Source organism: Crocodylus siamensis, chromosome 1 (genome assembly GCF_052110815.1).
Source record: "Crocodylus siamensis isolate JL-2025a chromosome 1, ASM5211081v1, whole genome shotgun sequence".
Lineage (NCBI taxonomy): Eukaryota > Metazoa > Chordata > Crocodylia > Crocodylidae > Crocodylus > Crocodylus siamensis.
The window spans coordinates 31472754-31544842 of NC_143395.1; the positions used below are offsets into that span (position 1 = coordinate 31472754).

At 46.9% G+C, this 72089-nt stretch overlaps 1 protein-coding gene across 1 annotated transcript; it reads right to left on the reverse strand.

Annotated features, from left to right (window-relative positions):
- Positions 1-7419: 7419 nt before the first annotated feature.
- On the reverse strand, positions 7420-25042 carry RPS7 (ribosomal protein S7). Its single transcript, XM_090032638.1, has 7 exons — positions 24924-25042; positions 23808-23889; positions 23013-23084; positions 21274-21417; positions 18912-18976; positions 9829-9979; positions 7420-7532 (listed from the first exon to the last, which is right to left on the reverse strand). Exons 2-7 carry the CDS (start codon positions 23880-23882, stop codon positions 7455-7457), a joined length of 585 nt encoding a protein of 194 aa, XP_089888764.1. The 5' UTR covers positions 23883-23889; positions 24924-25042; the 3' UTR covers positions 7420-7454.
- Between the last annotated feature and the right edge of the window lie 47047 nt (positions 25043-72089).

Sequence of the window (72089 nt, forward strand, 5' to 3'; positions counted from 1 at the left end):
AATGTGTTGGGTCTATATGTTCTTTCAAAAACATCACCATGAGCACCATAACACATTACTAATTTATCCATTGGGTCTGGACATTTACATCAATGTAAATTGCACTAGGATCCCAAATGCAGGATGGGGTATCACCGGTATCTGTAGACAATATGCAGAAGTTACAGTACCTCACCACTAAGGGCACTGACAGACCCGGTTGGCGGGGGGGGGGCCGGGGGGGAACAGCACTTAAGCAGAAAAGAAATCACATCAGGTTGCCCCACCTCCTCTGCAACTGTATAGCTCACAAGCTTCAGTGGTGCTTTTTGGTGCTTTTATCCAATAGCTGATTCAATCAGCTATTAAATAGAAGTGTCAAAATGCCCTGCTGAAGCACGTGAGCTATACAGACACTGGACAACCTGGGCCAGACTGATATAATTGTTCTTCAGGGCATGCACTGTGCTTTGCACACCAAGCTGAAAGTAAAGCGCTGTTTGGGGTTTTATTCCATGTCTGTAAACAGCGTAAGCATCACAGAGCAGTTAATAACCTGAAGAGTTTGCCAGTGTGATGTCCTAATTCCATAGATAGCATCCAGCTGGCAAGTTATTAGTCAAAATGATGACTGTAGTAACCCCCTACTGCAAGTCCCAGTAACAAACCTTCCTCTTCCTCATCACAGAAAAGTGCACAACAATTAGAGAAAGCCTTCAGGCTCAGCTTTGTGTAGGGAGCAAAACAAAGCTGTACTCCCCACTTCTCTCATGCAATGGGACAGTAAAGAGTAAATGAGTACTGCTCTTCTCAAGGTGCAGCTTCCTCTTGTTCTGACAGTCTTTGCACAATGGCAAAGCTGTGACTCTATCCCTTACAATCAGTTGCATAGGTCCTTATCTACCTTGTGGCCAGTTGCAATCAACAAGTGTAGCCACAAGGGGGCCAAAATCCTCCCAAATCTCTTGCTTAGCCTCCTACAGTTTAGCCCCACTGGGATTTGTTAGAATGGGACTGGGCAATGTTGAGATCCAATATAATCCATAGAGAGTTTCTACACCATCAGTATAGTTTGTATTCTAACAAGGGTGAAAGATGATCCAGTAGTCAGGGAATTAAGACCTGGCAACATCAGGAGATCACAGATTCATAGATGTTAGGGTTGAAAGGGACCTCAATAGATCATCGAGTCCAACCCCCTGAATAGGTAGAAAAGAGTGCTGGCTTCAGATGACCCCAGTCAGATGCCCATCCAGCCTCCTCTTGAAGACCCCAGGGTAGGGGAGAGCACCACATCCCTTGGGGCCCATTCCAGATTTTGGCCACTCTAACTGTGAAGAAGTTCTTCCTAATGTCCAGTCTAAATCTGCTCTCTGCTAGATTATGGCCATTATTTCTTGGGACCCCCAGGGGCACCTTGGTGAGTAGAGTTTCACCAATTCCCTTCTGTGCCCCCATGATGAATTTATAGGCAGCCATAAGGTCGCCTCAACCTTCTCTTACGGAGGCTGAAGAGGTCCAGGTGCCCTAGTCTCTCCTTGTAGGGCTTGGCCTGCAAGCCTTTAACCATATGAGTGACCCTTCTCATCCCTCTTGAAGTGCGGTGCCCAAAACTGGACTCAGTACTCCAACTGCAGTCTGACCAGTGCCCGATAGAGGGGAAGTGTCACCTCCTTGGTTCTGTTTGTCATGCATCTGCTGATACACGATAAAGTGCAGTTAGCTTTGCCGATGACTTCATCATACTGACGACTTGGAGTCCACTAGACGTTTCATCCAACTTAAGGCAAGCCACAGGCAATAGCAGAGTGTGTCTGCAGAACAGGGCTAAATGGTATTTCTCAGCCTCACAGGGGTGCTGTGAGAATAACTGCCTTTAAAATGCTAAGGTATTCTAATACAATGGGAATAGGAAGCGAGGAAGAATGCCACCAGACATCTGATCTATAATCTATTCATCTAGAAAGTTTTCTAGAAGTTAAAATATTTCAGTCCAGAAGCCTGGGCCTTGGTATGTTTCTAGCTCTGGTGAACATGCCCAGTTCTAAGATAGGTCTGTACTAGAAGTCCTCTTCCTCAAGAGAGCAGGGAGACAGCTACATAAAGGGTATCTGGAGAAGGCTTCAACAGTTAATACAAGACCATTTGCTGGTGCTACAGAACCCTTAAATCAGCTTTATTTTTTTACTAGGCCAATGCTTCACTGATAGTTTACACAATCTGGGCTTCCCATGATACAGTATAGGACATCTATTGCTCCACTTACTCTCTTAGAATTGTGCAGGGCCTTAGGGCAGAACAACTGAGTCTCCTCCTTCCTGCACATCCACCCCCCCTCCACCCCCCCCAAAAAACCCAGAACCACCCTTGTGTCTTCCCTCCCCACTTTGCTGCTCCTAAAATAGACAAAAGGGGCAAAAAGTCTCACATGGAGTCTGATCCAGGTGAAGACATTTGTCATCGCTATTCCCAGAAGGCTAATCAGTGCTGGTCCAAGATGGCACCTCAGACTGATTTTCCAGACTGTCGACAGTATTGTATAGGCTTGCTGGAGGAAGCTAGAGGCTTGTGTTTAATTGCATTACTAGCTTCAACATGCATGGGATTTTTTGAATAAATCAGGATGAGCTTTTGATCTATTCCTGCAATAGTGTTTGTGTGCCACAAATAGCTTTAGTTTTTCTGCATACTTAAGGCAAAAGTCATGAGTAGAATAACTTCAGGTGTTTTCCCTTAATATAAAAATTGTCATAGAGTTGCAGATCTTTGCAGTTCCTAATGGTCATGGTGTCTAAACTGCCATCTCCTAGAGGTGCATGTGGTTTTCATTTTATGTTTAACCAGATTCCAGCAAGGCACTCTAAACCTAGTGCTGCTGGTATTTTGTCTTTTGTTCATCAGGAGAAAGGCTAGGTCCCCATTTTATTCTGTAAATCACAGAAATAATAGTTGTGGGAATGACAATGCTTTGCATTTGGAAAACAGCAAACTGCTGTAAAAAACTTGGGATATTTAAGTTATTGCAAATAGCTAAAAACCAGCCCAGAGCTGAGAACTTTTGCTGGGAAAAGTTCTGTCAGTCGTGCCTTGCCAGGGGTCAGCAACCTATGGCCCAGAAGACCCATGCAATTTTCCCAGCCGAGCAGTGGCCAGGCCCTAGCACTAGACTGCCCTTAGAAAAGTTTGCCACCTACTCTCCAGTGCTGAGGTATCATGCATCAGGTAGAAACTGATGATGCTCAGATTTTTATTTCTTTTAAATACACAACCTAAAATGTACCAGCAGCTTCCTAACAGTTACTCATAAAGCTAACAGATTTCTTCCTAATCACAGGGCAAGACTATTAGCCTACCTGAGAACACAGCCCTTCCCAGAATATGGCTTCTGTATTAGAGAGGCTGGTAAGAAGATAGTGACTAACAATCAGGTTCAGCTTTCTCCTAACCCATTGGCTAACTGAAGCTAGATTCTGAGGTTTTTAGGTTGAAAGCTTTCTGCATGGGGGAAAAAAAAAAATAGAGCATCTTCCAAGTCTGTAGATGCCTTAAAAATCCAGTGAGATGAATAATGGGCTTTTAGCATCTGAAGCTAACACTTAATGCAAATACTTTTCTAAAAGTTATTGCTCCTCCTTTTTGAAGGGAAGGCAGATGATAATTTGAAGTTACTTAGTTGGTATTTTCCATCTCCTCTAGCAGCTTGGAAGGGAGCTTGTTTTCCCTTCATTTGAAAGAGACATAGTTGGTTCACTAATTTACCGGTTTGCCTGTTTTCTTTAAACTACCCCTTGACACCAGATCTGGTAGACAAGGGTGTTACACAGATCTAAATAAGGTTGCCAAGTCTGCCAGAATTGGTATCAATCTCCCAGTGACTACTGAAAGCAATCCGGGGAGATTTTAATAGGATATTTTAAGAAAGAAAAAAATCTCCCAGAATAGCTTCAGTCAGAGTTGGCAACCCTAGCTCTAAATGCTCATCACATGTAACCTATAGTCATAATTGAGAGCAGAATTTAGATGTCTCTACCAGGAGTCAAACTATTATCCTGTATTATTTCCAGTGTCAGAAGCAGCATCAAGTACTGCGGTGGAGTACTGCGTCCAGTTTTGGGCTCCACAATTCAAAAAAGGATGTGGAGAAGCTTGAGAGAGTGCAGAGGAGAGCCACGTGCATGATCAGAGGGCAGGAAAACACACCTTACAACAACAGGCTGAGTGCCATGGGGCTCTTTAGCCTGGAAAAGCGCAGGCAGGCTCAGAGGTGATCTGATGGCCACCTATAAGTTTATCAGGGGTGACCACCAGGATCTGGGGGAACATTTGTTCACCAGAGCGCCCCAAGGGATGATGAGGTTGAACGGTCAAACTACTGCGAGACCGTTTCAGGCTGGACCTAAGGAAGAATTTCTTTACTGTCTGAGCCCCCGAGGTCTGGAACAGCTTGCCATTGGAGGTGGTTCAAGCACCTACATTGAACACCTTCAAGAGCAAATTGGATGCTTATCTTGCTGGGATCCTATGACCCCAGCTAACTTCCTGCCCTTTGGGTGGGGGGTTGGACTCGATCTTCCGAGGTCCTTTCCAGCCCTAATGTCTATGAAATCAAGGAGTGCCATCTCCTTTCTCCCTGGTAAGTAAGACAGAGAAACTAATCACCTGAGCCAAACATTAGGCTCACTTCTACCCTGGTAAGGTTGAGGGAATATTGAACACTCAAATAGTTCCCCCTGCACAAGTTCTACAAAGGAAAAGATGCTGCCAGGGCAGTAAAGAAAGCAGTATTAAAAACAGGGGCAAGAAAGAGACAACTTTAATAGCAAATTAAATGGATCCTCCCTTTCCTTAAGAGAGGCTGCAAATGTGCACCATTAGACTTTTGTCTTCTATGCCACGGATTTGAACTATACTGTCAACTACGGTTGTGCGAAGCTTCGGTAGCTGATTCGATTAAAAGATTTGGCCCAATTCAGGGACCAAATCTCTGAATCGAATCAGGAGACCAAGTAAAAGCTCCAAATCAATTCAGAAAAAGATTCAGCTGATTTGAAGATTTGGCCATAGACTAAACAGGCAGCTAACAGCTGCCTCCAGCTGGTAAGTCTGTTGGGGTTGGGAGTTGGGGGAGGCAAGAGGCATGGGGAAAAAAGGGATTGGGGCTGAGACAAGCGCCCCCTGCCCTGCCTGGGTAGCATTACACATGGAGTATGGGAGAGGATAGTAGCGCTGGGAGTGGGAGCTCTGCCTTGCTGCTGCTTGCCCAGCTGGCGTGCGGAAGTGGGATGCAGGCGCAGCTCACTCCAGGCAGAAGGGGGCAAGTGGCAGCAGGGTATAGCCATGTTCCCAGCACTGCTGCGGCCGCATCTCACACCCTGCTGCACCAGCTGGCAAGCAGCAGCAAAGCAGAGCTCCTGCTCCTAGTGCTGATGCAGGCGTACTAGCGCTGGGAGCAGGGGCTATGCCCTGCTGCCGCCTGGAACAAGCTGTGCCTGCATCACCCACCCCACCCCCCACGGCAGCTGGGCAAGCAGCATCAGATCATAGCCCCCGTGGCTCCCCACACCAGGGCAGAGGCAGGAACAGCCAAGGGAGCCACAGGGGAAGCCCCCATGGCTGCCCTGCCCGGCCCCATCCCCCACCTAGCCCAGCCTCCCAGCACACACACAAAAAAAGCGCTGTACTCACCAGCTCTGGCACCTGTGTTGGAAGCATCACACAGAGCCTAATTTAAGTCACTAACTTTGGGAGTAACCCATGCAGCTCAAATACTGGCAGTTTCCTACTACCCCACAATAAACAAATCCCATATCACTAACCTCTCTGTATCTGGCACACCTACACAGCCAGCTCTTAAACTAAGGGAAAAAATGTTTTGAAATACCTACCAAGCTTACATATGCATTTATTTTGACATACAACCTTGCAAGGTCAGAGAGAAAACCTGACAATAGGGAGCTGGTAAAAATCTGCACTGCCATTTGGTGAAGTTAAATATTTGCCCCACTTACAGTAGAGCCAAGGTGTCAAACTCATCCAGCCCCACAGGCCTGATGACTGGTTTGGGGTCAGTTCATAGGCCCCATCAGGTCCATAGCTCCCCTCCCCCAGCATACTTGATCCAGCAGCTGCTTCAGCAGGTCTAGGACCCAAGCTGCCTGCAGCACAAATCCCAGAGCCACTGAGTGCTGATGCAGTGCAGTCTAGCCAGAGTGACAGCTATGCTGTACCCTAGGGATGCACCTAATAAAGATTTTCCAATACTGATGACCAATTATTAAACAGCCATATCAATCGATATTGATCTAACTGCTGATACGCAGCTCTGCAGTTTGGAGAGCAGCATCTGGCCGGTAAGTCTGTGAGGGAAGGGGAGATCAAGACCCCCCCACCCACCACGGTGTACGAGGGAGTGAGGCTGGGGCAAGCACTGCCCAGCTGGGGTGGGGCACGGGACAGAGTCATGGGTAGTTTGTCCAGGGAGAATGAGGGGTGGGGGAGGGGCATAGGGGGCATATGCCCCCTTGATTTGTGGGTGGGGCAGACAGGCTGCCTGCTGCAGGCTTGGGGCCAGAGGCTGCACTGGCCTCTTCCCATTGGGAGGCTGAGCTCACGGTGGGCAGCAAATTTTGGGGTGGCCATAACCTACCCTGTAGCCCCCTCCCCATGCCACCACAAGTGGTCCTGGGCCAGCACCCCTGGCAGGAACAGGCCAGTGCAGTCCCAGGCTCCGAGCCCACCCTTGCCTTGCATACTAATCTGGGGGGCACATACACCCATGCCTACCCTGTGGTTGTGCACAGCACCAGAGAGCCCCCCCCTGCTCTCCCCTTGGATGAGCCACCCACTCCCAGGGTCACATGCACTGCCCCGGTTGGGCAGTGCCTACCCCAGCCCCAGCATAGGGGCCTCAACCTGAAGAGGTGAAATCTTGTCCTTTGAAGTGGGTACTTCACAGTTCTAGCCCATGAACAAGGAGCATTTCTGTCTAACACTGCCACATAATTGTCAAGTAAATCTAAAGCCAAAGTGTATTTGTATTTTTTAACTTGGGGAAGATAGAGATTTTGAAAGGGGTTCTTAAAGTGCAATGCTTGTGAATTTAAGTTGTGAAACATTATCTTATCAAGCCCTTTTCTCAAATAGTTTTAAACTGATTTTAGTTTCTCATTAAGCATTTTTTACAAGGCTGCTGAATGAATACATTATGATATGGACATGGCAGGAGAGAGAAGGGAAAAGAAGAAAGGGGTGAGAAATGGAGATTTGTTTTGCCTAGCTACCATTAAACTTTGCTTCTAATTGACAACCCTGCATCCATCAAACTAGGCAACTAGTTTGATGGCAATAGAGCTTCTATAGCCTAAGTCATCATGAATCCCATAAGTCAACTATTCCCATGTGTGCTTATGACCGTTTTTGTTTAATGAGATGACTCTGGTATATGAATAGTTGTTTATTCAGCCAGTTTTTGTACTTTACAACTGGAATTCTGGAAATTCAAAAATTACATCTTTGCCTGTGAGCTTCTTGTAGACACCAGAAAATGTTTCCACCTGCAAAGAGAGAGCCATGTTACTTTATTGTTCTGCAAGAGCTGCATGTCCAAGCATAGTTAATCTATTAATAGTACTGTATATTCTTATTTACTACACACCGCATAAATAAGCCAACCATGCACCTTGTTTTTTAAGGCAGAATATAGGGTCAGGGAGGAAAGATTTTTCCAGAGTCATGACTCTGGCATGTCAAAGTAGTACATCTTCCTGGAAACAATGTTCAGGAAACATGGCATCAGGAACTTCTTGGTGGTGCAGACCATCTCCTGCAATGCCACACTTCCTGGATACTCCACAGTCCCAAGATGACTTCCTCCATGTCACACAAGGTTTGGTCCCAGACCCTTGCAAAAGGAATAGCCTTGCTAGTGCCCTAAGTAGTTCTTTACATAAAATTCCTGTTAATGAAGTGGTTTCCACATTATCGAGATACTACAAACACGTCACTTGCTACTTCAAGCATGAGCTACAATGCTGAGCCACTAATTAGTGCTCAGCCAGTAGTTATGGCCATTAGTGGGGTTGACACAGGACTTCACCCCTTCGATTTTCAGGCAGATATATAGGGCTGTGCAAAATTTTGACAGGTGTTTCGTTTCAAAGCTGTTTAGATGCATTTCGAGCTCAAAAGAGTGAAATCTAAATGAAACGAAAGGCTCTGAAACTAAACGAGGACACTCAAAACTTTTTTGAAAGTTTCTAAACGTTTTGAGTTTTGAAGCTGGGCTTGCCTGCAGCTAAATGGAAACTAAGGAAAGCAGAGCAGAGAGGGGAGTGACTGCTCTGATACTGACACTGAGCTCCTGGTTTGTCCCCAGCTCTGAAAGCTTCTGTCAGCTCTTCCCAGGGGGCACAGGCTACAATCTGCATGTGGGGTTTCAGCAGGCTGCTGCTGGCTGGCGCCAGTGCCAGCACATAAGTCTGCCTGGCACAGCCCACGCCAAGCACCAGGAAGAATACAGTGCTGGCGCTGGCCCCAGCCAGCAGTAGCAGCCTGCCATCATCCCGCGCCCAGATCTGGGGGCTCGTGCCCCCCGGAAGGGCTGTAGGGCTGTGCCAGACTCCTCCCAGGGAGAGCAGGCCCCGAGATGTGCATGCAGGATGACAGTGGGTTGCAGCTGCAGGCAAGTGGTACAAGTTTTGCTTTGAACTGAGGTGCAGTTTCACAAAAAACCCTGCACCTATTTTCCTGAAACTTGGCCAACTTCATGCCCTCTGAAGGGACTACCATCCCTACAATTTTCATCTGAATCAGGAAAGAAATGACAAAGTTACAGGCATTTTTGTGATTCCCCATTATAGCCTATGGGCGAAACATCAAAACAGTTTTGACAAAACCAAAACAGAACAGCACTTCGAAACAGAGAAACGAAACACTATCCCTTTGAAACAGCGAAACAGAAGCTGAAATGAAATGGTGCTGTTTCACACAGCCCTAATAAGCAGCGGCCATCATATGAGCAACGTGACATGCCTAGATCTCCAGAAGTACTCCTTTTCTAGAGAAGAAAACAGCTTCTCCATTTAAAACAAACCCAATTTTGGGGAAAATGTGCCTGTTGAAATATACCATATTTTCTTACATACAAGACTGTCATGCACATTTGCTCCTTAGTAGCCATCAAGAAGCTAAAGAAATACACTATGTTTCACCTCCATAGCCAGAAGTTCAAAAATTAAATCAGTTTCTGAATGTGCCATACCAAACTCTGTTACTGCATTTTTCTTCGCCAAATGTAATAGTGAGAAATAAGGGACTTGCAGCCCATTTTGTTTCCCAGCGTGATCAATCTAGAAAACATGGCTTTGATTAAGCTGAGATTACACAAGTCCTTCTAGAGAGAATGCTTTCTGTATAAAAGCACTGAAGGAAGTAAAAAATTGTTTGCAGAGCAGCATGACAACTGATTAACTGAACATAATATAGATTTGCAATAACCAAACACAAAGAGTTTTGGTGGTGTTCAATCCACAGAGCAGTGAAGTTGAGCAGCAGCACAGCCACATGTGCCAGGCCCATCAACTCAGAAGATCAGAATGTTCCATTCCCAGAGTCCATCACAGGGGGAGACCTCACAATGAACCAACTTAGGAAAGCAGAGTGCAAAACAACCAAGGTTGAAATTAAACAGATGCTGGCTCATTGCTCAGAAGGCAAATGCAGGCAAGTTTTTACACTCTTGCCATAAGGGGAGAAGAATGCAAGGCCATGTCTTACGTTTCTCTGTGAAAGTCTCCAGTTTACTTAAAAAAATCTCTGCCCAAAGTTAGACTTTAAAGATTAACTCCTTACCTTATGTTCAACATTGTTCTGTTGCGCTTTGTCCAAATGGACTTTTATTAGTCTGCTGCCGTCCAGTTTCACACGGATTCTCTTGCCCACAATTTCACTTGGGAAGACCAGATCTTCAAGAATGGCATCATGCACTGCAGTAAGTGTACGGCTGAAACACACCAAGGTACAGCCCAAGTTAAGCCAACACACTTAGTCCAGGGGTTGTCAACCGGGGATATACATACCCCTGAGAAGGCCCTAGGGGCAGGGAGGAAATGACACACAGCCCAGCCATGCACCATCCCATGCTGCCGCCTGTTTGCCAGATGCAGGGGAAGCTCACATGCGGCAGCATCCGCCACTCCACAAAGCTGAATGTGTGGCACCCCACTACTCCCCCCAACTCAGCATCTGGCCACGTGCCACCCCCCCACACTCAGCAGCTGGGGGTACATTGCCCTGCATCCAGCCGCTGGGTGGGTGGGTGGGTGGTACAGTGGTCCAAAAAGGTTGAAAATCCCTGGCTTAGTCTACCAAGAATTAGCTTTCTCATCCAGGAGTTTTCAACCTATTTTCATCTGTGGACCTGTAAAAAAATTTCAAAAGTTGTGTGGATCAGAATGGTCCCCTCCAAGAGTCCATCACTGGGAGAGATCTCACAATAAACCAGCTTAGGAAAGGAGAGTGCAAATTCTCTTTGGAAATCTGGAACAGAGGTGAGGAACCCTCTGAATTATAAGTGTGGGTAGTATTCACCCACTTTTGATTGATCACAGTCATCTCTAGCAGACCCCTTAGTCTGCAAAGAGGCTGAAAACCACCGTTCTAGTCTAAGACTTCACAACACTCACCTAGGAGGGAAATACTACTATTACTTCAATGGTAAAAAAAGAAGGAAAAAAAATATTAATGCAAGCCTGCTCATTACCCCGCTGAAGTGGATGCATGCACTCCACTGAAAGTTGATGACTGCTGTATCAAAACTCCATTCAGAGTCTGGGTAAGTGAGGGGGAAGGAAAAGGGTGTCAGGTATTCAGCAATATATAAGGAAACTCAACAGCTTGTAGGGTGTGTCTACATGTGTGCATTTACTGCACAGTAACCAAAATTACTGCACAGTAACACTATGTATGGACTGATTTAGGACTAAATTTTAGTCCCGAGCCAGTCCACACACAGCATTAATGCGTTTTAATGCCTGCATGTGTAGACGTCTGCTTATTCCCGTTTACCGTGCAGTAAACTGAAGCTGGCATAAATGCATGTGTAGACACACCCATAGTGAGCTATTCCTTACGTACAATACTGCATTATCAAATGTTAACTGAGTTTAAAAGCAAGCCATACTAAAACTAGTAGTAAATTTACTACTAGATGGCAGCTGCAGGTTTAATTAATAGCTTCTCTAAATGTCACAGTTCTCAGGTACTTTTATAATAGACTACAATTTGGAGGCCCAATTCTGAACATTATAAAAGTTTAAAGCCAGGGGAGGTTTTTTACAGAGGAGTCAGAGACTGCCAATTCATCAAAACCTGAACCACTGCAAGACAGTTAGATAGTTGAGGAATTCTGCACTGTTTCAGTATTTCCAAATTTCAAACTGTAGTTAGTTTGAACTGAAAACAATTGGCTTTTAGACCAGAAGTGCTCAAAATATTTGAGTTGACCTAAAAATTGTTTTTCCCTGCAAACTTCCAATCTGAGATGAACTTCATCCCAATTCAGGACTGGGCTTTCTAGTAGGAAGTCTGTTTCCACACCTAGCCCCTCCCCTATTAGCAAAGCAAAAATATCTCATGGCATCCAAACTAATATGGAATAAATGTTATTCATAGGGTCAGACCACAAGCGCATGGAGCCCAGTAACCTCTCACAGTGGCAGGGCATAGGTATTTAGGGGGAGGACAAACAGGGTATTTCCAGGGTCTTCTATCCCCTGCTCCTCTCATTCTAGTTTCCAACAAATTAAAGGATTGAGTTCAAATTCAGAGGCTGCATCCACATCATTTAATACCTCCTGATGGACCTTTCCTCCATGTTAATTGCATGCTGGCAAGGGGCATGGAGAAGGGTAGAAAAGAGGGGTCAAAAGGGAAACTTTCCTCTTGTTAGCCTTAAGCCTATTACCCAGTAGTCTCAGCAAGTCCCCTAGGTCTTGTATTTTGAGAGAATGTAAATAATAAATCCTTATTTACTTTCTCTGCATTATTTAACTCTTCATACGATGCTAATCTAATGTTCCCCACCCCCCCGGCATCTCATTTGAAAGTCTCAGTTTATTTAGTTTCTCCTCATCCGGAAGCCCTTCCGCACCTTGATCATCCTTGCGGCCTTTCTCCGTACCTTTTCTAGTGATTCTGAGTGGACCAGAATTGCACAGTATTCAATGTCTGAATGTGCCAAAGATTATGAAGGCCATAACAATACTTTGTTTTGCTTGCAATTCTCTGAATTCCCAACATAAGTTGCCTTTTTGATTGCTGCTGAACCCTGACCTTAATGTTTTTAGGTATTTGTTCACAATGACTTCCTAGATCTCTTTCCCTGTGTAGTAAGAGTTATTTTCCCACCATCCATTTAACATAGGAGTTAGTTTGCCATATTGCTGCCTACTCACTCTATTTTGCAAAGTCTTTCTGTAGTTCACCTTGGTTTTCCCGACTAGATTAAGTGTGGTCAGCAAATCTGGCCATCTCACTATTTACTCCTCCTCTAAAGGGGTTTAATAGGACTATATTAAACAGCAGTCCAAATACACACCTCTGGGGCACCACTGCTTACTTCTTTCCATTCAGAAAAAACTATTTATGCCCACTGTTTTCTATCCCTTAAGCAAATTTCTAATCCACTAGTGACCATTTGCTTTAATTCCACAAATTAATATCATTGAAAGCCTTTGGCAGTGGACTGTGAAGGTTTTTAGAAGTCCAGATGTACTATAATCAAGTGAGTTTCCCTGATCCAATTTTGCTGACATCGTCAAAGATCACTAGTAAGCTAGTGAGGCATCACCTCCTTTCCGAAGACGGATGCCATTTCCTCCTCAGCAAATCCTGTTCCTTCATGTGCTAAACAATTAAATCTTTATTGTTTTCACCAGTTTGCCAAGAGCAGAAGTCACTACCATGTAGTAAAGGGCTCTGGAGCCCTTAAAAGTGAAGTTACATTGCCAACCCTCCAGCACCAAGGCTGTTTCAGGTGAAATCCTATAGTAAGCAGTTCTGTAATTTCAGTTTTGAGTTCCTTCAGAAGTCTAGGGTGAAAGTCATCCAATCCTTGTGATGTGCTATATTCTCCAAAACTATATCTACCAAGGGTCAGTTCTACTAACTTCCCTCCCCTGCCCCAAGTCCCAGGCACGTGGCTGGGCCAGCACCATGCTGTGTTCCCATGTCCCACTCCAGGCCACCTGGGTGCAGCTGGAGTGGCTGGTGTAGCTCTTGTCCAACCCTGGTGCGCAGCCAGGTTGGACAGGAGCCATGCCAGTGGTTCCAGCTGCGCCCACCTGGCATGGCCCAAAATGGTGCACAGAAACACAACATATCCCTGCATTAGCAATGCCCACACCCAATGCCCACACCCCTACCAGGCCCTGGCTCAGAATACCTGCAGCTTCTGGCTCTCTTCTTTCTGCATGCCCTCCCCTGCCCCTGCCAGTAGGGAGAACCATACCTGAGCTTTGACCCTCTCTGGGGGCCAGGCCACCTGGTCTGCAAACAGCTGCAAGGTCAGAGCTGCCTGCAGGCAGCTAGCTGGGCAGAAACCTGGCCAGGACTTCAACAACCCCTGCCTTGAAGCATGCACCGGGGGAGGAGAGGAGGAAGAGTCGCTGCCTAGCCCCTGGAGTCAGAAGGGGCAAGAGGCATCAAAAGCCAGGCAGCAGCAGGCTGGATATAATTCCTCTCTCAAAACAGCCACAGGCCAGACAGAATCATTTGGCAGACCGAACCTCACCCGCAAAGAGTATTTTGCCCACCCTTGGATTAGCAGAACAGCTCTGGTGAGGGAATCTACTACCCAACACTTAACATCTTCCATAATAAAAACCAATGCAAAAGACTCAGCAATGATCTGATCTCATTTTAGTACTCTTTACATCCTGATCATCCAGTGGGCCAACTTTTTTTTGCTTCTAATATACTTGAAGAAATTTATGGTCTTAAGCTAAAAAACAGAATTCATGGATAAACCTGCTAATCTTTGTGTAGCTTTACATTTGACTGGCTGGGGCTGGTGTGCCTGTCCCCAACTTCACCTTTGTAACCTCTTTTACTCTGCCATTTAACCATGACAGCTTCTTTTTGATCCATGATATGCTTTTATGTTGCATCTCCAGCAAAGTTGTCCATAACTGGTTCATGCTGCTTGCAGGTTTTCTGCCCTCTTTTAACAAGCTTCCTCATATTTGCATATTTCCCCTTCTAAAGTTAAAAGCTATTGTGGTTGATTATTGGAGGGTTTAACGTCCTTGTAGGAAGGGAGAACACAAATTATAAGGATTATTATAACAACAGTTACCCAAGTCTTGGGACCAGAACAAGAATGGCCTTTCATTTTGTAGGTCCTAGGACTAACTCCTCCACAAGACAGTAATTTATGATGTCTGCATCCCACCCTAGCAGCAGATTCACCCAGTCAATGTGGATAACTGAAGTCACCCATTAGTATTGTGTTCTTTGCTTCTGCAGCCCCCTCTGAATTCCCTTACCAATTCTACCTCACTGCTGCTATCCTAGTCAGGTGCTCAGAGGGATATCCCCAGAAGCATAGTATAGTCTTCCTGGGTAGAAATGGAATTTTTACCTAAAACAGATGTCAAACATGCAGCCCATGGGCTGCAAGTACACAGATCTGTATCATCTGGTCTGTGGGTCTCTGAACTATCCCATGCACCTCATGGGCCACACAGGCTGAACCCAGCACTGCACACGGGATCATTCTGAACATATGCTATATGCAGTATCCAAGCCAGACCAGGTCTGTACATGGGCACTGGGGCTAAGCCATGTTAAGCCCCCAATGCCATATGCAACACATGCCCCAGAGCCAGTGAACAGAAGTTACGTAGATTTTACTTGCATTTTTATATAGTGCCTACTTACCCATTTGTTTAATAGGACACACACACAAGGAAACTAAACTAATATCTTTTGCTCTTTATTGCACCTCTCTGCATCTAACCCAGGGATGGGCAAAATAAAGGCCCAAGGGTTGCATCCAGCCCACCAGGCCATTCTATCCAGCCCATGGGGCCCCTACACAATTTACAAAATTAATACTTATTTGCTCCTGGTTACCTGTCAAAGATGAGAGGAGCCAAGGGCAGTAGGACCCAGGGCAAGCCCAGCAGCAGGACCCAGCAGCAAGGCCCGCCCAGCCCTGCCCCAACAACCAGAAACCCCTGCCTAACAGAGGCTTCTGGCCTGGGGCCGTGGGGCTGTCCCTGCTCCCCTGTGCTGGAGAAAGAAACGTGGTCCTAGATACCTTGCCAAAACTCAGTAAGCAGCCCTCCACCTGAAATAAACTGTCCATCCCTAATTTAACCCAAGCCCTCCCATCCCATTTCCTATCCTTTTTAGGAGCACTGAGATCTAAATTATTTATGACTTCACCCCCACAAGATGCATCAAGTCCAAACCATGTGCTCTTCCACACCCATAAGCCTTCCTCCAGTTCTCAGGTTCCAGGCTGCTCTAATACCTTTTTAAAAGGTTTGGTACAAGCAACTTGGTACTATTTTCGTTTAGGTGGAGCCTGTCCCTCTTACTTAAGCTCCGCCTATACAACAAGGAACCCCAATTCCTAATAAACCTAAAGCCATCCTTTCTACCATTTCCTCATCCATGCATTAAAACTATGCCTTTCTGCCTGGACCAGCACTTAACCTCCAGGACCTTTTTAAAACTAATGTGGTTAGTACTGAGATGGACTACCAGGTATGAAGAGTTTTCCCTACTCCCCAGCCTGACGCCCTCCTGTCACCTATCACCTTCCCTTGCAGCAACACTGGGGCTACCAGAATGGAGATGGAACTACCATACCATGTTCTTAGTCTCATCCAACTATCTTTGCATCTTTCTTAGCTGTTCCAGTCCAACCACACTGGTCTGCAAGGACTGCATTTGCTCCAAGGGCCAGGAGCTCTTCACACTATGTGCAAAATATGCCACCTCCCCGCTAGGAAGGTAATCATACACATGACTCTCCACGCCATAAACCTGGATAACTCCATCCTTCTAGGAGAGACTTCTCCCAACATTAAATTAAATTTGAAGTGGTTTTCTTGTTTTGGGGGTTTCATAGACCTATTGAAAGGGAGGTTTGAGGAAGGGGTTATGGCTATTAAAATATTATTTAGCTACATCTTGTTAAAATTTCTTTAAAGCTAAATTTAAATTAGAGTATAACAGTCTACTCTGCTAGCTTAGGATAAGGGTCGGGGGAGAAGGGAAGTAAACTATTAAATCCGAGAATCCAAAAAAGGCATTACATGTTTAATTAACTCCAAAGCTCAAGTTCAAGATAAGGGCAAATTAAAGCTAAACCAAGTATTTACCGCAAGAGATTAGTTAACACTTGGCAGAAGTTAGCTCAGGAGTGGGCAAAATACAGCCTGTGGGCCTGATGCAGCTCACCAATTGATTTTATCTAGTCCACAGATGGGCAACAGCAACACACGGCAGGTCCTGGGTAAGCCATGCTCAGAGGTAAGGGCCCACTGAGGCAGCAGTTCCAGTCTCTGCTGGCACCATGCAGGATGCTGGGTAGAAGCAGCCACACCTGCCCAGCATAGTATGACAGCCTGAGAGTTGGAGTCCGACCTGCTCAGGGCCATACTCCATACCCAAGGCACCACAGGAGATGCTGGGCAGAAACAGGCCCACTTGCCTGCCTGGCACCAGCACAGGTAGAGCTGCTGCTTGCCAGCAGAGGTTGGGGCCCAACTGCAGCTCACCCAGGGCCTACTGCATGGTGCCAGGTGGGACTGCTTCCATTCAGCATCTTCTGTGGTGCCCAAGATATACAGTCTGGACCTGCAGGTGCTGGGTGAGCTGTGCTTAGTCCCTCTACTAGCAAGTGGTACCCGGGTCCTGAAGGGCTGGACTGCATCACACAGGTGCCACAGGGAAGCAAGGCAGAAGCATTTCTGGCCACTGCAGGCCCGGAGCAAGCCACACTCAGGCCTTGGCGGCTCTGGCTCTGGCCATGTGTGGTGCCAGGCAGACAGGCACAGCTCTTCCACCAAGCAGCTGCCAGGGCCCTAAGAGCAGCTCATCTAGCCCCCAGCCACAAGCCTCTGCACAATCCCATCCTGCCCTGCCATCCTGGGAACTGCTGGGGTTGGGGGAAGAAGAAATGACACACAAGTGCATGCACCGGAAACCCTGATGGTAGGGTAGAACAGAGTAGCGGCCCGTGGCCAGACCCCCAGAGCTGCAGACACATCCAGCGGGTGTTACCAGGGGAGCAGGATGGGAATACACACACGGTTCTTGACAGATCACTGAAACTCATTAATTGGCCCCTCCAGCCCAAATAATTGCCCATCCTTGTATTAGCTAGAGATAAACTGGCCCCCATCTGCACAATACAGCTTATCCCAGGAAGACCTATGAAAGCAAACTTCAATTTGCCAACTGCCTTGTTTGCTCTCCCCCAAATCATTCAGTACTGCTGGTCACTTAGGGACTTCCTTTTAGCAGAGGACAAAACCCACATACAAGTAACACTCCCTAGCACAGCGTCAGGCAATTATCTTGGGCAGAGGGCCACTTACTGAGTTTTGGCAAGCCATCCAGGGCCGTATGACAGGCAGCCCAGGGCAGATGCATATTCGTTTTCTAAATTGTTTAGGGGCCCCGCGGGCCGGATAGAATGGCCTGGCAGCCCGCATCTGGCCCCAGGCTGCATTCTGCTCACCCCTGCCCCAGGCCCCTCACTGAAAATTCCAATTACAGTTCACACACATACTCCAGAATGAGACCAATGTTAGGCCCTCATCAAATCACAAAATACAGAAAAAACAGCAATGCACAACTGGAGGTAGGCCCATAAATTACATTTTAATCTGTTTTACACATCCAGAGCCAGGGTCACTATTCTCAGAGAAGGCCTAACTTGAGAGGATAGGTGAAGAAACTTTGAGTGTGCCTGGGAGCAGTGAGCCCAGATAGAAATGTTAAAAGAAACTCAAGTCAAAGGTAACAGCAACAGTTCTGCTAGAAATATCTTGAGTAGGTTTCTTTACTTGTACCAAAAAATATGGTTTAAATCTGTTTGTATGTTCACAAATGCAGGGCTATCATCACCACCTGACATTTCTTTTTCTGCCTAATCAATGTTAGCATAGAATACCTTGGATCAAACATTTTGCAGTACAAAGCTTTTTAGGTTATGAACACATGCTTGCATAGTTAGGAACAGATGCTTACAATGTAGTCTTAGAAATGAGACAGGATGTAATGCCACAGCTGAGAAGCAAAAAAGGTACTATAGCAAGACCTGCTTAAGATCTATGCACTTCAAGTATTTGGGAAGACTGAGCCTTGGGTTTGACTAGACTTAACATAATGGTTTGATATCTCGAAGACAAAGAATCTAATCTGCCACTGCCTACAGGAAAAATTCAGCTAGCTGCTCCTGGTAACCAACTGAAACTCAAGTTGGATAAATCATGCAAGATGTATTGAGATCAAGGGTCTCAATCATCTGACTTGTGGCTCTGTTTGCTATCTTATTGAAACCAAGGATCTCAATGAGATTGCACACACGAGCCAGATGATCAATTGTGGAAAATAGACTAAGACCAAGTGTATGACCAAACTAGTGCAGAACAGTTGCAGGGACCATTTCAAAGCAGGACCAGAAAGCGATTACACTTGAAAATCAAACACAAATTTCTCTTTTCAACAGCACCCAGTCTTCCTTTGCCCCTTTCCTTGCCAGATGGCATTAGTTTACTTGCTGAAAGGAGAGACTTTGTAGAGACAATGACTAAACATAAGTCACTTGCCCTTAAAGCTTCTACTAACAATCAAAACTGTCAGTCAAGGTACATTATAAGTGGCACACATAACCCTGCAGAATATTTACTTACCTCCTGGGACGCTTTTGCTTGTTTTTTGTGCGGCTTTTTCTTGTTGGTTTGGGCAAAATCCTTCTCTGTTAAGGCAGAAATACCAAATCTCACATGAGTGCTTAAGACTTTCCAAAGTCTAATTCTGAAAATAAAGTGTACACTCAATTCAGGTATTCCCTCCCCCCTTCAAAAGCAGCAGCATCAAGGGAAGTTTGATTCAGAACCAGAGATCAGTTTCTTGGGGATTTTGCCAGAACCCCAGACTCATACTTAATGTTAATAATATCTTAACATGACCATTGTAAAAGCAGTCTGTGTATAAAGATGGCAGCCAGAACAGAAATCAACAACATAACTATTTAACCGGTAAAAATATAAATGCATGTTTGGCCATAGAATCATAGAAGTAGGGTCGGAAGAGACCTTGTAGATCTTCAAGTCCGAGCCCCTGCTTGGGCAGGAGAAAAACTGGGCTCAAACGACTCCAGCCAGGTAGGCATCAAGCCTCTTCTTAAAGACCCCCAGGGTAGGAGCCAGCACCACTTCCCTTGGAAGTTGGTTCCAGATCCTAGCCGCCCTGACTGTGAAGTAGTTCTTACAGATGTCTAATCTAAACCTACTCTCCAACAACTTATGGCCGTTATTTCTTGTTATGCCAGGGGGAGCTAGGGGAAACAAGGTCTCTCCCAAGCCCTTCTGGTCCCCCCTAGTGAGTTTATAGATGGTCACCAGGTCTCCCCTCAGGCTTCTCTTGTGAAGGCTGAACAGGTTCAGGTCTCGCAGTCTCTCACTGTAGGGTCTGCCCTGTAGTCTCTGGATCATGTGGGTGGCCTTCCTCTGGACCCTCTCAATATTGTCCACATCCCTCCAGAAGTGGGGCGCACTGAACTGGACACAGTACTCCAACTGTGGCCTGACCAGTGTTGCACAGAGGGGGAGGATCACCTCCTTGGCCTTACTTGAGATGCACCTGTGGATGCACGACAAGGTCCGGTTAGCCCTGCCAACCGTGACCTCGCATTGTCAGCCCATGCTCATCTTGGAGTCAATAATGACTCCAAGATCCCTTTCTACCTCCGTGCTTTGTTCCATTTAGGAACATCTGCCAGAACAAAAAACTGATAGCTTTCAATACGAAACAGGCAATTAATTCTGGAAAGCTGAAGTGTAGTCGTAGCCATGCTGGAGAAAAGCATAGTTTTGTTTTTTGGGGGGGTTTCAGTTATACCTTTTTATTGGACCAACTGCCTAGTTGGCAAAGAGAAACGCTAAGCAACCTATGAGACAAAATACCCTTTACTTCAACCATGGCTACGAAACAGGATCTTTGCACCAGCTTTGTTGCAAGTGGATACTTACTTTTGTTTAAAGATAGGCTTTTTTGGCTTAGCTAGAAAAAAAAAAAAAAAAAGCTGTTCTGCCAAACTGTTCTATATGCCTGCTTTCCTACAATTTAAGCTTAAAACCATGTTTTGCTCATTAAACTGGTGCAACTCATTACAAAGGCTTATGATTTAACAGCTTTTTAACCTCAAACTGCAGCATCCTCAAACTGAAGCGCAATGTCACTGCCAGGCAACAACCTCTGAAGACAGTTATGAAGTACCTCAAGCACAGTGGAGCTATTTGTGTGGTCCTTTTTAAAAGACAGGTTGCCTCACTTAGTGCCAAAGCCTAAATTAACAACATTCATCCATCCATTGTGACATACCACATTACACCCACTTTCTGTTAGAGCCATCTGCTGACATAACATGCCCCATGGCTCTTGACACCAGCTTCATGAAGAAAAGACAAAGTACCTCAATTTAATACAAACCAACACAAAAAACAAACTTTACTTCACAGATTGAGCTCAGCCTTCTCAGCAGATGCATATATCCAAGTTAGTTATCCTGTCCAGTAAAAACTTCATGAGTTTGCTCTTCCCCAGTACTGCCCTCATTACCATTTCACACTGCTTTTAACCTTTTCAGATCAATTTAAGATCAGTCATGCATCACTAGTGGTATCCAATTTGGGCTTTAGATCATTTCCAGTCAAAGTACTAAGTGAAGAAAAGAAGCTGCTCTGCTTGTTCTCGAACTACCATGGTTCTCCACCATTAAAGAGTCTGAAAAACTGCTCTTATATCTTTCCTTTTAAACTGTACTCCTCTGGGACCTTGTCACTTCTTCATAAGGATAGTTCATTGCTACAAGCATTTCTTCATCTCCAGAGGAGAAACTTTTAAAGTTTAGCTGCAAACTGTTGCTGACTAGAACAGAACTTAAGTCTACAGCCACAAAAATAAATGTATTGCACAAAGAAGTAACACACACCAACAGGATATCAGTTATAGTAAAAGGTATCAGATGTAGGTAAGGCACTAACTTTTTACCTGAGCAATGAACACTACATGTTTGCCACTGAATTTCTTCTCCAACTCACGAACCAGCCGCACCTGGATCTTCTGGAAAGATTTCAGTTGAGGAACTGGCACAAAGATTATGATTGCTTTTCTACCCCCACCTACTTCAATTTCCTACAAGAAACAGATTGAGCAAATGTTAAAAGGCAGGCAATGTTAGATTTGATTTTAAAAGTTTTCTACATGTAAATTAAACTTATGATGGTCTAATAATGTTTATTTTTCAGTAACAACATGCACTTTTACATGACACTGTTCAGTGTATTTAGAAATAGCCATCTAGCTTTGTAAGTTTTGCTAAAACCTACTGTGATACTGTTGTAGCTTACTACCAAAAAGAACTACAGGTTCCTATACACGTGCAGGGAGCCTGCTCCGATACATCAGTGTGTCATAGCAGACTTGATTAACCTCCACACTGAAAGTGGCAACAGAGAGCTTTGAAATAAAACACATTCTATGAGCTTTAGTTCAAAGTGCCTTGCCATCATTTTTCAGCGGAGATGTGCAGCACTGCCAATACACACGACATGTGGGCATTTTTAATTAACATGGCTCACTAATCAAAGCATCCAGTGCCACTTCCACAGCATGTGTAAAAATGCACTACAATTCACATTCTTCCCACAGAAGAGACTCAGTCTACTAGAGAAATGAGGACCTGAAGTTGACTGAATGTGATTTTAGATTTACAGCTAAATATAGAATGTATAAACTGCAGTTAATGTTTCCCACAAGGTATATGGAGTCAGCTTAACAGGAATGTTCAGGAAGCCATCCTAATTATCCTCCAGACATCTTTACAAAAAAGAACTGAAGGTAGCCCTAGTGACGCCCACTAGTTTTTACAACACTTAAAATGGTTCTGCCCTGCCTTCCTAGTTAAGTGACCAACCTGTAGGCCTACACAGGATGCTCTTCATACTACTGGGGACAGACACTTGTTCTCCAGCACTGCAAAACGAGGTCACAATTCAGACCTAACCACTTAGGCAGAGCCAAGAGACCCTTATCACTGGATACCCATGTGTTCGGCATCCAATTGTCCCCTACCTCACTAGGAAGAAACATCTTGTAGTTTTGCTTAAAGACAAGACCCCATGGTACAAGCTCAGGATCAATTCAAAGTCAGCCTCTATTCCTCCAGTGTGCAGACGTTGTGAAACCCTATTTTTTGCTGAACTCCAGAGAGTTGCATGCAAGCAGATATCAAGCTAGTTTGCACAAGTACTACAAGTGACCTACATGAGCTCCCTTGGGGCTTATACACCCAGCTTTGTTTTAGAATCTCAAGTTCACTACACAGAGCTGAAAAAGTTTGACTATGTTCTATTCTGAAGCAGTGCAAAGAATCAGTCTCACGCTACTATATTCATAACCATTTGTCTCACAAACTAAAAAAAAAAAAAAAAAAAAAAAAATCACTGAAGAGCTGCAGCTCCCAACTTTTAATAGCTGTTTTTTGGACTGGACCTATACTTTAAGTAAAGCGTAGTAGTTACTCTCACATAAAAAGAATTGGGGATAAAAAGCAGACTGTTTGTCAAAATGGAATCCAACAGACAATCACATAATACCCCCGGATTCATCTGTGCCCAAAGATGCTCTGACCACCTGCAATGTGGCCAGTTACTTTCTTACCAAACATACCATATTGAGCATAGTATCAGTTGGCAAAACCAAAATTTGAGAAACAAATCTAACCCTACCTTAGCTGCTGTGATGTTCAATTCTCTCAGTTGAGCCTTTAAGTCAGAGTTCATCTCCAACTCCAAGAGAGCCTGGGGGGGGCGGGGAGGAAGGTTGTTAGAAAAGAGTCTCACTTCCACAAAATGGTTAACATATCAGAGATAATTAATCTTCTGGTGCACAGCCTATGCTAAATGACACACAGTCCTCTGGCCTATCAGAATGGTATCTGGAATAAGCGTGCCCTGTTTTAAAAAACTTTTCTTTGCAATCATGTAGAAACACTCTAGCTCTTACACAAAACACACACTCCTCAACCATGGTGTAGGACAAGGTTTTTTTTGCTGGTTTTAATTTACTTAACCTAACAACCAAGATAGACCTATGGTCTGACTAACAACGGTCAGACCATAGGTCTATCTTGTCTAGTCTCCTGGGTCACACCGTGGCAGAGGGCACATGCTGGATGCAAGAGTGAACAGAGTATGACCAGGACTTTCTCTGCCTCTCACTAGTCCTCTCTTACTTGAAGCCTCCAGCACTTAAAGTCTAGGAAGTTTGAATTCAGAGGCTGTTCCCCTCACTCCTGTGCTCCCTAACCCCCACCAAGGTATAAACTTACTGTGACTGTCTTGAGCAACATCAGCAACTGGAAGAGGGACAAGAAACAAGCCTGATATAGCACTACAACTACAGAACAACCACACGGCAGTTGGAAGGCAGCCGGCTCTCGAACACGCCCTCTTGCCATCCAGCTTTCTGTCCTATTTTTTCCCCCAGTAAATGAGGTAACAGTGGAAGTAACGGGGACGTACCTGGGATATCCCCGACTCAAATTCATCCGGCTTCTCGCCATTTGGCTTCACAATCTTCGCACTGGAACTGAACATGGCACGTCTGCAACACCAACAACAGCTGTCAACATGGTCCAGCTACGAGGTGCTTTCCCTTGCTCCCAAGCTTGGGCACCATCCACAGTAATGCCAACCATCGCAAAACCATCGTGAGACTCAGAAAGTCAAAGTCAAAATAATTCTTGATCCAACCTTCATATCTCTGAATTCTCCCAGCTGGTAAGCAGGGGGAAAGGGGCAGAGGAAGAAGGAAGGGGTTGGGGAGAGAGGCCCTGCAGTGAGGGAGGGAGGGAGGCAAAGGTGAATGGGGCCCCAGGATTAGTGCAGGTCATTTAAAGGTGGGGGGGCACAGCTTCCCACAACAGCGTACACCCCCAGGGGAGGCACATACCCCCCCATGGGACAGAGGCAGGCTGCCTGCTGCAGACAGGGAACACCATGCAGTGCATCCCCCCCACCCACCCTGAGGCAGGAAGCACACTGGGGTCACGCAGCTGAGCTCCTGAGGCAAAGGCAGCATGGCACAGAGCCCGAGCCCCTTCCCCTCCACTTACCAGCTGGGTGCTGTCTGCATGTGTCACTGTCTCTGTAACTCTGCTCCTCACTCTGAAGCCACAGCCCTCCAGCCCAGCTGCTGCCCCACTCCTGACCCACAGGGCATGCTCCAAGCCCCCCACACCTTCACAAATAGCTCCTCCACACACATCAGAAACAGCATCTCGTGATTTACGTGCCAATCTCTTAATTTGGTCAAAGTTCGTCTCGTGAGTTTTGGCCCGGTGGGGCTGGCAATCGTGCACGCAGCCCTGCTCCGGAGCCGCCTCCAGCTGCAGCGCCCGGGCCACGCGGCTCCCGCCAAGCAGCCGCCAGGGCCCGCAATACTCCCCCCACCCGGACGGGACAGCACAGCGCGGCCCGGCCCCGGGCAGGCATCGGGCGGCGGGAGGACGAGTATCGGGAGCATCCCGCGCCCGCCCGCGCCCCGGGACCCGTCTCCATCCCCTGGGCCCGGTATTGCTGCCCCGATGCGGGAAACGCGCTGCCGCGTCCAGGCCACAGCCAGTCGCCAGCACCCACCTCGCTCAGCGCCGGCCTAGGAAGAGGGAGAGTTCTCGCGAGATCCGCCCAGGTGCCTGCCCGGGAACCGGCTGGCTCCGCCCATCCGGCGCTGAAGCCACACCCGGAAGTAGGGCACTCAGCCCGCGGCTCTCCCCAGCCCCATCCGCCGGACTGAAGCCTCGACAGAAGGAATCGAATTCTGGCGCCGGTGCCGAGCGAGGACGTCATGACTAGCCGCCGAGGGGCGTGCTTAAGAGCGTGTGCGCGTGCGCAGTGCTGTTGCAGCCGCGGCCCGGGTGCTGTACGGGGGGCGTTGTTTCAAGTGGCCGCATGCCCGGTGTCCGGGTCCGGCTCGCGGAAGAGGGCTGCGTGAAACACAAACACTTCTACGTCTGAAATTGGCCCCTTGCTCCTTTGCACCTGCCTCTGGAAATGCCTCAGCTGGGCATTACCTCCGCCGGCAGCTCCGCGACCGCCCTGCCCGCCCGGGAAAGTGGTGCTAAGCTTAGGAAATCATGGCCCGCACGCTGGTGAGGATCGGATGATGGCCGTTTCTACCCAAGGAAGCGGCTCGGAGGCAGCAGCAGGATGTGTCCCAGCGCGGCTCATCCGCTTCATTGGGCGAAACGTGTTGCTTGTTTTCGTGCTGCTCATCCTGCGGGACAACGGGCAAAGTTTCCTGCCTCCAGCCATCCGAGTCGCATCCCTGAAAGCAGCGAGCCCCAAGTCTCACCGCCTCCAGGAGTGCACCCAAGAGATATGCCCCTGACGCCTCGGGAAGCAGGGAAAGCTGTGAAGGCACCGCTGAGGCTTGAGGGGCTTGGTCCGGCACAGGACATGCAGGACCACAACCCTCAAACTCCAAACGAGCCCGTTTTGGGGGGAAGCTTGTTGCTGCCCACGCACTGCCACCATCAAGTAAATACATTCTCTGCAATCAAACAGCACAATTTATTACTGCCCTTTGTCATACCACAACTTGGTGTTGACAAAAGATAGTAATAAATTATGCTGTTTGACTGCAGTGCACGCTCTAATTAAAAAGTAGCCTTCCCCCCTTCCTGGAGCACATGTATCAGCACCCAGTGTTTTCCTCCAAAACTGCTGAGGACTAACACAGCACAACCTAATATAGAGCCTGGTGTGGGGAGAGCTTGTTGAATTAAAAAGATCGTGGTTCGTTTCTCGGGAGGTGGAAAAAAAAACTTTCAGCTTCAGACACACTTTATTAACAATACAAAAGGTATATATTTGCAAATAGGGTCAGAGGGAGAAGACAAAAGATCAAGTCCCTCTGCCCCCGAGCATAATCATTAGCAGGCTTTTATCCCCTCTCTCCTGACCACGTGTGCAGAAGAAGGAATTTTTACAACTCATTTCCGGTTCATACAAACATATATGTAAACATGTCGCTTCATACGTCCCATGTGCATTATAATTAACTACTTAAGTATGCGGGGCGGGTAGGCTTAATATGCATTAGGCTATCACGCGTGCGTGGATGGATTCAGGATTACTCAAAGTTCAACCTGAAGGCAAAAAATGGCATTTGCTCTTATCTTAGCCTTAGGAATTTGGGGCCATAAAGAAAGTGTGATTTAGTGTGACAAAGAGATAGTAAATTTGCAGGACAGAGAGGGGGTGATGCCTTAGTACAAAGGGCCTTTTGGTGGCTTTTCCCTTCAATTTCCACCCCCCCCCCTTCCCTCTCCCATTAAGGAGACAAGGATGGATAGCAGCTGTGTTTTTCTTTTTTTTTTTTTCTAAATCTGCTATTGATAATGCATTTTTAATAATATTTCTAACAACATCCCCCCTCGAGATGCTTTCTGATCTTTACTTCATTCGGGCATATCAAGATAATTACGAGGAATTTTTCTGAGGACCATGACCTTTGCAGCAGTCTGTGCTTTTAGAGGGACTGCTGCGACCTGCATTCCTTCCACTGTGGTGGTTATCAATCTAGTGAGACAAGGAATAAGGCAAGGGATAAAAATCAAACCAGTTAGAGCACACAAAAGCACAAACCCTACCTTTTTCCACCAGGGTCCTCCAAATAATTGAAACCACCAGTCCTTATTCCATGTGGTTTCCCACGTTTGTATTGGTACATGGGCTATTTTTCTAATCTCTTTGGCAATCTCTAAGACTGCTTTCCCATTGTCATCTATTTGGAGGCAACAGTTAGAAAGGTTGAGCTTTCCGCAGACTCCGCCTTCCTCTGCAAGTAAATAGTCTAAGGCCATCCGATTTTGGTATATGGCTGCTCTCATCTGAGAACTTTGTCGGGCTAATAACTCGAGAGCAGTGGCGGTCTGGTTAGTAATTACTTCCAAGACTGCCTGCAACCGGATGATTCTATTCAGCATATATATTGGTGTCCGGTATCCCCAACTCCCATCATTAGCCCATGTAGCTGGTCCATAATACTCAATAATCCTCTGAGGGGGCCACTCATCCTTCTTCCACTTTTGGGAGCTACCCTGTGTCAAACTTACATCAATACTTCTCTTGGCCCTTTTCCAATCATCATACAAAGAGACTCCTAGCTTATTTCCAACCTCAGACGGTAACAAAAAGAAAGCTGGTACAATTACTCCCATATAGCAAGTTCCCGTCCACCCCTGTGGTAGTATTGTATAGGCCCGTCGTCCGCAAATCCAATAGTATCCTCTTAAGGCCCTATTTTCTCTATTGGTGGCATTTGGAGGGGCCCAACCATAGGGCATCTCGGGAAACCCCAAGCCTCCTTCTGGACCCAAAGGACCAGCAACTGCGTGGCCTCCTTTCATGGAACATTCCCATAGCCCATCCTGGTTTTTGTCTGTACAATCTGTCCGATCATCACTTTGATTTGTGGCACTCCAATATTTATTAAACCACACAATTGTTCCATTGGGATGCTGCCACACTAGCCGATTATACCCTGGGCTATTAGGATAATAAAGCCGTTCTAATCTTGTAAGGTTCATCCACCTTACTTTTAAAGTCCATATGCAACGGCTGTGCCCCAACCTTTTTCCTGTACCATTATTACTGATGCAATACTCTCCTAACGCCACTTGGGAAAGTTCCCAACTGTGGTTCTCATCCCATTTTTGACTAGTACTCTTAACATCTGCCTTACTACTTACTAGCCATTTCGGGGCCAAAGGAAAAGCCCTCCAAGGCCACTGGCCTCTGGCCTCCCGAAGCCCCCCACAGGCCCAGCAGTTGGTAAGATTAAAAGTACCTGCAATTCTTTCCATCATATCAACATACAAATTTGTCCCTGGGGGAGCAATTTGGGAAAGCGAGGGTGTGAGCCAGCGGTTAAGGCTGCTCAATTTTGCTTCTTTCATTATGCAGATAACAACAAGGCACATTAAGATTCCCACCATATTTTCCCTTTTACTTTCTTGTCTAATTTTCTGAGCTTTGCTTAAGCCGTCTCAGGCGCACTTGGAGATCACCAGTAGGTTCACAGCTCCACTTGCTGGCTTCTTGTTCCGAAGACGACTCAACTTCCGGAGTGAGTTCGTCTTGGGAGATGTTGTCCTCTGACGCTTGTGGATATCGTTTCACACGAGTATGATGTATCCAACGATCATGGCCAGTAATCTTTACAGCGGTGTGGGTTGTTAGAAGTACCTGGAAAGGGCCACTCCACCTCTCAGTCAAAGGCTCCTTTTTCCACCGCTGCACCAAGACCCAGTCTCCCGGGGAGAAGTCATGTACCGGTACATCTAAAGGCAGACGCTGAAAGGAGGCTGCATACCTGTGAAGAGAAAACAAGACAGACTGCAAGGCAATAACATATGTATGAAGTTCACTATTACCTAATTCAAAAGTTACATTTTCTCGCATCCCAGGAGGTAAGACTCGAGGTGGCTTGCCAAACATAATTTCATATGGGGTCAATTTGAGGCCCCGTCGGGGAGTGTTTCGAATGCAAGTAAGAGCTAGCGGCAATGCTTGAGGCCACTTAAGGCGTGTTTCAATACAGATTTTGGTGAGCAAAGTCTTTAAAGTTCTATTCATGCGTTCCACTTGTCCTGAACTCTGTGGTCTCCATGGTGTGTGTAGTTTCCAAGTAACCTTGAGAGCTTGTGCGACTTCTTGAACCACTCTTCCCACAAAGTGTTGTCCTTGATCCGACTCGATGGACTCAGGCAGGGAATACCGGGGAATGATCTCCTGTAACAAATACTTCACTACTGCAGCTGCAGTGGCAGTCCTGGTGGGCCAAGCCTCGACCCAACCAGAGAGCTGGTCTACCATGACAAGTAAAAACCCGTGATGTCCGGATCGTGGGAGCTCGGCAAAATCAATCTGCCATGCCTGTCCAGGGTACGCTGCCCAGGGTCTACCTCCCATTGGCACAGGGGGTTTCCTTCGAGGGTTTACTTTCTGGCATATAATGCACCTGGTAGCAATGCGCTGAGCTTCTACATATAGCCCTGGGGCTACTGCTTGGCGGATCATTAGATCACCCATGGCCAAACCTCCCATATGGGTTCTTGCATGGAGCTGTTGCAGCACCTCCCGAAGCAATGGCCTGGGTATCATGACTTTTCCTCCTGGTACTATCCACCACCCCTGGGAGTTCTTTTCTGCACAAGCTTTCTGTGCAAATTTATCTTCTTCAGGGGAATACTGTGGGACTAAATCCTGAACGTATGGCCATATGGCATGGGACATAGCCTGCTTGGATACCTCTTCCGCTTCTCCCCCAATAAATGCAGCTTCCTTTGCTGCTGCATCAGCCTTTGCATTTCCAAGCTTATGCTTTTTCTCAGCAGCCTTCCCATGGGCCCGCACATGAATGACTGCTACCTCTTTAGGCTGGTGGAGTGCCTCTAGTAGTTTGATAATCTGGGGGCCATTAGCAATCTTATTCCCAGAGGCAGTAATGAAACCCCTTTCCTTCCACAATAGTCCGTGCGCATGGACTGTAGAAAAAGCATAGCGAGAGTCAGTGTATATATTAACTCGCTGGTCTGTCCCCAGCTGTAATGCTCGGGTGAGCGCAGTGAGTTCTGCGGCCTGTGCCGACCATGAGCTCGGCAATGACTCCCTCCATACTACCTTATCCAAGGTTACCACTGCACATCCTGTTCGTCTTTTTCCATCGATGACAGAGCTGGAGCCGTCCACAAAGTATTCAACATCTGGGTCTTCAATTGGGTCCTCAGCAAGATCAGGTCGCACCTGCGTGGTCTGATTCAGGACCTCAAGGCAGTCATGCGTCGGTTGCCCTGGCTCTGGCAGCAAGGTTGCAGGGTTTAAGGCTGTAGTATGTTTGAAAGTAAGTCCTGGATTAGAGAGCAAAAATATCTCATACCGTGATTGTCTGGAGGGGTTAAGAAATTTCCCTCCCTCAGTCCCTAGGATCTGGGGAACTCCATGAGGAGTGAGTATTTCCATATCCGCACCCATGACTATCTTCTGGGCTTCTTCAACAACCACTGCTGTGGCTGCCACAGCCCGAAGACAGGCTGGCCACCCGAGTGCAACTGGATCTAGAACCTTTGAATAATATCCCACGGGTCTCCAGGTCGGGCCCGATGGCTGTGTCAGCACCCCTGATGCAACCCCTCGATTCTCATGAACATACAGTCGATATGGCTTTTTACTGTTTGGGATGGCTAAGGCTGGGGGCTGGGTTAATGCTGCCTTCAGCAGATCAAAAGCATGCTGCATTTCTTTATTCCATTTCCATTTAGTGAGACTCTCCTTAGTCAGGGATTCATACAGTGGTCTAGCCTTCCCACCGTAATCTGGTATCCATAGTCGACAGAACCCAGTTAGCCCTAGGAATGCCCGCAGCTCCTTGGGTGACTTAGGTGGGGTTAGACCTTGAATCGCCTGTATGCGATCTGCACTCAGGGCTCTGACTCCTTTTGAGAGCTTATATCCCAAAAATGTGACTTCAGACTGACATATTTGGGCTTTTTCTCTAGAGACTTTATATCCTTTTTTTCCCAGAGTGTTTAGGAGTGACTTGGTGGCTTCCTCGCAGAGCTGCAAGTTTGGGCTTGCAACTAGCAGGTCGTCCACATACTGGAGGAGAGTCACTGCGGGGTGTGATCCCTTCCATTCCTCCAAGTCCTTTTGAAGGGCAAGTCCGAAAATATGGGGGGCTGCTATAAATCCTTGTGGAAGAACTGTCCACATGAGTTGGGCTTTATGGAAAGTATCTGGATCCTCCCATTCAAAAGCAAACAATTTTTGACTCTCTCGGTGAAGAGGAATAGAGAAGAAAGCATCTTTCAAATCTAGCACTGAAAATATTTCAGCTTCCCCCGGTACTTGTGTCAAAATCGTGTGAGGGTTCGGGACTACAGGATGGTCTGAAAGGACCTTCTTATTTACTGCCCGTAAGTCTTGGACCAGTCTGTATGAGACCCCATCTGCCTTTGGCACTCCAAGAATGGGGGTGTTATAGGGTGAAGACCCTTCCACTAGCCATCCGTACCTCTTGTATTTCTCTATTAACGGCTTGAGTCCAGCTCTGGCCGCTCGGCTGAGTGGATACTGCTTTACCCGAGCGGGCCCCTCCCCATCCTTGAGTACGATCCTTACCGGGGAGACGAACTTAGCTCGCGCAGGGGTTCCATCAGCCCATACTGAGGGGTCTACCCCAGTCATGTGATCTTCTGGACTTACTGCAGGGCGTCGGTCCTCCAGGAGAGCCATCTGATAGTTCGAGCTCTGCTTGACAGGTAGCTGGACCACCATCTGATCGTCTCTGAAAAAGATCTCAGCTTGCAATTTTGTGAGTAAGTCCCGCCCAAGGAGTGCAACCGGGCAACTTGGAGAATACACAAAGGAGTGCTCGAGCAAATGGTCTCCCACCTTGGTGAGGAGTGGTTTACAAACAGGGAGTCGAGTTTGTGTTCCCTCAATCCCTTCTACAAGTACATGCTGTTCACTAGTTCCTGCACAGGGGGGTTTTTCTGGAATCATTGAAAATGTAGCCCCAGTATCCACTAAGGCTTCAAAGTTTTTGCCACCAACCCTAATGGTTACCATGGGATCTTCTCGGGCTCCAACCCGAAGGGTAGTGGTCTTAGATCCCTGTCCCCTTCATTCTGAATCCTCACCCTTGTCTTCTGCCCGCATGAGGTGACCTCTCGGTTCCCCCTCTCTCTTCTCCTTCAACTTCGGGCATTCCCTCTTCCAGTGTCCTTTCTCCTTGCAATAAGCACAAACATCTGCTCCCACTCTTTCTCCCTTCCTCTTCTGTATCCCAGCCTTTCCAGGGTTCCCTCCAGTTATAGCAGCTGCTAGTGCTGCCATCTGTCGCTGAGCCTTTTTATCCTCCTTGCGCTCCTGCACTTGCTCACGATTCCCATACACCTTATATGCAATTTCCACCAGCTCTGAAATCGGTTTCCCAGCACCTCCCTCAGTTTTCTGTAACTTCTTACGGATATCAGCAGCAGATTGACCAATAAACATAAGATTTACCATGCGCTGGTTATCTGGAGCTTCTGGATCCAGATCCGAAAACCTGCGAAACGCCTCATACAGCCTCCCAAGGAAAGCTGAGGGATCCTCCTCTCTTCCCTGTCTCACCTCATACAATTTAGACAGATTGGTAATCCGAGGCACTGCCTTTCCCATTGCTTCCACTATAATTCCCAAATACCGTGCACTCAGCTCTCTGCCCTCTGCAGTATGATTGTCCCATCCTGGCTCTTCTACAGGGTAGGTATCACGCAGAGTACGACCAGCAGCACCCTCTGACTCAACTCTGGCTGCCGCAATACGCTCTGCTGTACCTAACACTAATCTCCTCTCCTCCGGGGTTAGGAGGGTCTGGAGCATCATCTGGACATCAGCCCAAGTGGGTCGATGAGTCTGCCCAATAGATCGAAACAAATCCCTCATCTTTTCAGGGTCTTCACGAAAAGAGGGGCTCTGATTTTTCCAGTTAAATAAATCTGAAGTGCTAAATGGGGTGTAGACGAAAGTTGCAGTGCCTCCTTCCCCAATAACCTCTCGCATCGGACAGTTCAACACCGGCTGTGACTCTACAGGCTTGCGCAAATAATAACCCTTATTTCCTGATTCAGATGAGGCACTTGGCTGAGGCTCACGCTCTAACTCATTAGGTATGCATTGGTACGTCGGTGGTGGTCTCTCTAAGGGAGGGGGCGGTGGTGCAGAAGGACTGGATGCCGAGGAGGCGTCTGACTCATCTTCGCTACCCGACAGGGCAACCGGAGCACGGGTCCGGTACTCAGCCAATTCAGAATCTCCCCCCTCATTAGACTCAGGTAGTACAGGCGGCGCCCCCCGAGCCTTTTTCTTAACAAGCATCACATGAGACTTTGCTAAGTAATTCTTAATCCAAGGTGGCTGATTTTGAACCACCCACAACCAACAATCAATATAAGGAAACTGATTCCAATACCCATTTTGCATAACAATTTCATGGATAGCTATCACTTCTTTCAGCACAAAGGATCCTTTCGGGGTCCAGTGGACCCCAAATGTTGGCCACTCGAGTTGACAAAACTTAATTAAATAATCTTTTTTCATTTTTATTCCATAATCGGCCGGCCTTGCAAATTTATTAAAATGACATAATAAGACTTTTAGAGGGGTATCAATATTGTTTTCTACACGAGAGCTACTCGTACCCATTTGCCCACAAAAATGCACCCAATGCACACCAAATACCAAAAAGATCTCAACAACAGATGATTTACAATGAGAGCTAAGCCTAGAATTTCTCAGCAAACTTACACATCCTTTGTTTTAGATCCGTACACCAAATTAGGCAAAGGGAATTTGTATACTCACTCAGATACCCAGAGATCTCAATCCAGATTCCAAAGTGTGTCTGCCTCTCCAGAAACTCAGAATTTACATAGGATACTTCCTTTAACTTCCCGGATATCTAGACTTAAACCTCAAATACCAGGGTGAGTCCAAAGTCGGCTCGGTGTGCACAAATCCCTGGTACTGGAGGTGCTCTGTCACTGAATTCCGGGGTAGTCCTCGAGAAGCCCCACGTTGGGCGCCAATTGTTGAATTAAAAAGATCGTGGTTCGTTTCTCGGGAGGTGGAAAAAAAAACTTTCAGCTTCAGACACACTTTATTAACAATACAAAAGGTATATATTTGCAAATAGGGTCAGAGGGAGAAGACAAAAGATCAAGTCCCTCTGCCCCCGAGCATAATCATTAGCAGGCTTTTATCCCCTCTCTCCTGACCACGTGTGCAGAAGAAGGAATTTTTACAACTCATTTCCGGTTCATACAAACATATATGTAAACATGTCGCTTCATACGTCCCATGTGCATTATAATTAACTACTTAAGTATGCGGGGCGGGTAGGCTTAATATGCATTAGGCTATCACGCGTGCGTGGATGGATTCAGGATTACTCAAAGTTCAACCTGAAGGCAAAAAATGGCATTTGCTCTTATCTTAGCCTTAGGAATTTGGGGCCATAAAGAAAGTGTGATTTAGTGTGACAAAGAGATAGTAAATTTGCAGGACAGAGAGGGGGTGATGCCTTAGTACAAAGGGCCTTTTGGTGGCTTTTCCCTTCAATTTCCACCCCCCCCCCTTCCCTCTCCCATTAAGGAGACAAGGATGGATAGCAGCTGTGTTTTTCTTTTTTTTTTTTCTAAATCTGCTATTGATAATGCATTTTTAATAATATTTCTAACAAGCTGAGGACTGTGCTACGTGCACAGTGCTCCTGACAGTAGGGCATCAGCTCTTCAGAGGAGTGGAGGCTTCTGCTACCACTTACAAACAGGCAGAAGGCATGTGTAGACATACCCAGACTTTCTGCCAACTGCTTTAAGCCCCTTTACCACCTCTGCACATCACATCCCGCTAGCACAACTAGTAAAGTGGACCCATTCGCATTTGACAGTAGCTGCACTGATGTGTAATGTGTTCTAACAGTTTCCTTGCTGCCGCCTGGGACCAGGCTCACCCCCCTCCCAGAACTGCTGTTGGCAGAAGCAGCACAGTGCATACAAGTCCTGCACTGGAGGCTGCTACAGCGGGTATCTCTCTTTTACAACGGTAGTTATAAGATTCACCCAGGATGTGGTTTAATTCTGTCCTCTGCCTGAGGAGATTTAAAGACATATTTCCACTTCTTCGGAAAATGCCTTAAACACCAGACCACAAGTATTTGTAGGTACCTGTATTTAGACCTATTCATTGCACTAGATAAAAATGCGTAAGTAGTTCAGGAATGCAGCATTTCCTTTCTAGAGACTCCCTCCTCACTATGATACTGGGATATGCTTCCTCTTGCTTTGTCTTTAGCCTGTCAGGCTGCTTGAAGACATTTAAACAAAAAAAGCAGTGCTTTATTTTAAACTTGGTGTGCCCCCATGCTGAGCCCAGCACATGCGGAGAAAAGGCAGTGCGTTAATTGGACCAAGCTCACCCGATGTCTGTATAAGTCAGGCATTTTAGTGGGGCTTTTCTGACACTTTTATCTACTAGCTAAAGGTGCCAAAAAGCTCCACTGAAGTACCCAGCTGATACAGATGCTGTGGAGCTGGGTCTAAGTGATATGCTTCTTCTGGTAAAGTACATTTTGGGGGTCTTCCTTAACATTATTTATTTCTACACTGGCATAGCTTTAACAGGAGTGGCATTCCCATCACAGACTAAGCTATAGCCTAGTAGTTCGAGGCTCTACCACAGGTTTGATAAGAGTTCTAGTGTCAATACTCATACACAGGATGTGGTGAATTCAGCAAAGAAAGGGAACATTGAATTCTTTACTAAAATAACTAATTTAGGCGTTCAAGAAATTCCTTTTAAGGGATTCTCTCCCTTGCCCTTGCTCTGGCTACATGCTTAGTTCCACAACACCACATGGAAAAGCACCCCACCCACAGCACGTCACCATATAGCACTACAGTGGAAATTTGGTACATGGACAGCTGGAATGAGGAGCCACAGAAGTACAAGCCCACCCAGCCCATCAGCATGGAACAACTGCACTGCCCCAGCATCCTCTAGTCTACTGGAAAGTAGCCACCCACCCACCTGCCATTGCACCCTTGCCAGTGGCATAACCAATACGCCATGTCGCACAGTTCCTCTGGCACATCAGGGCTGATTTTGAAGGACAAGCTTTTTTATAACCCTTTTTCCCTTGTAGACTGCATGATAACCCATGGATAACCCTGCTGTACTTGTTAGTAACTGTTTTATAACTGGAAATATTATTCACAAACCTATTAGGGTATTCTTTGGTTTTGAAGGTGGCTTTGTGCGGATCATGGGCTGTCTCTTATGGATATATATATTTTCATTTTCTTCTTTTCCCTCTGCCCCTCAGTTGGATGCTGACAACTACGAGAATGATCCAGAGCTAGAAAAGATTCAGATAGAGAGGAAATATTCTTGGATGGATACAATAACTACAGATAATGATCAACTCCCACATTGCAAAGGCAAGGTAAATCTGCTGTAGGATGGATTGTGGAAAGCATACGTTCTCAAGTCTGCAATTAAAGCATGCACAGTTTTTGAAGTGTGTGTCCAAATCTTCAATGATTGAACATTCCTCCTATTTTCAAAAATTATGTTTTCCATTCCTTAGATTGGCAGGTTTAATTCCATATTAAAACTAGCAAGGATTTTGGGGGGTAGGAAAGAGGGTTATAGTTACTTTCCCTTTAGTAGCTTCTGCCTGATGCCTTTTATAATAGTTCTCATACTAATTTTGCCCGGTGAACTTCATAACAGCACACCTTAGTTTTGGTCACTGCTGTGCTGCTATGATAATTTTAGTGGTAATTTTAACTGAAAGTAACAAACCACCTAGTAGTATCACAAGTAATTTCATAGATTTCATAGACATTAGGGCTGGAAGGGACCTTGGAAGATCATCGAGTCCAGCCCCCTGCCCAAAGGGCAGGAAGTCAGCTGGGGTTGTAGGATCCCAGCAAGATAAGCATCCAATTTACTCTTGAAGGTGTTCAATGTAGGTGCTTGAACCACCTCTGCTGGCAGACTGTTCCAGACCTTGGGCGCTCGGACAGTAAAGAAATTCTTCCTTATGTCCAGCCTGAAACGGTCTTGCAGGAGTTTGTGACCGTTCGACCTCGTCATCCCTTGGGGCGCTCTGGTGAACAGACGTTCCCCCAGATCCTGGTGGTCACCCCTGATAAACTTATAGGTGGCCATCAGATCACCCCTGAGCCTACGCTTTTCCAGGCTAAAAAGTCCCATGTCTCTCAGCCTGTTATCGTAAGATCTGTTTTCCTGACCTCTGATCATGCGTGTGGCTCTCCTCTGGACTCTCTCAAGCTTCTCCACATCCTTTTTTAATTGTGAAGCCCAAAACTGGACGCAGTACTCCAGCTGCGGCCTCACCAAGGCCGAGTACAAGGGGAGAATGACGTCCTGGGATTCGCTCAAGAAGCATCTATGGATGCAAGCCAGCGTTTTGGTCGCTTTACTAGCCGCAGCATCGCATTGGAGACTCATGTTCATCTTGTGGTCAATGATGACCCCCAAGTCTCTTTCTTCTGTAGTGCTAACCAACATAGCACTGCCAAGCCTATAAGGGTGCTGCAGGTTTTTCCTCCCAAGGTGGAGAACCTTGCATTTTTCGGTGTTAAACACCATGAGGTTCTCGTCTGCCCATTTGCTGAGCTTGTCCAGGTCAGCCTGGATCACCCGCCTATCTTCTGGCATGGATGCTTTGCCCCAAAGTTTGGTGTCATCGGCGAACTTGGCCAGTCCACTCCTGACTCCAATGTCCACATCATTAATGAAGATGTTGAACAGTATGGGTCCCAGGACAGAGCCTTGAGGGACCCCACTGGTCACAGGGCACCATGATGAGTGACTGCCATCAATCACAACCCTCTGGGTCCGACCACGGAGCCAATTTCCCAGCCAGCGGATCGTGGTGGAGCCAAGGCCACAACTGGCCAGTTTGGCCAAGAGGTGATCATGGGATACCAGATCAAAAGCTTTTTTGAAGTCAAGATATATGACATCAATCTCTTCTCCCTTGTCCAGGTGATAGGTCACCTGGTCATAGAAGGAAATGAGATTGGTCAAACAAGACCTACCCGCAACAAACCCATGCTGGCTGTCCCTTAGAATGTTAGCCTGGGCCAGTCCATCAAGGATGGCCTCCTTAATAAACTTTTCTAAGAGCTTCCCCAGGATAGAAGTCAGGCTAATGGGCCTGTAGTTAGCTGGATCCACTCTCCTCCCTTTCTTGAAGATCAGCACCACATTGGCCTTCTTCCAGTCTTCGGGCACTGCACCAGAGCGCCAGGAGTTTTCAAAGATCTGTGCCAGGGGCTGGGCTATGACGCTCGCCAGCTCCTTGAGTACCCTGGGGTGCAGATTGTCAGGGCCAGCTGACTTGAAGGTATCCAGCTTCTCAAGGTGTTCCTTCACGAGGTCAGCATTTATGGAGGGTAGGGGATCCCCCTCACCCAGATTTCCCTGTCCCATAGCAGGCATGGGCATCCCATGTGACTGATGAAAGACTGATGCAAAGTACCTATTTAATAGGTTGGCTTTTTCCTGGGCGTCAGTTGCCAGTTGCCCCATCTGATTTAGCAGGGGTCCAACGTTGCCCTTGCGTTTCCTCCGGCTCCCCACATATCTGAAAAAGGACTTTTTGTTGTCCTTGATGCCTGAAGCTAGTTGGAGTTCAGTTGCAGCCTTGGCTTTCCTGGTTTGCTCCCTGCAGGACCGGACCAGCGCGGAGTAATCCTCCTTGGAGGTGAATCCCATCCTCCATCCTTTGTAGGCTTTCCTTTTAAGCCACAGTAGGTCCACTAGGTCTCTGGAGAGCCAGAGGGGCTGCTGTGCCTTCTTGCTGCCTTTCCTCCTTGTTGGAATAGATTTAGCTTGTGCATTGAGGATTGCTTCCTTGAGGAGCAACCACTCTTCTTGAACTCCCATCACCCTGGGGTCATGGTCCCTGAGGGCCTGACCGACTAGCCTCTTGAGCTTGTCAAAGTCGGCTTTTCTGAAGTCAAGGACTTCTGTGTTGCTGACTGACTTGCCAGCTTTACGGCGGATGGTGAAGGTGATCAGCTCGTGGTCGCTGTCACCCAGGTTCCCATCGATCACCAGGTTGCCGATTAGGTCGTCCCCCATAGCCAGTACCAGGTCGAGCAGCACTTTGCCTCTCGTCAGCCCATAGACTTCTTGAGTCAGGTAGAGGTCATCCATGCACGAGAGAAAGCTTTGCGACCGCTCAGATTTTGCTGAGTGATCTTCCCAGGAGATGTCCGGGTAATTGAAGTCACCCATGACAACCAAGGTCCTGGAGCAAGCGGCCTCAGTCAGTTCCCGGGCGAACTCCTAGTCAAGCTCAGGACTTTGAGTGGGAGGTCTGTAGTAGACTCCCACCGTTGTGTCCCCTGTGCCGTATTCCCCACGAATTTTTACCCAGAGGGTCTCTAGCTGTCCATGCCAGTCGCCAACATCAGCTTGCAGGGACATGTAGCTTTCCTTCACATAGAGAGCTACACCCCCACCCCTTTTGTCAACACGATCCCTCCTGTACAGGGTATAGCCTTTCGTGGTGTTTCCAAGAAAAAGGAGGCTAGTCTTCCTTCTCTTTGTTTGGCAGTCAAGGTGATTGATTTTAAGTGCTAAGAATATTTTAATATAATCACCATCAGAGGGAACTGGAACTTCTGCCAAACTCATTTTGAAGGGGATTTGTGACCTCCCATACATTTGAAGTATTGTGTGAGTATGTTCATTTTGCAGTTTTGAAAACGGAAAACTCCCTAGAGCTAAGTATACTGTAGGGATTATCTGCATACTACGTGTATTTAGTTTTTACTTCACTTTTTTTCCTCCAGTTACTTTTTTTTTTAAGGCTGAAATGTGCTAAATACTTGAGGAGTTTGAGGGATGTTTGCAGTTCCCAAACGAGAAATAGTTTAATCTGGGGACTAAAATCCTGACTGCTTCAAAACCGATCAGTGTAAATACTGTCAGGTTCTCAGTTATGTGGGTGTTGGCTGTAGCTATGTTGGTCTAAGGACATAGGCAGACAACTTTTCATTTTAAGCATGGAAAAAACATGGATTTTAATCAGAGAATTTGGGATTTTAAAACAGAGAAAACCAGGATCCCCAATGATTGGACTGGATTTCTTAGCATGCTTAGAAGCAACAGGTCTGGGTGTCTATGGAATTTTAAGTCGGTCAGTTTGATTTTTATGCTGCTCTTCTGTGGTCTGTTAGCAAAAGGTGGGTGTCTAGGGATCCTTGCAGTCTAAAATAGATGTGCCAAATGAACTGAAGTACCTGATATATCTTGAGGTTTGTGAAGTGGGGTTAAATTGAATTGCTCTTTGAAATGTAGGTACCTATATTTGCCTTAATCCCATTTAGTCTCCTTTGGAAGAAATCTGGATTTAGACCCATTACAACTGTTAAGTGTCATTGTAACATAACTCCAGAGCATTTAAGCACAATGGAAATGCATACTGGGGTCATGTGAGGTTTATAAAGCATCTAGACAGGCATTGAAAGATGCTATGGGACTGCAAATTATTATTACATTTTACCATTGGGTAAACCATTGGGTGCATCTACACATGCCATTAAGGTGACATGATAAAACTCCTTCACAGTTCATGCTGGAATCCACTGATCCTGGGTGCAGCATCTGCACATGTACTCAGGACCAGAGCAGTCTGAGCTGGGGTGGAGCAGCACCTGAGCTAGCAGAAAGCCTGGGGGGTAAGCCCCAGGCTCTGGATGGCAGCGATCCTGGTGCCAAAAAAAACCCACCACTTAAAATCGGTGCAGTGCACACAGCAGCAGCAGCAGACGGTGCCATGCTGCCAGCCAGGCTCTGAGCACCTGGGTCGCTGCCACTGCTGCCCCTAAAGGCCCCCAAAACCCAAGATAAATGTGCTGGGGCAGCCCAGGTGCTGGCCCAGCCTCCCCTACCCAACCTGGGGCAATTTGCTCTGCATCGACCCCATGTGCATGGGTATACACAGCAGAAAAATCCACCAGCACAGATTTGTGCTGCTGCTATTTTTGCTGTGGCAACTGCAGGCCCCTGCATATGCGAACACACCGATTAAGCACCTATACACATGACGGACATTCAATCAGCATGCATTGGAGCAGACTCAATTAATAGAGTCTGTTGGAGCATTTTAATTAACATGCTCCAGCAGCCTCCATGTCATGTCTAGTTAGTGCCCCCATGCTTCAAAATGGCAGTGGGGGCACTTGAACTAAAGCTCATTGAATGAGCTTTAGTTCAAGCACCCTGCTGCCATTTTGAAGTGCAGAATGTTGACTACACATCATGCTGCAGGTACTTTTATTAGACAGGCTTTTAGAGCCTCTCTAATTAAAGCACCCCCCTCCCCCCAATCCGACCACCCTGGACCACATGTATAGACACCCAACAAATTTAACTTTAGAATTGACTGTTTTTCTAGAGGAGCTGTCATACTACTGCCAATTTGTTTTCCCACACCAGAAATATCAAGAGAAATAAACTTTTTGCTGGAGAACCCAACTGTACAGTATACAACTGGCCAGCTGACCATTTACGTGCTCAAAGACAGTACATGCAGTCAGTTTTTGGCACAGGCAGCTCAGTAATGCTCTTTGGGGTGTGATAGCTAGAAAATGATATTTAGACATTTGCTTTTAAAATTTGGTTTGTAGGTAGAGTAAATATTGTGTTAGAACAATGGTCTAGGGAAACAGCAAGGTTAATTTGCTTGTAAAAATCTGTTTCTGATAGAGTTTCTTGTTCCTAGCCTTTGAGGCAGATATTGTTTCTGAAGCTATGATACAAACAGGCCCGTATATCCTGGGAAATTGAAAACATGCAGGCGGTGTTTCCTGAAAACCCATACCAAAGATAAGGACCTGCAGAATTGACATTAGGTTACAGTGACCAGCTGCAAAGCCCCTGGAATTTCTGGTTCTGGTGAACTGACCAAATTTAGAGGCCAGAAATGCCAAAATTAAGGTACTGGCAAATGACCAAATTAAGATGTATGCATGTGATGGGTTTGTGGAAACAAAGAGTTATGCTGACAGGAAAGAATGTAGACAATATGTCCACCACAGGGAGACCAATCAATAGTACCCAGAAATGAAGAGTCATCAGGAAAAGAAAGGATACAAAAGGAGGGATTTTCAGAGCAGCAGGGAGGATCTCAAGGCCACCATAGGCAGAGGGTGCACCACAAGCCCATCTCGCCCATCCCATCATGGGGGTGGGCATTGTGGCAAAGTGAGGATCCCTGACCAGCCACAGCGCTCATTTCCCTACCTGCCTTTGGGCATGCCACCCACCTGTCTCGTCTGCCATGCCTTGCTGTTAATTAATTATGTTGTTAATTAAGGCAGGAGACTGCCCATTCTTGCCAGGGGGTGCTATCTGTGGCTCTGTTCCTCCCCTACACTTCAGCCCAAGCCTCGCAGATGGCATCCAGCTGACACAATGCTCCTGGCCTACAGCCGGACCAAGTTTAGGCCTCATTGTCAGGCCTCAGACACACACACATTCATACCGCCCTCCTCTCACTAGGGCCTCTCACACTCCACCCCCTCTCACAGGGTCTGTTTCACACCTCAGCAGCTTGTACTGCCTTGCTCCCTCCTGGAGCAGGTCCCTTAGGCCATAGGCTTTAGCTAGCTCATACCTTGGGTGGCAGACATGTACTGTCTTTTGGGCCTCTCCTGTGACCCTCACCAGAGTAGTGGCCAGCCAGTTACCTGACTGGGTCTAAGCTTGCCCTGGCCCCTTCCAGGGCAACTCTATACACTCATACATACTGGGCTTCCAGCCCTCTGGTTTTGACCTCATTGGGGCTCTTCATCTCCACCCCCTCACTGGAGCCACCCCCTCACTGGGACTACATGCACCCCACAGGGCTCAGGTGGCCACAGTCATGCCTGGCCCCAACTATATCTCCTCAGGATATTGCACCCCACAGAGCTCAGGCAACCTCAGCCATGCCTGGCCCCAACTACCTCTGATGATAAAAGACCCACCCAAAGGTGAGGGCTGGGGTTAAGGCACCCCTACCCACCTTTCACCAGAGTAGTAACTGGCTTGTCATTTCCTGAGAGCCCCACCAAACCATTCACTCCCAGCAGGGTGCAGTTTTAGGTCATGCCCGGGACCAAGAGCCTCCAAACCATCCCCTTAAGCTCCTGCCTATACCTCCAGGATATTGCATGCAGCCTTATAGCCAGGCAGTGAACTGCTCTCTTTATATAGGTGGCCAGAGGTCTAAAATGGCTGCTGCAATTGATTCTGCTGGCTGCTTGGCTCTGCTCTTAAAGTGGCAGACACCAATAGTGCCCTGCCACACACCTTCCCCCTTAAAATAGTTCCTGGGGGAGGTTTCCCCTGCTGCTCCTCCAAAGCAGGATCCCTTCAGAGCCTGTGAAAGCCCTCAGGTGGCGAGCATCCCCCCAAAGGTGCTCCGCCACACATCTCCTTACTTAGAATGACATTCAGGGGCTTTGCTTGACCGCCTTCTCTGCTGACTTTGACCCAGACTACTGCAGCCCCTGCCACGTGGCAAGCACCCCAACTGTGCTCTGCCACAGGCATCAACCCTCAACCTCCAAGACTACTGATGTCCTTCAAGCAAAGAACCACAAGATGGCACTTGTGTACTGGCCAGGCACATTAGTCTCCTTGTGAATCCCTGGGACTGGTAGATAAGTAGGATGAGGGAGAAGGTATTTTCTTTGCTTTGCCTCCAGTGCTCTTACTGCAATCACTGTGTATCAATAAAATTTGCCTATTATGGAATGGAGGTATCATAGTCATTCTAAAAGTCGGGTCCACCCAGAACAAGGTATCAGGACTGGGTTGTAAATCCAGGGCCGACAGTATAGTATGTGGAACCTGAGCCTGAGCAGAATTGTAAATTGTGAATCTTCCACTGTAGGACATGTTCTGCTTCCATTTTCCAAATACTCTAATACTTATTTTGAGATATGGACTGGGAGTAGTGGATAACACCCTTAATGTTCATTGAATGATGAATGGCTGCAAGCAGACTGCATAAGATTATATTTAGTTAAATAATTCCTACTTCATTTTCTCTAAGAATCTTTATAAGATGAATTTGAACAATCTGGACCTTTAGAAGTAATTTACCTAATCCTGCACTGATGCATATATCTGTGACTTTGTAATAATGCATTGCAGTGATTTGTTCTTGGAGAGCATACTAATGAAAGGATTTTTCTAATTTGAATGTTTGTTACCTTCCTCATGTCTTGACTTTGGCAACCCACTTAATAACAGTGTTTCTGTATCTGTATTCAGCAGTTTCTTTTCCTAGCCCTGCCACAGACTTGCTCTGTAACACTGGACAAATCAATAATTCTCTGTCAATAACCTGTCTGTAATCAGTAACAAATCAGTCAGTTCTCAGCTGTGAAATGGAGATCTTTTACTCGTGAAGTAGTGCAATAAGCTTCCTCAGCAATGAAAAAATAAAGGTTTTGTTTACATTTTTGCTTTAAAGAGGAAACTTGTCAGTAGGGCAATATGTTCAGTCTCCTGATTTGGTTCTAACAGGAGTGGGAAATCATTTCGGGTGGAGAGCCGTTTATCAAAGTTTTGCCAAGCTATCGAGGGCCTCATGGGTAGCCGCACCCTTTGACATGTAGCCCTGCTTTGACAGGTGACCAGAAATCCCACCCCCTAACCCCTGACCTTTGCCATCAGAAGTCCCTCCCCTTGCCCCCAGGCATACTGCTTTCAGCAAGGGGTTTTGCCATTTTGGAACAAGAAAAATGCCAAATTATATTCTAAAAAGCAAACACAACATTTGTTAATTTGATTTCAAAAAATATTTTTGTCCTGATTTACATGTGTTCGTGTAGTGTTCATAGAGGTGATTACACAATAGCTTAAAATGAAGCCTTACTCTTGTATGTTGGGGGAGGGGTATAGGTTTGTGGGGGACTGCAAGGGTGTGGGGGAGAGTGTGGATGTGTCTGTGAGGGGTGGATAGGGGTGAGGGTGGAGTGAGGGAGCATGTAGGTATGTGTATGAATATGTGGGGTATGGGAGGGTATGGGGTTTGTGGGGTGCTGTGTGTGGAGGGAGGGTGACTAGGGTGTGTAAGAGGGTGTGGATGTGTGCATGTGTGGCAGTGTGACTCATCCACTCAGGGTATGCGTGTGTGGGACTCATCCTGTGAATACACACACACTCTGCCTCTTCCTATATACACATAGGTAGCAGCGCAGCCCCATGCTCCCTGGTCCGGCGATACAGCCAAGCCACATCATGCTGGAGTAGTGCAAGGGCCGGAAGGCAGGGAAATGTCTGGGGTTGGGGCAGGGTTGGGCTGCTCCATCTTACTGCTGACTCCCCCTGGGTCCTACTTCCCCTGGCTCATACTATCTTTTACAGGCAGCCAGAAGCAAATAAATATTTATTTACTAAATTTTTTAGGGTCCCCATGGGCTAGATAGAATGGCATAGTGGGCCAGATTCAGCCCGTGGGCCATATTTTGCCTGCCCCTGGGTTATGAGTATATTGTAAAAAATAACAGGACACAATTCTTCACAACTTCTGCAGTTATTTAGAACTGTACTTGGTTAATATCAACTTCTACCATCCCAGCTTAATACACAGATTTCATAGACATTAGGGGCTGGAAGGGACCTCATGAAATCATTAGGTCCAGCCCCCCCACAATAGGCAGGAAGTCAGCTGGGATCAAGTGACAGCAGCAAAAAAAAAATACAGCTTTTTTTTTAAGGAAACCAGAGTAGGTACTTGCCTACCTCTGGGAGGTGTTTGTTCCTGGACATACTCACCGTAAAGAACTTTTTTCTAATATCCAGTCTAATTCGGCCTTCCTGGAGTTTATGGCCATTAGACCTTGTTATCCCTTGGGGAGCTCTGGTGAACAGATGTTTTCCCAGGTCCTGATGTACCCTTCTTATGAAGTTGAAGGCTGCCATCAAGTCCCCCCTGAGCCTTGTCTTATCCAGACTGAAGAGTCCCAAGTCCCTCAACCTCTCCTCATACGGCCTTCCCTCCAGGCCTTGGCTCATACAGGTGGCTCTCTTCTGGACCCCCTCAAGCTTCTCCATATCCTTCCTGAAGTGGGGGCCCAATACTGGATGCAGTACTCCAGCTGCGGTCTCACCAGGGCCGAGTAAAGTGGAAGGATGACTTCCCCAGTTTTGCTTGAGATGCATCGGTGGATGCACACCAGTTTGGTTAGCTTTGCCTGTCACTGCATCACATTGGTGGCTCATATTCATCTTGTGGTCAATAAAGACTCCCAAGTCCCTTTTGGTCATGGGGCTAGCAAGCATAGCACTCCCGAGCCTGTAAGTATGCTCAGTGTTCTTCCTACTGAGCTTCAGCACCTTGCACTTCTCTACATTAAAGGCCATCCAGTTTTGATCGGCCCACCTTGAGCATGTGTCCAAGTCGGCCTGTATCCTCAGCCTGTCCTGCAGTGTGACGGCCCTCCCCCATGGTTTCCATGACTGTGCAAGGTAGTAGTTTCAGTAGATTTAGTAGTAGATTTGGAGCAGATACAAATCTTTAGAATGTAGTAAGTGGATTAGGTTTATTCTACCTACACTATTGTCATGGATTATTCAGCTGCCAAGAGCCCTTTCTTAACAAGTGATGACCTTTTCATTATTCTTCCATCTCATAAAGACTTCTGGGTATTCTTGTTACCATTAATGTTGTTTTGGAAAAGGAAGTAGTAGGTCTGAAGAAAAGTTGCATTATTTCTACTCTTAAGAGTTGCAAATGTGAATTAAGACAGCACGTTTCCCTTTGTATGTCACTTGTCTTACAGAGGAAGAGGGCAATCTAGTCTAAACTTCCTAGAAACAAAATGTTGCTCCAAAACTGATGAGGATGGACTCATTTTTAATTTAATTTTCCCTGAGCCTGAGGAAGGATGCATGTGCCTGAAAGCATGCAAAGAAAGATTTTTTTTTGCAATTTCTTAGTTGGTCTAATAAAAGGTATCAGCTCTGAACCAGGGATGTATGTGGTAGCTGTGTTGGTCTGAGACAAAAAGAAATGCAAAACTCTATAACTCTTGGTTCAGAGATGATCCCTTTTATTAGACCAACTAAGAAATCACAACAAAATTATCTTTTTTCTGCAAGATCTCAGGCATACACACCCTTCCTCAGGCTCAGGGAAAATTAAAAATGGTAAAAAGTCCCCAGTTTTGCACAAAGGAAGCTGAAGGTGGAAGTCTGTTTCTCTGGTTGGTCTAATAAAAGGTATTAAAAAAATAAAATAATAAAAGTTGGTATAATAAAAGGTATCATTTCTGAACCCTTGCAAGCTATGTATCAACAACAGCCAAGTGTGTTATAGGACAAAGAGGAATGAAACACAAAGTACAGCCTAAAGCATTTTTAAACTCTGAGGTTTAAGTTCCGTAGTCCAGCCCCACCTGGGCTCTCTGCTCTCCTCAGGCCACTCACTCACTTCAGGGCCCCGTGAGCCCTGCTTCCTGGGCCTACTGGGACCCCCCTGCAGTCCCACCAACAATTCCCCCAGATGTTACCTGGCCAGTGGCAGACTGCCTGCTCTGCCTTGTGGCTGGGGCTTATGGACTGCTAGCCCCACCCCTAGCGGATCACATGAAAGGCCTGATTGTCAGCTGCTCCCCCATAGCCTGGATCCTGACTCACTCCTCAAGTGGCAGGTGCCCAGAGTGCCCTGCAACACACCACCCCTTGGGCAGCTTCTACCCAGCTCGGACAGTCTGGACTTTGGAGGTTCACCTAAGCTGGGGCGGGGGGAGAGACCTGGGGCCCACCACCCTATACCTGCCTCACCCTAACTGGCTAGATAGGGGGACAGCTCCTCAGTGAGCTGCTAAGATGCACTGCTGGGATGTGCTGGGATCATGTATGCTGCTCCTGGGGGGACCCTGCCACCTCAGCAAGGTGCTGGGGTACTCCGGTCTTTACTATGATATAAGCTGCTCTTGGGGGGATGTTCTCAGTAAGCTGCTGGGGTGCACTGGTTCTTGCTCCCACCTGTTGGCTATGGGAATGGTTGCTGACCTCTACCAGTCACTGCATCCCCAAGTTCCTAGTTCCAGTCCACAAACTGCTTGGAGACGTTTAAGACTCTGAGGAAGAAACTTGCTGGCTGGTCCTTTCAAGTACAGAGACTAATACCTAAAATATTCTCCTTCTTAAATAAACAGAGTCCTCAAGCTAGCCGAGGGCTCTGGCCCAAATGCTAGCTAAGTTGTCTTTTTTTAATGTACAGAAAATTTAATCACTTTCTAAGTTAGCCTGTATTGTTAAAGTAGAGTTGCAGATATCCAGCCACATATTCATCTTTCAGACATTGGCGCTGAGCACTGAAAAGAACACCAAGTTCGCTGAAACGTGTTTCCACATCAGCTGAATTTACAGTCAGTTGGAGGAGAACCACTCTGTATTTTCCCAGGTTGGGACTGTGATCTTCAACACCATCCAGAACTGAATGGGATCCTCAGTGTCTGCAACTGTCTTTGACAATCCCTAAATACACTAGCCATTCCACATTGCATTCACTGGACAGCTTTAATTCCAGTTTCACAGTTTCATAATCTATATAAACAGCACAAATTTGTTTAGGATCCAGAGCACAAACAGCATGAAGAAAAATCAACTGCTGGCTGTTTATGCTCCAGCTGTGAAACTGAATCCAGGACAATGTTGTACACTTTGTGTATTTGTCTTTTTTGGGACTGTAAAATGTCCAGGGCTGTCACCAGGGATCCACAGTTCTCTGCAATGTAGTTCAGGTCAGTGTGCAGGTCTTCTACTACTAACAGGCTAGCTAGTTCCCACAGAACAGATATATCCCCTTATTCCATTTATTCATGCTCTATGAACTCATGGTAGAGCTAGCAGTACTATGCAGGGTACTTTATGCAATTGAACCTTGTATTCCACCTGGTCACAACTGGTTTAGGTAGAAGTGTTGGTGAATCAACACTCTTCTCCTTCAGGTAGCTCAAGAACTGTGCATGAGCTGCAGCTTTCACCAAAAGTGACTTCATCAAAGCAACAAGTGCACAGCAATGAATATGCACACAGTTTGACCTCCGACTGCAAAGCACATCATTCCAAGCCTTTGTCACGTAGCTGGCACTGTCTGTTACAAATGCCAATAATTGCTGAAGGAGGATGCTGAATTTCACCATACAAGAAATAAAGGCATGTGCAGTGGTGGCATGATTAACTCTCCCCAGGCACACTGGGTACATGTACATGCCATACCAGTTGTGGTGCAGGAATCTCAGCATAGCTAGGAGGATGTACCTTGAGCACCTCAAATAAAATGTTGAAAACTGGTCTATTTTGGAAGACAGCCATTTCACTGGCAATCACAGCAATGAAGTTTCCCTCAAAGTCATTTAGAAGGTGCTGTTTTTCCTCTTCAAAAAGAGCTGGTAGGTGGGAATACAATTGGTCTAACTGGGGAATGGCACCATTTCCATTAAAGCACTTGCAAGTTAAAAGTGGTTTAAGCTGTACTTTGCGTCTCATTCCTTGTGCTCGCTGAAAAAAATCCCCAATAGCAGGTAAATCCATTTTATATACAGGAAAGTGCTTTTAAATGCATTTGAGCAAAAGCCAAAGTGGTAGTGTCTCAGTGGTCTTTGGCAGCTGCAGAATGCTGGAATGCTTCACTCACAGCGCATTGTTTCGTTACTGTTCTTGATGGCCCCGCTGTTTCAGCTATTTTCTCCTAGTCTCTTTTCATTCTCTTTATGTTTAGCTATACAATAGTGTCATTCAATAGTCTGCTTTCGAATGTGATCTACAGCCTTGCTGCATGCAATGCAGAACAGCACAGTACCATCACTGTGAAATTTATCTTTGCCAAACTGAGCAACATGGTCTTTAGGAATGACTTTTGCACTCTTTGGCATCTTTTCTAGACTTAAATGTAATGTCCAGAGGCTGCAGTAAACTTTGAGATGCATCAAACACAAGCCATTTTTTCCACAGAAAGCATGAAATCAAGTGTTTTCCATGAAAAAAAGCAAAGAAGCCCTGTGATTTTGCTGGGGTTGGGGAAAAGAAAAGGACTTCTGGGGTCCAAGCAGAAAAGGTAAGAAGCCTTTCCACTCTAAAGGAAAATTGTGGCAAGCCCTACTGGAGCCTTAGAACGTGAGGGCGACAGCCTGGAAGTGACACAGGACTGCCAGGCTGACAGATGCCAGCTGGCACTGCCTGCAGGGCTCACCCTGGTGCAGCCCCTCAGCAGCTGCTGCAAGATCCCAGGCAGAGGCCATGCTCCTGCCACAGAGGAAGGCAAACCTCCCCAGTCTGTACTAATTTGACCAGGGGAAAATTCACTCTTGACCCCAAGGCAGCATCGGTCTGACCTTGAGCCAGAGGGGCAAAACCCTACAGCTAGGGCCCTCAGGGGCTGAATCTCAGCAAGAGCATTGGCACATCCCCAACCAGTGGCTAATCAACTTCTTCTGGAATAGCTCCAGTGCTGGGGCATTCACAGCTTCCCTGGGTGTCTGTTCCAGTGCTCCCTGCTCTAACTGGGAGTTGGTAACAGAAGCTTCTCAGGTATTGCTGGCTTTCTCCCTGGGCCCTTGGGAGAGAAAGAAAGAGAGAGAGAAAAAGGCATTAACAGCAGCCTCCCCAGGCACTGCTCTCTCCCCCAGCTCTTGGTGGAGAAAAAGGGAGAATAAATAAAAGCAGCAGGCTCCCCCCACATTTCTCTCTGTCTCTGAGGGAGAAGAAAAAAAAACAACAGCCTCCCACGCCCTGCCCTCCCTTCTTCACATTGCCCATGCATCATCCCCATCAGCCTGGCTGGGTTGAGGTAGCAAGAGTGGAATAGAGTGCAGAGCTGTGGTGAGCCCACAAAATTAAGCCCCAGGCTCCACAAATTAAGCCTGTCCCCACCAAATCACCCAGCTTAGGAGCCCTGAGCCAGGAGATCAGATCTTGGAGGGCTACCAGCCCTACACCATGTGGCCCAGGATACCCACCTGTACACCTATGCCCAGCTTCCTGCCAGCTGTCCCCACAGCCTCACCCCAATCCTTGCAGCACCACCTGCATCACCATGCTCTGCTCCTGCCCATCTTGCTAGCTCTTCCCATAGCTCCCTCCCACCGTTCTGGCAGCATGACCCACACCCTATACACAGCCCCCCTCTCCTCCCAGCCTTGCCGGTACCCCTAATTCTTGACCTATGGCCCCCTGCCCCCACCAGCCCTGCCAGAAGGGGCCTCCAGCTTTTCCCTACCCTCAGCTCCCCAGGCCCTAGTTACTCAAAAGGCTGAAGAAGACAAAGTGAGCCTGAGCCAGCCCAGGCTGGTCTCAGATTCTCAGGCCCTGTCTCCACCCCCTCTGGACAGGGCTTAGGATTTTGTGCCCTGTTTGCAAGCAACTCATTGCAGACTGGAACTTGGCCAGCCTGTGAAGACCTTCCCAGAAATCAGCACCATCCAATGTACCCTGGAGCTCAGTCTGTACTGCACGTGCCCAGCAGGCAGTGGCTCCGCACCCCCGGCATCAGCTCCAGTGTGGACCTGCAGATGATGGCAGTTACAGCTTCTGGGGGGCAATGTGTCCCATTCTGGCTGCTGCTCCTGCTGCACTGGCCAGGGATGAAGCCCACAACTGCGGGGCAGGGTGCAGGTTGGGGACGGGCCCCAGGCCCAGGACCTCAACGAATCTTGATGTGCTCCTGATGGCCAGCAAGTAGATTAGTGGAGCAGATGGCTCACTGCTCTGCTCTACTGCAACTGCCAGCTACCTCTGCAGCAGGAGTGTCCAAGAGGATGGTTGTTCTATGTGCAATTGGAAGTGGGACAAAGCATTCATATCCTTTCACTCAGTCAAATTTTTATTTCTTCATTCCACCTGCAAAAAAAAAAAGAGAGTGTTTTATGCAAAAAACAGGCTGTTTCTTAGAGGACTATTTAAACTGTTTTGAATCCTCAAATAGGACTGCAGTTGCACTTAGTATTTTCTGTACTGTCTCATGCAGAATATTTAATGCACATGTATCAAAATGATCAGGTTTCAATTCATTTCTGTTCTTTTGGTCAAGAAGAAAAATAAATGTAGCAGGCTTGCCTTTTGGAGCTTGGGTTGAGTCCGAGGCTTGAAATCTTGCTGTTTTGATTGGTGGAGCCCATCCACCAATCAGGAGGCAGCAAAAGGAACCAAGTCACACCGCTTTCCTGAGGGGCGGGGAAGAGGAGCTCCCACACCAGACTTAATTGAAGACTGCAACACTCAGGTCTGGAAGACTTCAGGGGTGGAGCCCCAGAGAGTATAAAAGGAGCTTCATGCCCAGCATGAGGGGAACACACCCCGGACAGAGAAGAGAGGGGCTCAGAAGAGTTGAGGAGAGCTGCTCAGCAGGGCATAGCCCAGAAGTGCCCCTAAAGACTTCCATCAGTGGGGAACGGCAGACGGCTTCAGCAGCTAGGCTCTTGGTGTGCAGCACGGCATCCAGACCCTGGGAGCTGTGTGAGGAAACTGAGGTCTGCAACCTTTGGCATGCAGCCAGCGACACGGTGCATGGACTAGGACCTTTGGAGCACTTGGGCGGCTCAGGTCCTCAACCCCCGGAACGAGGCTGGGAGCTCAGTGAAGAGGCACTGCACGGAGGGTCCGGGAGCGGACTGAGCCGGGTGCTGCACAAGGCAGCCCAGGCCTCCGACCCATAGCAAAAGGTTGAGTCCAAAGAGCCATACAATGCTTGGACTACTGAGCCAGCAGACAGGGCTGTGCCAGAGGCCCCAGAAGCCCTGCATAGAGGAGCCCTGTTCCAGGGGACAGCAACCCCCTGAAGCTCACTGCAGGCAAGAAAGCCACCCTCCAGGCCTGGGAGCTGTAAGTTGCAGGGCAAAGAGGATTCCCACAGGAGAGGAGGAGCCCCCCCTGGTTAGTTAAGGGCTCCTGAAAGTGGAGGTCCCCCTGGGAGGGCCCCCCTAAAGTTACCAGCTTCCTTGTAGGGGAAAAGCCCAAGGGCATTGGGGTTTCCCCTTGGGATTAAGTTTATCTTTAGGGTTCTTGCGCCGTAAGTGGCGTGATGTCATGCCCTATATTTTGTGAACCCTCATGTTTGTAAATCAGTAGACGAGTAGAGTCCTAGGACTCTACTGGAACCCCCTGTTGCTATTATTTCACCTGTTGTATATTTGTATTTATTTGTGGCTTATTTATTGTTCACCCATACTTATCTATAACTTATCTGTTAGCTATCTTCATTAACGATGTGGACACTGGAGTCAGGAGTGGACTGGCCAAGTTCGCCGATGACACCAAACTTTGGGGCAAAGCATCCACACCAGAAGATAGGCGGGTGATCCAGGCTGACCTGGACAAGCTCAGCAAATGGGCAGACGAGAACCTCATGGTGTTTAGCACCGATAAATGCAAGGTTCTCCACCTTGGGAGGAAAAACCTGCAGCACCCTTATAGGCTCGGCAGTGCTACGTCGGTTAGCACTACAGAAGAAAGAGACTTGGGGGTCATCATTGACCACAAGATGAACGTGAGCCTGCAATGTGAGGCTGCGGCTAGTAAAGCAACCAAAATGCTGGCGTGCATCCATAGATGCTTCTCGAGCAAATCCCGGGACATCATTCTCCCCTTGTACTCGGCCTTGGTGAGGCCGCAGCTGGAGTACTGCGTCCAGTTTTGGGCTCCACGATTCAAAAAGGATGTGGAGAAGCTTGAGAGAGTCCAGAGGAGAGCCACGCGCATGATCAGAGGTCAGGAAAACAGATCTTACGATGACAGGCTGAGAGCCACGGGACTCTTTAGCCTGGAAAAGCGCAGGCTCAGGGGTGATCTGATGGCCACCTATAAGTTTATCAGGGGTGACCACCAGGATCTGGGGGAACGTTTGTTCACCAGAGCGTCCCAAGGGATGACGAGGTCGAACGGTCACAAACTCCTGCAAGACCGTTTCAGGCTGGACATAAGGAAGAATTTCTTTACTGTCCGAGCCCCCAAGGTCTGGAACAGTCTGCCAGTGGAGGTGGTTCAAGCGCCTACATTGAACACCTTCAAGAGTAAATTGGATGCTTATCTTGCTGGGATCCTATGACCCCAGCTGACTTCCTGCCCTTTGGGCAGGGGGCTGGACTCGATGATCTCCTGAGGTCCCTTCCAGCCCTAATGTCTATGAAATCTATCTATGTTTATTTTGGGGTTTGTCTGTTGCAGATCAGATACTTACCTGTGACTTACCTGTATGTGGAGTACTGGTATAAGGTTTTATGGCATTTACCCAGAGGGTATTGTTTATGTTATTTGTATGTATGTATGTATGTGTGTGCATATGTATTTACACACACACACACACACACACACACACACACACACACAGAGTACATATGTTTATATCCATGTTTCTTTTCCTTGTGATAACTATATACAAATTTATTTACATTAACTTAACTCCCTTGACTGTCCTGGCCTAGTTTTATAGGGACGGATGGAAACTGAGCAGTCTGCAGTCCCCCCACAGCACACCTGCCAGCTAACAATCCCCTTCAATTGCAGAAGGGGAGTATATACCCAAGTTACCTGGGATACATACACATGACCAGAAATACTGCAATATTTCTGAAACAATAACAACTTCAACATTTAGTTAAACCAAAGTCCAAACTCAGCTTTTAACAGAACAGCTAACTTCAAAAGCAGCGCTGTGGCAAAAAGAGGATGCAAACTCAGTACTGGTTGTCTTATTTCCACAATATCTGAACCTTAACTGTGAAACAGTATCTACAAATAACAGAAGTATGTCACTTGAACACTTTACAATACTGATTTTTTTTTCTACAGGACACTGCATATTTACATGTAGAACTACATTCCTTAGTTAAAATAAGTTAATTTCAACACTGAAACAGTTCCAGCTGGTGCTGTTGTAATATTGAGATACTGAAGTAATCTGTACTTTTATGACCACAGTCTTTGATTAGAATTAAATTTAGTTACTAGCAAGTTCAAAGTTTTGTTTTCTGGCTCCTTCTTTTGCCAGTCTATCAGCCACTTCACTTTCTATAAAGCCAGCATGACCAGGAATATACATCTGTTGAGATAAAAGTATGAGAAAGTTACTGAACCCCCAACAAAAGCCAAGCAAGCAAAGACCATACAGCTGGTCTGATAAAAATCAGGGCTCCTGGAGCAGCTCAGGCCATAAAAACCTTTTATTCACAAGCATTTTACTCAAGGTCACCAATTTAAGTTTGCCAAATGCAGCAGCATTTGCAGAATCAACTCAAATTCTGAGCTCAAAAATGCTTAACTGTGCTGTTTGCAAACTAGCACAGGACACTTCTTACAGTTGAATTGGTTCTTTTAAAATGTGAATCACTTCACTCACCTTATTTTCTAGTACACAACATCCAGACAATGTAGAAGGGAGTTCTGTTAAGTCAGGAATCCCACCCTGGAGAGTCTGGATACACTGCCTCCAAATGAAGGTACTGTGGTCTTGGGAGATTTGCGAGTTGGATAGATCCTGGTAGACTGTCCCATAAGGCAAAAGATTTACTATTTAGTTCAAAGTTTGTTGTTTGCTGCTGAACTCAAAAGCCTTTATTTAATATTTTTAGCTTCTTCTACTGTGCACATTTTAAAAATTGCTGGCTTATCTCCGATTAGATTTTGTATTTGGCTGACTATTCTGATTGTATACTATAGCTTCAATTAAAGCTTTATTTCTTCAAGTTTAAGAAAGCCTCAAGAGACTTTCTTATTTAAATAGAGAAGCCAGAATACAGCTGTTTTCCCAAAGGGAACCTCCTTCATGAAAGATCTCCCTCTACACCCACTACACTTCTGTGAATTAATGATGCACTTACCTGGATTCAGGATTAATAACCATAAAAGCAATGGTGCAGAGCTTTAACTCTAAATTACATCTCTGTGAGGAGACATTTCTGTTATAGACAAATTTAGAACAATTAGAATCTCACCTATGGAGAAAATGAGATCTTTTCTAGAACTAGATATAGCAGCACTAATAAATTAGAGGCAACAGGACATCCATTTAAATGGGAATATCAATGAAGTTACTCAAAAAAAAGTTCTTTCTTACCTCAAGGTTGAAGACAACAGTTCTTAAACAGTATTTAAGTGATTATTTTAAAAGAAAAGGATATTAATGTTTTCAGTTTTCTTGGAAAACCTCACCCAAACAGTTTAACTCTAGTTTACATAGGTTTATATCCTACCAAGTTAGGATATTTCAGTTCTGTTGATGTAGAAAAAAAAAAACACTTTCACAGTCTAATGACACTGACTTGTCAATTTGCACTGACTAAGGAACCAGGATTTTTTAAAGTCTGAAATAATTTTCAATAATAAGTAATGATGATTCTGATCATAACTTACGGATTTTTATTATGGACTCCAGCCTAATGATCATCCCCTATGAAATCAGTTCAATATTTTAGCTTAGATCAAATCCTTGTCCTCCTTTTCCTGGAAATACCACACAGATTTACTAGTTTGCACCTTTACAAAAAAGGCCATTTAAAAAACACACACACAACAAAAACTGGTAGTCAGTAAGTGTGTTTTATTATTTGAGAGACTGCAATATTTTTTAACTTGGTAACAAAATATCATTATTTGGAAGGAACAGGCACTGTGAATATGTAGTATTAATGCTTTTTACTAATTATTTTCACAAATTAGAGCAAAGGGGGAAAAAGGTATTTTTGATGGAAAAGTACTTTAATTGTAACAGAATACACAGAACTAAATTTACAGTTACTCACCCATTTTATTTCCATGCCCTCTGTAAGCTTGGCAAGTCTTTCAAAGTCCTCTTTGTTTATTACACTTTTTCCTTTGCTTGTGCTCCAGCCATTACTTTTTCAATTGTCCACCCAACTTGTTGTGTATGGAAAAAAAAGTTACGTCTTCTTGTAAGAATGAAACTGTAGCACTCTCATTTTAAACAATAACCAAGGATAAATATTTTTTAAAAGACATCCAGCATGAACCTAGCCAATATGCATTACTATCTAGAGAAAGGAAAAATCTGTGCCAATGACTATTAGAATTACTATTCTGTACCATGCTTAGCATTTACACTAAATCCACTGGCCTTTCTGCTGTCACCTTCAGACTGATCCTCCTTCAATTTCTTTTTTGCCAAAGGACCAAGGCTCCAGATTCCTGCAAATATCTATTGTTGTCCAAAAACTTCAGACAATGTGATTGATGGTAACCTGAAATACAACTGGATTCTCCAGTCTTTTGGAGTTCTCTTTTTCCAGAACTGTATTACACTACGTCAAGTATTCCTACACCTGAATGTAGGAAAAAGTTCCTCATGACTAGTATTGATACTCATTTTTCTGCAGTTTCAGTGGGTGAGTTTACATGTACCTGAGTGCTAATTTACCAAGTGAAATGCACTAAGCTGAAAAGGAGGATCTGTTTATCTGTACATGTATATACTGTGCGACTCCAACTTCATCTTTACTAACTTGTTTTATCTAAACAAGAAAGAGCTGGCACACAGAGGGATGTGCATTCATATTTACACAGAGAAGCTAGGCAATAGTAGGTATCCACCCTTGGTAAAAAAGCTACTACATTTACAGAGATTCCACTGGCCAGTTCAGCTGAGATTAGCAAAAAAGGGCAGATTTATTCCTGGCATTGTAAACAAATTACTCAGAACATATTCCAGAATGCTGGACCAACACTATAACCCTCAGATACTATGTAGTGAAGAGAAGCTTCTAACTTTCAATTAAATCATAGGAGCCATTCAAAAGAATGATTTTTTTCGAGGTGTGGGGCCACAGCAATTTACCCAGGCAGTTCATTCATAAAAGCATTAACACTTTTATGTTACTATTAGTTTATTTAGCAGCAAACACTAACTTCTGAAGTCATATAATGTTTGCTTTCATTAACAACTACTGCCATCTCTACCACACAAACAGTACTTTTGTCACCAAACACAACTTCTGCCATACAACTTCCCAGATTGGGCACGTTTGCTTTTGAGAGGGGAAAAATACTGCCAAAGACTTTCAAATCCTGGCATAGGCAATTCTACTTCTTGGCAGCAGTCCTGTGATACTGGTCTAGATTCTGCTTGCCAAGAAGTAGGGTGTGGTGGCTCAGAGCAGGGAACCAGCCACCTACTTCCTTCTTCAGGCAAAGATGGCTTTGGCCTAATATCCAATACCATCTCCTCGGAAAGAGTATTAGAGATGCCTACTGGAGGGGATACTGCAGGCAAAGAAGTTGTTTACTCAAAAGAAACTCTGCAGCAAAGGAGAGACACCCTTTTCTGCTTTGCCCAGATTCCCCAGTTTATCTGCTGTTCTTCATTTTATAATCTACTGAGCCCTTGATTAGATATACTTGTACTTTTGGATGCCAAAGATATGATGATGTTGGGGATAGATCTGCATCCATTTGTATACTCTCCAAAGCATCTATGGCTTGTTACTGTCAGAAACGGGTTACTAGGTTGGATGGATTATTGGTCTGCCATATGACACTTCTGTTCTTATGTTCCTTCCCACATGAGTTGGCTACAAGAGCATGAGACAACAGACAAATAATGTAGGAGCTTTTCATACTTCCTCTGCCGTTCCCTGCTTTGTAGTACCCTAGACTGCTTGTTGTTAAAAAACAAAACAAACAACAAAAAACGGCACTTTACTTTAAATTCCAGGTGCTCCTGCGCTGACTTCAGCACATGCCCAGTGTGTTAGCTGGACTGGTTCGCTCAACTTCTGTATATCAGGTGCTTTAGTGCGGCTTTTTTGGTGCTTTTATCTAATACACGATTCACTCAGCTTGAGATAAAAGCACAAAAAAGCCCCATTGATTGCCTGATCTGTATAGACGCTGCACAGTTGAGTCAAAATAATGTACTGCTTCTTCCAGTAAAGAGCGTTTTTTGTTTTTAAATGCCTGCAAGCAGCCCTAGTGTCTTCAAGCTACAGGATACATGTTTGCAGAAGGAGGCATCCAATTTAGATTATTTTCTGTTCATGCTTCTTTCAATCTGCTGGTTCATGGTTCAGGAGAAAAAGGAAATGCTCAAAGGTAAGCTTTACTTCTTCCCCAGGGCCCAGAAAATTTCTCAGTCATTCCACTGTCGATTGACCTCTCAACATTTGGAAAGAAAACAGACAAAACACATGGCACAGGTTCACTCACTATTTCCTCAGGTGAGTACAAAGGAAATCTGTTCTTCCTCCCAACCAACATGCCAGTGAACACAGCTTTCTCCTTTTAACCCCACCCTACAAGCATACTATTTATTGCAAAAATAGCAATAAACCCATAGTAACTAACAAACTATCTTCCTTCCCAAGGCGGAACTTGCATAGTCCATTATACTACCAAAGGAAGTTACTACTTAAGACCTCCCATGTGAAGACTGGGTTAGCCTCTGAAGCATGAGTGAACATACCCTACATACTTTTCTTTAATGAGCATGCTAATAAGCTTGTGTCTAATGCTTTTTCGAATCCTAAGCCCTTGATTTGATATATTCTGGTGCCCAAGGTAAACTATACCCTGTGCTAAAAAAGTTTCACTTCAGTTTTGAGTATTGCCTTTCAGCATAATTAAATGTTTATTTGTTCCTGAACAGTACTCATATACCCCTTGTGTGCTGGCTGCTACTGCACACGGGGACTCTCCACCCCGCTGCTGTTGCTCCAGGAGCTGCGCACTGGCTGCATCACATCCCCTACCTGCCCAGCAGTGGGAGGCACAGCATGGCGTCACGCAGCTCCCAGGGCAACAGTAGCAGGGCAGAGCTCAGCACGCAGCAATAGCCCACCTCCACCCCACACACAAATCAGGAGGAACATACCCCCCGCGCCTTCCCCACACATGCATGGATAAGCCATGGCTCCATCCCATGACCCACCCAACCCCGGGGCCCCATTCACACCAGCCCATGCCTCTGCCCCACTCCCTCCCTCACCGAAGGGGCCTTGATCTGCCCCCCTCACCTCCCCCCCCATGCTCCTCTCCCCCTCCCCGCCACACACACATTTACTTGCTGGGCAGTCTCTGTCTCTCTCTCTCTCTCTCTCCCCCAAGCCACAGCCCCCCTGCCCTGCTGCTGCCCCTCACTCCTGACCTACAGTACCCCGCATCCTGCCAGGGTGCATGGGAACCCTGCTCCCCAGGCTCCAAACCCCACACACACACCCACAGTCCCCCACACCTTGACAAATTCCACCCCCACACACTCCCCAGAACCATACATAGTACCTGCATAATTTTGCATAACTTGGAGTTTTTCTGTGCATAACTGAGTTTTTAGCTGTGCAATTAAAATCACAATTAATTGCAACTTGTTTTTTTAATCACGCAACTAATCGCAAACAATTTTTAATGGTTTGACAGCCCTAAAAAAACCCTTTAGTTTCCATCTATTTAAAATCCTTCTTTTCATGGAACCACAAGAGCTACAGCTTGATATTTGAGCATGTTTGGTCCTGTTACTAACAGCTAAGCGCAGCCTACACTGAAAGCAACAATACACTTTTGCTTACCTGTGAAAACACTTGCAGAAAAGCCTGAATACAATTTCTCTTAAGCTATGTCCTTGCATTTGTCCAGGCTGACTCTTGTTATTATTTCTACTCTCCCTGAAAGAGATTTACTATTTCAGTTACACATCTGCTTTGCCTTCTTTGGTTTCACTACTTACTTGATTTTGGTGATATTATCCAACCAAGCATCCCCTGAACGAATGGGCCTGAATGTATTAGAAGTCATACACAAGGCCATTAGGAAATAATCTGTTTACAGAGATTTAAGTCACATCTGAAAACACTTACAAAGGTTTTGCCTCCAACAGACACCTATTTCTGCATGTGCCTTTCTACATCCATTACTTGAGCAGCAGCTATCTGTAGAAACAACTGCAACATCACCTGTGAGAGAGAGTATTGCTAAGACTGAGAATTCAATTATTAAAAAAAAAATAGTAAGTTTTCAAATAAAAAATGACACTAGAATTTACCAACATTATTTTTCTTTTTTTTTTTTTTACTTTCTCAAGTACTGTGCCTACCTGCAAAATATATATATGCTGATTCATTGGTAATGCAAAACATCAACATTTTAGCCTTAGCTTTTCCCCCCCCAACAGCCTCAAATACTGTCTAGTCTCCTGAATCACCTTCTGTACAAGTGTCTTCTCTAAAGACATTCAGCTTTGGTGAAAATGTAAGTGTTTTATACTAGAGGTGAAGCAATATATCAGTCACATATTGGATCGGAACCAATAACAGAAAAATTAACATGATTGGTCATCAGCTTCTTTTGGCTGATAATGTCACTGATAAATGCGGCGTGCATCTGCAGTATGCATGTGGCCAGGAATGCAGCCCGCCAGCTTGGAGAGCAGCATCCTGCTGGCAAGTCTAGGGAGTGGGGAGTGGGGGGAAGGGGCATGGGGAGAGATCAAAGCCCCCACAGTGAGCGAGGGAGTGGGGCAGGGGCAGGGGCTGGCACTACCCAGCCAGGGTGGTGAATGGGACCCAGGGTCAGGATGGAGCTGTGAGCAGCTCATCCAGGGGACACAGCGAGGTGGGGGTGGCTCCCCACCACTGCGCATGGGGGGCATGTGCTGTGGATTTGTGCTGCCCACTGCAGGCTTAGGGCCAGAGGTAGCACCAGCCTCTTCCTGGCAGGGGGCCCGAGGCGGGGCTGCACTCCGAGGAGGTGGCAGCAGAGTGGGCTCAGCTGCGCGGGGCAGGCAAGCAGCAGCGCTGGGAGGAGCACTCCACTCAGGACACTCCACTCTCTCCCTTTCCCTCAGGAGCCCTGCACTGGCCGTGTATCCTCTGCCTGCCCCGCAGCACAGGGTTCCCGAGGGAAAGGCAGAGTGGAGTGCCCCAAGTAGGGACGGCGCTAGAGGGGTTTGGAGGGGCTATAGCCACCCCAAAATTCCCTATAGCCCCCCACATAGCTACCCCTTCCAGAGCCACCTGTTACCTCATGCAGCTAAGCCGGCCCTGCCCCTACCCACTTCGAGTGCAGTCCCAGCCCCACCCCATGAGGAAGAGGGTGGTGCAGCCTCTGGTTTTGAACCTGATGGAGGTAGCCTGCATCTGCCCTGCGCACAAATCTAGGGGAGCACATGCCCCCCATGCCTCCCCGGGGGGGCATGCAACAGCAGGGAGCTGCACCCCCAACCCACCCCCACCGCCCACCCCCTGGACGAGCTGTCAGGATGGCTCCATCCAGCTCCCTGCCCCATGGTCACATTCACTGCTCTGGCTGGGCAGCATGTGTCCCTGCCCCACTTCCTCCATCACCATGGGGGCCTTGATCTGCCCCCACCATGCCCCTTCCCTCCCACAGACTTACCGGCAGGACACTGCTCTCAAAGCTGCCAGGCTCCACTCCTGTAAATTAGCTACTGGATGAGTATTGGATCAACTACTGGTATCGGCCAAGAAATACTTTATCAGTGAACTCTATTTTATACTGTACTGACTGCAACTATAGTTAAAAACCAAGGTTCTGACCCACGCCTGTAGCAAACAACTTCACAATCAGATCAAACCACATAACCTTAGCTAGCATTACACGTTTCAAATGCACTTTTAAAGAACAGTTAAGTGTGGTATTTTCCTTAAAAAAAAAGTCCCAAATTGTTTTCAATTAAGACATCTCACTCCCCTATAAAAATAAAAGGAAAGCTTGGAAACTAGCATAACTTATACTTAGGTCAAGAAAGAAAGTCCTCCAGAATGCAAACCTTCTTAAAGAAAACCTTGCCTGCATGCCTCCAGATGCTATTTCTGCTACCCAATGTCACAAAACACATTCTAAATACCTTACAGTTTGATAAGCAGAGCTCCCAGTTTTCCAAAACACACAGATTTGTCTTACCTCTAACAGCCTGAAACAAAGCCATATTAACCCTTTAGTGGGCCCTAGGCAAACAAAGTCATGGGCTCCAGGCCAGTCAAGACCCTCCTTCCCCAACCCAGCGCTACTGTCCATGGAGACTTAGGAAGCAGCCACGATGGCAGTAAGGTCGGTGGAGGGGAAGGGAAGGGAAGGAAAGGAAAGGGAAAGAAAAGGAGGCAGACAAGGCTATTTGCAGGAAAGGGAGGCAGACAGGGCCATTCGCACCACCACCACGGAGGGAAGGACCAGGGCCCCTTGCAGCTAAGGGCCCTAGGCATGTGCCTAGTTTCCCTCTGTGTTAATCCAGCCCTGGCCTGAAATTGTTGCTACTAGTTTCTTTTTTTCCTTCCCTCCATTTAAATTTTTGACAGCAAAACATCGAATGCCAGAATCCTAAACTGGGCATTGAATAGACCCTTTCTTTCGACATCTTTTAACTTATCTAGCTCCCATCCTTTGCTATCAGTAAATGAATAACTATGAACCAAACAGCAAATCAGTTCATATTCCCAGGTTTTCAGCAGCACAGAGCTGGGATGTCAAACATATTGCCCAAGGGATCTGGTGCACAGAGCTGGAAATTTGGTTACAGAAAAAGAGGTGGCTGCTGCAGCTCTGAAAATCACAACAACCGATTACAATGCTGCTGTATTTCCAGCCTTGTGGGGTCACATAAGTTTGACACATTTAGACAAACCTCAGTCTTCAGTATTGTTTTAGAAGCTATTTGGGGCAAGGTGGGAAGGTGTACACCAAACATCATCCCATTTTCAATAGTGATTCAGAGAAGTGTCACTGAAAGCCATTTTCATCAAGATTTTTTTTCTCTTCTATGTATTCACCTGGATATTGTCAGTGGTTGCAGAGTACCCTTCTTTTCTATTTTTTTAAAGCCACTATTGGCACCTGCCCACTAATGACAATCTAAGCAATTCCAGATGGAGGCAGGATTCTTTTTATAACCATATCACAATGTAACTAATTTCCAAATGGGCAAATCTCCTATTAGGACAGGTTTTGGTTCTTACTGAGAGCCTCAGAACATAATACCAGACTGCTTCATATCTAGTAAAGTTAAAATGTACTGCAAACTAAAACACACCCCTTTGTCCAAGAGATGACTGAGCACATCAAGGAACTGTGGTCCTAATAAAGAGGCTTATCCATATATGAAAATGCATTTTTGCTTTCAGAAAACGTGTCTTGTCTTTCAGAAGAGGCCAAGTATGCTTCAGTGCACTTTGCATGCTTTGCCTTCTGCTCTTCCTCAGAAGATGGCTCGTGGTCTTTCGCACGTGCTGCAACTGTGACTTAATCTTTTTAGGTCATTCAGGAGAGCTATCATTTTCCCATCCCACACATGAAGTCACTTGCACCTTAGGAAGAAACGAGTTGTAAACTTTAAACTTTTATTTCTACAAACACAAACATCCACTTACAGTGCTATATTCCTTAATGTCTTAGGTAAAGCATTAGGACAGTAGTAACAGGTTACATTTGACTGCCTCCCTTGAATCTCCAGCTCTCTTTAAAATAACAAAGCAAAATGAATAAGGCATCATTAGTAAGTTAAATTATGACAGTAAAGAAACTCACATGTCAAGGTTGCTAGAATCCCTTTCCATGTGCCATACACCTATAATATCTTTTAGGTTTGGTTAGTGCAAAGCTTTTCCTGTTTGAACTTCTCCAGCTTATTTTAATTGCTCAGTCCTTCCAAGCTTCACCAGAACATCCTAGCAACAGCAGAGCAAAGTTATTTTTCAATTAAAAGACAACCAAAAACAGGATTTATTGTTACTTAAAGTTTTCTACAACCGTACATCGGCTGCAGACAACTCGGGGCCATCGCTGAGATCGCCCCGCTCGGCTCCTGTTACATTTCACCGCGATAACCACCCCGCCTCCGCCTCGCCGGGCTGTGCCGGGCGCTCGCGCTGAGCTGCAGCAGGCCGGGCCCAGGCCGATGCGACGCTCATCTCCACACCTCGCCCCGAGCCGCGCCTCCCCCCGGCCACAAGCCCTCGGGGCGAGCGCGGGTCCCGCCACCGCTCCTGCGCGCAGACCGCCCGCCTCGCCTCGGCGCCGGGGCGCAGCTGCTCCCCGGGGGCTGGAGGCGGGGCCGGGGCCGGAGCTCGCCGGGAGCCGCTGCCCGGCCCCGGGGCTGCTCCGCAAACGTCGTGCGCGGCGGGCGGGGGTGAGCGCGGGCTCCGCCCGGCCCCGGGACGCACGCGCCTCCGGCGGGAACAGCCTCCCCGGGGGCCGCCGGCCGCTAGGCCCGGAGCAGCTCTGCGCTTCAGCGCGGCCCCGGCGGGCCCGACAGCGAGACTGCGGCTCCTGCCAGCCAGGGCCTCTGCCCCCGCGCACGGCGCGGCGCGGCACAGCCCGAGCCCGCGGGGAGCACCGCCTTTGTCCCACTTCTCCCGCGCGCCTGGGGAGACTCCGCGCGGCCCCTCCCCGGGAGCCCGGCTTTGACCAGCAGTGCTTCCCTCACGTAGTCGGCTCGGGTTTTTTACCGGTGATTCTCACGGGTTTTTTCACTGTTTGTGTCTGAGGCATATTGTGCGTGACTACCCCGGTTAGCTTTTTTCTTTTATAAATTGGCCTAGCCCCCACTCTCAGCGTGGCCGCCACCTGCCCCAAGTGCAGCCCCAAATGAACTACCCCACCAGAGCGCTGCCCTGGCCCCAGCCCACCTCATACCCACACAGATCTGGGGCATGCACCCCCATTCCCTCCCGGGTTGCGTGTACTCGTGGTAGTTCCCCCCTTCCCAGATGAACCACTTGTGGCTCTGTCCCGCACCCTGCTCCTGCCCTGCAGCACCTGCCCCAGCCCCACTCCCTCCCTCACCGCTGGGCCCCCAGTCTGCCTCCCTGATGCCTCTTCCCTAACAACAGATTTACCAGCTGGTCCAGGTGTTTTCCATGCTGCGGCTGTGTTTCCAGCCACCTGCATGCTGCGCTGTGGCTGAGTGCATGCATGGGACATTTATCAGTGACATTATTGGTCACATCAGCCAAAAAATAACGATTGCCAAATACAGTCAATTTTCATTACATTGATGCCAGTCCAATACAGGACCAATGTATTGGCGCACCTCTACTATCTTGGACAGTCATGGAAACTTGTGTATTAAGTTGGGATGATAGAAGTTGATATTAACTGGGTGCGTCTATACATGCATTTACTCAAGCCCAGATTTACTGTGCAGTTAGATACTGCACAGTACGGGGTTTTGAGTAGAGGTCTACATATGCAGAGATTAGGGACCAGATTTGCTCCCACTTCCCTGCAGCCCTTCAATGTGCCCCTGTGGCCACTGAAAGGAGTTCCAAGCTCCCCTGGGTGCTATCCCAGAGGCTGGCAGGGAGCACCCAGCCAAGAGACAGCTGTCTCCTGGCCCGGAGTGGCTGCCTGCTGCTGGGGTGGGGACAATGTCCCTCTGCCCCAGCAGCAGGGAGCTCCTAGCCTTGTCTGCCTGATCACGGGCACAGGGCTTCGAAAGAGCTGCAGGGGTGGGGCAGGTCCCAGCCCCCTGCCCCAATCCACCAATGGGGCAGCTAGCTTGCTGCAGTCGGTGCTTGCCACAGGGGTCAGTCTAGGAGGCTCTTATCTCCCAGCAGCCTCTCCACCACTGTGGAGCCGCTTCCAGAAGATGCTTATCTTCTGGCCTGAGATAAGGGAGATAAGGGTCTCCCAACCTGAGCCCCATGACTGTAGGGCTCAGGCTGGGAGATAAGCATCTTCCAGCAGTGGCCCCACAGTGGTGGAGGTGCTTCATGATGTGGGATCAGGGGGCTTGGAGCTCCCTGCTGCTAGACCAGGGGGAAATAGTCCCCACCCGGGCTCCTGAACACAGCAATATGCAACTCCCAGAGGCAGGGAGCTATCTCCTGCCCTGTCATGGACACATGAGCACTATGGCGCCATTACTAATACCAAGTAGCAAATGCAAGTAGCAAATTTACTCAGGATTATGGAGATTTACTGTGAAGGAGGCATGTGCATGTGTAGACCCAAGTGCTTAGTTCACAGTAAACTACGCTAATTCATCATTAAGCATCTCATATATACATACCCACTGTGTACAGTTCTAAATAACTGCAAAAACTGTGAAGAATTTTGTCCTGTTATGTTTTAGAATGTACTTATAACCCCATCAGGAGACCAAACATGTTGCCCTATTAACAAGTTTCCTCTTCAAAGCGAAAATGTAGGCAAACCCTTTATTTTTCCATTATTGAGGAGGCTTATTGCACTGATCCTTCATGATTGAAAGATTTCCATTTCACAGCTGGGGAAGTTGAGGCACAGAGAACTACTGGTTTGTCCAATGTTACAGAGCATGTCTGTGGCAGGGTTAGGAATAGAAACCAGTAAATACAGATACAGAAACACTGGGCACATCTACATTTAGTACTTGTATAAGTACATACTAAGTAAGTGTGCAGTAACTGGAGTTACTGGGCAGTAGCACCGGCAAATGTTTTTTAAGTGACACTACTGCACAGTAGTTGAATAATACTGTGCAGTAGCGTATTAGCACTGTCCATGCTGTGACTGCCCATACTGTGCTGCCTGTTCCAAAAACTGCATGCAATGTCTTCGAGCAGGGAACTGGTCAACTGGCCAGTTGTAAGCAGTCCGGATGGGTTCTCCAGCAAACAGTCTCATTGCCTTGACACAGTTCTGGTAAGAGAAGACAAACTGACTGTAGTGTGACAGCAACTTTGGAAAGATATTAATTCTGATGTTAAGCTTAATGGGTACATCTATGAGCTTTACTGCAGAGTTGACTAAGTAGCTCTGCAGTAAAGTGTCACGGTCTACACATGCAGCTGTATTAAGATGCAGTAAATTAATTCCTCCATGGGATAGTACTATCAGGGACTAATGTGTTGAAATGCACATGTAGATGGTGACAGGGGCTGTGTGGGAACCCGCCTCCCCATATCCGAGGAATGCAGGATGGGGAGAAACCAGGGAAGCAGCCCCAGGCCACAAGGGAAAAGCAGTTGGCCCAGTAAGGGCCAGTGAAATCTCCTACCTCCCAGGAGGAGCCTCAGCAACGGCAGGGGAGCAGTAGTCATGCTCAACACAGCCATAGCCATGCTTTAGGGGTATGTGCTAGATGCACATAGGTGGGCACTTGGCAGCTTTCTGTATAACCAGAAGTTGCGCCACTGGGGAGAGCCAGGAGCAGCAGAAAAGCTGGTATGCCAGAGAGAGCTGGCAGCACAATGAAAGCTGGCATGCCGGGGAGAGCTGGGAGACTGGGGAAAGCCAGCACACTGTGGAGAGCTGGCAGAGCAGGGAAAGCTGGCCCTGCAGTGAGAGCTGGCTTGTTGGAGACAGCCAGCTGCACAGAGAGAGCCAGAGGAGACTACCGGAAGCCTGGACACCTGGAGGAGTGCGCAGCATCAGGTGCCTAGGAGTGGGATCCCAGGTTGGAGACCCACAGCAGTAAAAAACACGGGAAAGGAAAAGAACCCCAAGACACAGCTTGAGGTTGTGGTGCTTAAGGGCATCTCACTGTGAGTCCAGAAACATTGAGGTTCTGAGGGTTTTATGTTCTTTATTAGTGTCTCACCATTAAGTTTATTGAACTGTTTGAAGATCGGACTGACCTTGTGTAAGTACTGTCCCAACGTCCTTGGGCAGGTCTGACCATTTGTCAGGTAGTAGAGAACTCATTTTGATTTTCATGTGTTTCCATTTTTGTTTATGCTTGGGAACTTCTGGTTGGTGAGTGGACAGGGTCAAGAGAAGCAGGAGCCCTGAGAAGGCGACCTACGGTCCGGCATGTGTAGCCCCAGAACCACTGGGAGCCTTCTCCTCAACTAATAATAAGACATGGTGGGTGGGAAGAGAAGGGCAGCGCATAAGCATGGATACCAGTGAAGTGCTAGCGATCATTAAAGAAGGCAACCTGGTGGAGAGCTTTGACTCTCACACCTGTAGGTATTGGACTCACTTGAAGCATTGGATACAGGCTGGCTGGGGCACAAGGGTGCTGAAGTGCAGGGGCTGCCTGCCATCTAGCCCTGCACTTTAGCACCCTTGTGCCTCAGCCAAACACTCCATCATCTGATGCGGACACCGAGACCCCAGAGCTTACCCCCCTGGGCCTCCTGCCAGGGGCCTTGGCCTGTCTTGAACCTGTTTAGTAGAGACCACTCTTGCCGTGTTAATTCCAAACCAGCAAGTTGATGGGTGCAGTTTGTCTCAAGGAACTCTAATCAAGGTTTGGATACACCCAGTATCAATCACAGTGGGACACTCCTTATCAGCTGTCAAGATCATTACCACTGCCTCTGGCAGAACCCCGCTGATACTGGCTCCAAAATTACAGTCCATGGCTTCTGGCTTTTCTGTGTCACTTGATCCTTCTAGGGCTATGGGTGTCTTGCCTTGGGGCAAACCCCAATCCTCCTTCAGCTTTGGGCACACCTGGCTCAGTGTCCCTGTTCTCTGCAAGCATAACATCTATCATCCTTCTGCAAACCCCCAGGGTGAGGATCATGCTCTCCTCAGTTCAGCCCTCGCACCCCTCACCTAATAGGTGATGCTGCCTTAAACCCCTTAGGGTTGAATCTTTCAGCTTCCAAAAAAGCTTCTGCCAGCTTTAATGCCTCCTCTGCTGTTTGTGGTTGGTGTCAGCATGCCAACTGTTGTGTCCTTTCTGTTAGGTCCCCTATAAATTGTTCAAAAACTATGGTATCAGTTACTTTGGCCAGAGTTTTAGTCTCCAGTTTAAGCCACCGCTGGGTAAAGTCTCTTAAGGACTGCAGTAGCACCTCTCTTCCAGGGTTTTCCAGGCCCTGGACCAGATATGATACATCTCTGTTGACACCTCCAGTCTTTATAATATTGTTTTAATGGGGTTTTTTTATAATCTCCAGCCTCTTCACAGGGCATAGCCCTATAGACTGCCTGGGCTCTACCTGTTAATAGAGGTTCCAACTGATATGCCCAATGTTCAGGGGCCCATCTGGCTGCCAAGGTCAGTATCTCAAAAGTCTCTAAAGAGGCCTCCAGGTTGTCATCCTGGTCCATTTTAGGCATCCTGAAACTTTCAACCAGGCCTCCTTGTGTGCCCTTTTGTAATTCTAATTTCTCATTTAATGTCTGTTGATGGCAAACAATGCATTCTGGGCCGCTTGTTCTTCAGCTCTGGCTCTCAAAAACTTGTCCATTTGGCTCTGTTGTCCCTGCAGAGGCTGGATAAGCAATTCCTGTACTTGTGACCCCGCTGCCCCTGGGGCCAACCCCTGACCATCTGTATCCATTATGTCTTGGTGCTTACCTGGCCCTAAGGCTTGTCCTAAGGGAAGAAAAAGAAAAGGAAAATCCCATCTTTCTTTGTTTTCACTGGGTTTCTGGCCAATGCACCAAAATTGTGACCGAGCCATCTTTGACCTCCTTCTTTTTAAAGAAGAAGACATCTTGGTTATATGTAGCTGAGTCTGCACAACACAATCACCATCTGCTCTTGCCCCTCAGAAGGTCAAGGTATCCCGGTATTTACAATCTCACCTGCTATTACTTTGGTGTAATACAGATAAGGAAGGTGATATTTCCTCTAGGGATTATCTCATCTTCTTAAGAGGAGGAACCCACGTGAGCTGCTCATCTCTGATACTGCTGACTGCATCAGATATTGGGCCTTAGGGACCAAACTGGGAGCTCCTCTGACCCATACACTCCCGCTTCAACCTCCTTGTGGATATAGCTTCACAGACCCTCAGTCCTTATCGAATAGTCACAGTCACTTTACCTTGCATAAAGTCTCACACACGCCCAGCTCTTGTCGAAGGCTTGGGGTTTTGCCCCGGGGATACACATCAGTACATTACGAATTAGTATGATGAAAGGTGAGTAGCTCTGCTGCTCCTCACCCATCCATCACTCCACATATGCTGTTGTCTGTATTCCCGTATCTCAACTGCTGCGGCATCTGAAGGAGTCCATCTGATCTCCGATGCCAATCCAGTCCTGGCTCTGGCACAGAGCTGTAGCTTATGGTCCCTGAGGGGTTAACAACTGTGCCTGCAGCAGTCGGCTTGCTGCTCATCATCAGAGATGTGCCTGGCTGGCTCTGCTCCCACACGAGGGTGTGGCTTGCACTAGCAGGTGTCCCCACCCCTGGTTCCCAGTTGGGCCATTCTCACCAGTGCAGCCAGAAGTGAGACATAGCTCTGATATGGTTAGCCTCGTTGCCAGAGCTCCACACTGTGACAGAGGATCCTAGACCCCTTACAGGTGATGCGGAAGGTGTGCACAGGGTTCTTTTCTTTTCACCCCCGGCCATTCTGTCACATGCCTGCTGGCTACAACCTGCAGTCCTGGGACCAGGCAGCCACCATTTGCTTTGAACAGCAAATGAAACTGCTCCTGGGTGCCCATGTAAGGCAGCCAAGTGGTTATTAATGCTGCCAGCGGCAGCACAGTCCAGGTGGGCACTCTGGCCACGATGATCTGGAATGGGTGCAGGGGTCCGTGCAGCAGTGGTGGCTTCCCGGGGCTGTCTGTTGCCAGGAGGCCCGTGGGTCTGACTGTACTGTCAGTTCATGCCCACCCTGTTAAAACTGCAGATTGGCTTCATGCCGTCAAAATGAAAAAAAAAAATTATGATGCCAGCTAGCTACAACCTGTAGTCCTGGGACCAGGCACCCACCGTTTGCTTTGAACGACAAATGAAACTGCGCCCAGGTGCCCACAGAAGGCAGCCAAGCAGTTATTCATTCTGTGCATTAACCCAAGGTGAGGCTTAACAGCCAACAGGGACCCTGGCAATCAGGTGCACCCTGGGGAGCTAGTCCCTGGTCTGCAGGGGGGCCCAGTCCTTCCGCTGCATGGCAGCAGTTTAGAAATACATGTAAAAATTAATGTAATTACTGAAATGACACTAAATTAAATTAATTAAATTAATGAATATCCCACAAGTTTCAGTCAGCTGTATATGTTAGCAACCTGTGAGCTAGACATCACCAACCATCCTGTAGCAGGGATTAGCAGTTTGGCGGCACCCCCTGCTATAATTCAGTATCTCAGAGATCAGCAGGCTGAATTGTTATGTGGTGCCCTATGCAGTAATTTCCTGTGAGCAGCACACTGAGATTTATGATATTTAAGGGCTGTCACTTGTATACAGTGACAAACTAAAACAAAATACACCATTTCAATTTAGGGCTCATACAATAAAACCCTAAGGAATAAACCCTTGTCATGTGAACAAGCGCCGCCTCCCCCTCCGAGCTT

What these genes read in the sequence shown, in the direction of transcription:
- RPS7 (XM_090032638.1), bottom strand. Translation starts at nt 23,882, where the DNA reads ATGTTCAGTTCCAGTGCGAAGATTGTGAAGCCAAATGGCGAGAAGCCG. An exon ending in ATGTAGTGTTCATTGCTCAG is followed by an intron (nt 18,977 to 21,273) that starts GTAAAAAGTTAG and finishes CTGCCTTAACAG; the next exon opens with AGAAGGATTTTGCCCAAACC. An exon ending in AGAACAATGTTGAACATAAG is followed by an intron (nt 7,533 to 9,828) that starts GTAAGGAGTTAA and finishes CTCTCTTTGCAG; the next exon opens with GTGGAAACATTTTCTGGTGT.